Genomic DNA, 58,512 nt, shown 5'->3' with positions numbered 1-58,512 from the left:
AACACTTCACTTTCAATTTGAATGGTCTTATAAATGCTAAATTCAGTTTGCTATGTTGATCTCAGGTTTTTGGAAACAGGCCCTAGTTTTGAGAACTATGGAAACAAAAGAGGGTCAAACAGCTTCATCTAGTGGCGGCTTCATGAGATTTTCTTTTACTGTTCATAGTTGAAATCATAACAGTTTGGATTTAGCCATTCAGGAAAGTTTAGATTTCTGCTGAATTAATTATGTAGGTATAATCCAGAGTCATTTGTCAATGAGGATGAATATCAAAATGTGAATGTTGATTTTATTTTTTATTTTTATTTTTTTGTGATTTTGTGGTTATCATAAAAACTCAAACAGAGTTAAATGAGTCAAATTGTCAATTTTGACGATGTTATATATTTCTATCAGCTTTGCACCCTAATGTAGTTTATAATAGCCTATTAGTAGTGATTAGTATTAAACATATTTAGTCCTATGTTCTGTATGCCACACATAGAACATATAATTAATTTAATTTAATGTTTATTAACCTTGGCTGGTTAAACTACAAAAAAAAAAAAAAACTCGCTCAAAAACTATCTTATATGCAATGTAAAGTCAATCTAATTTCTTCACATGGCCACTAGATGGGGGTAAATAGCTATAAAAGTCGCTCCGATGACCAGCAGGTTCACGAGCAATACATTGTTCTTGTTGATTTGCCTTTCACTAACCAAGCGCATATTTACTCTAGTTCAGTAAAAGCTTTTGTTTTCTTAACACAAAGCCCTCCAGTCATGTCAGACAAAGGCCAAGACGTCGATTTAACAAGAGCCAAACAAAACACGGGAGTCTGGCTGGTGAAGGTTGGTGGTTTATCAGTCAGCATTGGTGCTGAACCTTTGATCAAACTCTGGAGAATTAAACTAACTCTTTGTACAGTTGCTGTGAATGACAGAGGGTGTTTCAACGGCGCGTTATTTGTATTTCGATATCTTTTTTTGTTTTTCAGTTTTGTGCTACAAAAGTACTCACATTAATTGGAAACCTAAAACGTAACCCATATTCTGTTGTTGTTAAAACCTGCCCCAATACTGAACTTAGTAGCTAGTATAAGTGAGATGTAAATAAGATTAAAAGGAAACATGGACATCATTTAATTTAATTATTTTTTTACTTCCATTTGATTTTACGCAATTCAATTAAAAAAGGTAAATGAACAGGAAACATTTGAATTAAGAATAGAAAACAAGTTAGAAAAACATTGACCAAATACATAGGTTCTTGTTTTCCTAAATTTATCCAAGGACCAGAATCATGGAGGCTTTGGTGCCTTTTTTTATTATTATCGTTATTATTATTATTATTTATCTTCTTAGCTAAGACTAGTGAGTAAACAGCTAGCAACAACCCAGAAAACCATAGAAACATACTAAGAACCACCTTAGCAACTGCACAGCAATGCCATGGCAACATCACACTATATGTATCAAGTTTATACTCACGTTTGCTTCAGAAAATGTAAATATTCAGTTATGAAATTATTCATTTATACTCAAATATGAGCAGTGTACATTTTTTTTTTTTTTTTTTTTTTTTTTTTTTTTTTTTAGGAAACCCACAGGTACCAATAACTAAATGCAGTCTTATTCACTTCTTTTTAGGTCCCCAAATATCTTTCTCAGCAGTGGGCGAAAGCATCTGGGCGAGGAGAAGTAGGCAAACTTAAAATTGGGAAGTATGATCTCATTTGAAACCTTATTCGAAATTGACATTTTTGTATGAAATCCTTCCACTCATGCTTTTTAATCTCTCTTCTAGAGCTCAAGGGAAGACGGTGGTAAGTTGTATTAAAGTCTTGCACTATTTGCTCCTCATCTTTTATTAAGATGTCAGTGCTGATTTGCATAATTACTATGATCTGACCCTGGGCTGTAGAGAGGGAACATGTGATGTGCTATTGCTTATGTAAAGGCTGATTGATGGTTTCCTCAGGTGTCTTTCAATCTGAACGAGGAGCTGACTGTGGTGCAGTGCTCAGGGGAGAAGCTTTCGTCAGTGCGCTCCCCGAGAGAACATCCCTTCACCATACAGACGGTGGGCGGCCAGACCCTTGCTGTCTTTACAGAGACCTCAGGTGAGAGCAACCATACTCTCTGACATTGGGAACAGCATCTGGTGTAAGGAACTGTGTCACCTCAACATAAACAGTTAAGTTGTTAGTCTGTCATTATTTATATGCCGGTACATCAGCCAGCCCAAATAATCAGATGATATTTGGCTATTTTGAGATGATCAGCATCAGCCAATAACTGTGCCTGCTTGGCTGATCAACAGAATTAATCATTCCATCTAGTGTTAGTCCCAAAAGCTAGAAACAGCCTTGTTAATGGATCATTTTAAAATAATTTTATTTTGTAAAATACGTTTTTATTTGAACACATTTGCTTTTTCAGCAATTTTTTGGACATATTACTGCTGTAATTAAGTTTTTTGTATATACTGGTGTTTTAATGTCTTCTTGCTCTCTAGGTATTGATACCAGCGCCAGTTTTGGGAAGGTTACTTTGGAAATGTTATAGATTACAAGTTACCCTATTTAAAACGGTTAATTGGTAGTGTAACTATTTCAGTTACTTTATTAAAGTAACGTAACAGATTACTTTTTGATTACCGTTCCACATTTCTTTTCTTTTTTTTTGGCATTTTTGCTTTTATTTTGATAGGACAGTTGAGTTGTGACAGGAAGCGAAGTGGGAGAGAGAGTGGGGGCTCAGGACGGTGCTGAGCCCCTTTTTCAAAATTTCTAACGAATGTTTTCAAATGTGAATAATTTTGAAACATTTAAAGCAGGCAGGGTTAACCTTACAGCAGTACTCAACACCGATTACCGTCAGACTTTCAAAATCCTTCATCACTTGAATTAAAATGATGATAATTTACTTTTAAAGCGCAACCTCCTCAAAATCAGACTTTAGCACCTCATTCATTCTGAGTTCACAGATTCTAGTTTAATAGCGATGATACTGTTTTGAAATCAAATCTTTGCATAAGAAACAGGAAACACTGGTATCTAACAATGCTTTGGAACAAAATGTTAATCTTTGAAAAAATAAAGCATTTAAACAAACCCAATCAGGAATAACACAGTTATCAAATAAGCATGTGTCCTATTCTGTGTCCTAACTCCTGAAACATTGGTCTCTCATATTTTAGAGCAGTTGATGCAATTTCAGAGAGAAATCAATCATATGTTCATGTGTGAAAATATCCCTTTGTAATCGTTAACATTTTCATAAGTAACTGTAACTTAATTTCACATTTTTTTCTCAGTAACTGTAACAGATTACAGTTACATTTTGTAATTAAATTATGCAACTCTGTTACATGTAACTAGTTACTCCCAACCAGCACAGTACCGTTCAAAATGTAATGAAAGAAATTAATACTTTTATTCAGCAAGGACACCTTAAATTGTTTAAAAGTGAAAATAAAGGCATCTATAATGTAACAAATTTATATTTCAGATAAATGCTGTTCTGTTGAACTTTCTATTCAACACTTTCTATTGATTTTCAACAAAGAATTCAAGTTGTTTTCACAAAATAATGTTTTCAATATTGGTAATAATAAGCAATTTCTCTTCAGCAGCAAATCAATGATTTCTGAAGGATCATGTGACACTGAAGACTGGAGTAATGGTGCTGAAAATTCAGCTTTGATCATGAAGTACATTTTAAAATATGTGATAAATTGTTATAATATTTCACAATATTACTGTTTAATATTGTTTGATCAATTTGAAGTTTTTTTTAATTGTTGTTATTATTATTTAGCTGGTACTTAATCATTCCGTGCAGCATTTTGTTTATTTTGGACAGACAAATAGCTTGATGCTGTAATCACAGTACATTGTATAAACTTGTGGTCATCAAGGCCCTTTCTCTTACTTTCCCGTTGAAAAATGAAAGATTTTTAATACAGAAGATTGCAGCTTATATTCACAGCATAATAATTGCAGCCTTACTGGAAATCGCACAAGGCTAAGTGTAGAATTGCAATCATTGTGTTGTGCGCTTTTGTTCACTTATGATCATTTTTTTTTCCAGTTGTCTGCTTAGCGTTCACAAGCCCCAGGTATTGATTAAGTGGTTGCTAAGCAACAGGTTGGACACAGAAGTTGGCCATGAATAGAGGCTCTACTTGTTACAGTTAAAAGCTTTTTCTGGGGGTGGAAGGGTAACAGTGTCTTTTTCTCAGTAAGTTATGAATTGAAATGGTTCAGGGTATGAAAAGTGATCATTGGCTAATGCAAAGCATAAACACTCTTCTTTGGTATTGGTTTCTTTTTTAGTATTGAAGAGGACATTGAGGGTTATTTGAGGGATGGAGGTCACACCTCATTGTGCAGGCAGGGAGCAGAAAGACCAGGTTTTTGAATTCTGTCAAAAAAGGCCAAAACAAAACCTCCGCAATGAGGGTGTGCGTGCTTAGTGATTGCTTTGAACTGCACCTCTATTTGTTTTAATGGCCTATAGTGACCCTAGGTGTAATGCATGTGATTCAGACTGGACACATGTGTCCTTGGCTTCATGATTGCACGTACTCGTGGTGTATTGGGTGTTAGGTTATCATTTTGTAAATAGGATTTTGTTATTTTTTGTTATTATTATATAATCTGTCATTTTGAGAGAAAGACTTCTATAAAAGCTTTTCAGAGATTTTCGCGTGTTCTTTTGTGAGCGATCAGTGTGTCAGAGAGCAGCAGCGTATGGACCAGGTGCCGCCAGGTGTGAGACTTTGATAAGCTGTCAGGCTCTAACATTTTTTCCTACTTAAGTCCTTCACAACGATAGGTTGAAGAGGCAGCTTGACTTGATTGGCATGGCCGCTTAAAGCCTGTTGCCAGGTTAAAGTTAGACTCGAAGAGTTGGACACTTATGCACAGTGTTGGGAAGGTTACTTTGGAAATGTAATAGGTTACAGATTACAAGTTACCCTACTTAAAATGTAATAAGTAGTGTAACTATTCAATTACTTTATTAATGTAACTGATTACATTTGATTACTTTTCTAAATTTCTAATGTTTTCAACTGTTAATCAATTTCAAACATGTAAAGCAGGCAGGGTAAACCTTACAGTAGTACTCAACACTGATTACTGTCACACTTTCGAAATCCTTAATCTCTTGAATTAAGATTTTTTTAAAGTAGACATTGGATGCAAAATTCACTTTTACATGGTGTTTGCATATAAATATATCTTAGCAGTGTGTGGACACAACCACCCTACAATGATAAAAATCCATTCACTCCTTTTTTTTAATCTCCCAAAATCCTGAACCGTCTCAAGTATATGTCATATTGCTCAGGCCCCGCCCTCAACCGCTGAAGTACTGTCTAATATTAGCACATTTTCGCCCTCAGCCAGTTGTACGAAGTCCATCAATTTCTTCACGCTCCAGCAGCTGTAGCGACAATGTCTCGTAAGCAATGCAGGTGTTTTGTACTTTTGTGATGTAGAAGAACATAAGAATCTTAATTTTCTCCTGACACCAGAGCCACTGAGGACACTGTGCATTAGTTTTGTTTTTAATGGTAATGCGCCACCGAATACACCTAAGTTCGTTTATATCTGCACAAATAATTTTACTCCAGATTGCTTTCTGAACGAGGGACAATTCAAGGCAGGTTTTGTTAAAAAGTGATAGATCTCAAAGATAGATCAGTACCCATTGTTCATGATCCGGCTGCACCTCCAGAAGAAGTAAGTCTGACACTTAATATTTTTTATAATTATTTGCAAATTGCCTTTGCTCTTCCACGGAAGAGAGGGGCGGATGAGCAGAGCTCATTAGCATTTAAAGGGACATGCCCCAAAATGAGTCGCTGTGAACAGAGCAAAGTAAAAAGGGTGTTGTTTTACACAACCACTGAGGAATTTCTTGCAGTCTTGAAGTATATTGCAGACCGTTCATGAAGATCCTAAAGAATCATACCAACTTGTGGAAGATTAATGTCCCCGTTGAAGCACAGCCACCACAAAAGCAGACTTATTTTGAGGTCATTCTGAGGTTAAATACATATTTAAAATCATAAGAAATTTTATTAGCTATGATACTGTTTTTGAAATCAAATCTTTGTGTAGCTATGACAGAAAACACTATGTGGAATCTAACAATGCCTTGGAAAAAACAGCTAACCTTTAAAAAATGAAGCATAGCTATACATAAACCCATATAGGAAATAAGAGTTATCGAATAAGCATGTTCTAAACTCCTGAAACATTGGTGTTTTATATTTTAGAGCAGTCACTGCAATTTATAAAAGAAATCAATTAAATCTGTATGTGGGAGTGTGTGTGAAAGGAATCAGATGTAACCCCTTTTGTAATCGTTAACATTTTCATAAGTAATTGTAATTTAATTACAAATTTTTATTAGTAACTGTAACTGATTACAATTACTTTTATTTTGTAATTAAATTACGTAATTCCGTTACATGTTACTAGTTACTCCCCAACACTGCTTATGCACACGTGTGATACTCTCGTGAAAGGCTCTTTCTTTGCACACATTTCCATCAGTGACTTGAAATAGAGATGCCACTTTTCAGCTCGCACAAAACATGCAGAATATTTGGTTTAGTTTAATAAATACTTGTGAATATCAGAAGTTGGCATGAAAATATGCAGGCTTTGTTTCTTGCATTTTTCTTCTTCCAACTCATGAAACTTTGATTTGTTGCAGTCATGCTTTTCTTTTACAGATGGCCTTGACTATTGCCCATTTCACGTTGTTCTAACATGGCGGTGTGCCTCTGTTCATACTCGCACTTTGAGAAGTACATTAGCAGGACTTTTATTCTTCGCTCTTGCTCTGTTTTCCCCGTGCGGCTGAGAAATTGTTCTCTTAAGGGCATACGAGTCCTTGAAGTCACATGTTTGACTGACCATTAATTTTGATCAAATTGAGAGGGAGCCATTAGTCATGCCTCCTAGGGAGCACATGATGAGAATCTTTGGCTTCTTTTTTGTTATGTAGGAGTCTCATTTGCCTGGCAACAATTGGATGTGAGACTAATCCATGAATATTTCAGCTGTTAATGGGTTTCTTCCATTTGAAATAAATGCTCCTGCTTACCAGCATCCTCCCGCAGGTCTCCAGTCCCCTGCTGGCAGCGGTTTAGAAACACATCAGCTGGTGACGATGGCTAATAAGCCCTGCCGTGTCTCATCAAATATGAATGACTGATTTCTGCAATTAAAAAATACCCTGTTTTGATGTCCACACGACAAACCGTGGAGATGGAAGGCGTTTCATTTTGCCCGTGTCAGAAATGTGCTTTAGACTCATTTTAGTGGGCGATTGCATGAGAGTGCATGACAGATTTGATGTAAACAGATGGATACTAGTGTGTGGAGATGTCGGCTAATCCAAAGTGAGTGTAACCATATGTCTGCCTTTGCCTTTCCTTGAAACGGCCGACTTGGACTGTAACTGTCGAGCAGAGCTGTTTTTTTAGAATTACTCAGCGCTCTTGACTGCGCTCTGAATGTTTTGTTGCAAAATTCACAGTGTGCTTGATCTATTTTGAACTTGATATTTTCCCACGGTAGTCGAGCTCCTGGCTCTGACTAATATTTCTGCACTTTAAATCAATTTTTTAGGTTGACAAGATTTTTTTGTTTGTTTGTTACTGAGCTAAAAGAGCATGCCTAGTTTTCTGGTAATACATCAGATGTTGTTTATGAATCAGTGCACACATGCTAGAATATCTGTGGTTGATGTATGTATGCCACGTGCTCTAAAAATGATCAAACCCATTCGAATTTGGATCAATGCTGGAGGAAATTAAATTTTAGGTCACATTTTGCTGCATAATGTTGCAAACTTACAATTTAGGACAGAGTATCTCTCTTACAAGCCGACTTAACAGCAAATAAGAAAAAATAAATGTAGCTCTATTTATACAGCCCACCGTACATTCCACAGTTCACAGACAAAACCATATGCAGTGTTTGTCAGTGTAGATTGTCAACTAGAAGATGATCCACAGTCTCATTTATAAAGATTTCAACAGTGTTTTGAATAAATTCTAATGTGGCTTTATTGTGCAAAACATTCACAGACTCCAAATTACAACCTGTTGTTCACTACATGTGTTCACATTACCAGAAAGCACAAAACTTGCTCACAAATGTAATTATCATTGCACTCAGCCTTTAGATTCCACAGTACTCTGCAATTCAGATTCATTATCATCACCATCTACACTACAAACTGTTGTTCTTCATATGTAAACAGAAGCCGAATACAAACACAAACCAAACAAAACCCCACAGCACAGTACACATCATCTCTTTCGTTTCTCAAGGCTGTCCGTCAGAGTGTGTCACATAGAAGCAATTAGCGTAGAGTATTCCAGAACAGGTTTTCGGTTGAGGACGCTGGTGTTTGTTGACGCAGGATGGTTTTACAGCAGCTCATATGGTGACAGTTCTGCTCGGGTCACTTGACAAAATGCAGAGCCTCGCACTGAACCACTGATCCACGGCTGCTGTCTAGGCTGGTGAGCAGGCGAAAGCCTCCTTTGAGAGCGAGCATCACCGTCTCCAGCTTCAGACACTCGAGTGTACACACAAACGTGCTGTCCTGCTTCAGCACAAGCCGAGAGCCCTGCTCCGACTTGATGAAATGCCGGAATTGGATGATGTTGGACGACACCTCGAACTCTTCCGGAAAGCCGTCCAAGCGGCTCTTGGAGATCTGCACCAGCCGGTTCTTCACCTTCTCGATGAAGCTGTTGTCGCTGCAGTAGATCCTCAGACCCTGCGAGCGCTCGTGGCTGTCTGTCACCTCCAGGAAGACGGGCTCGCGCTGCGCGGCCTGCTGCTGCTCCCAGTCCTGCAGGGCTTGGGCCAGCTCGGTCAGCCGGTAGAAGTTGGCCTCGCGTCGGAGCAGTTCGGCTTCCTTGAAGTCGTCGGGCAGCACCAGCTCGCCCAGGCGCAAGAAGTTCAACACGTGACGGAAGATGGGCCCATCGCGGTCGATGAAGGTGTTGCCCATGGAGTCCACGTGCACCACGGGCTTCTTCCCCATGACCATCTCTTCCAGCAGGGAGCCGGGATGCTTGGCCAGGGTCTGGCGCTGCGCAGCGTACATGTAGCCCCCCACGTTGATGGTTATGGTGCCGGAGGAGGGTTTCTTGAAACTCTTGCTGGGCTGCAGCAAGTCCGGATTGATCTGTCTCAGTTCACTTTCCATCCTTCTGAGATTCCATTCCATGCCGTGCCTCACACCCAGCCTGGCGGAGTTTGTGGGGAGCGCGCGCGTGAGCGGGCGGACGGACAAATAGGAGCGCAGCTGAGCAGTGCTGGCATGGAGCGCGGGAGCAGTGTCTGAGCCTTTCACAGCCACGCAAACGCACACATATATGCATGCGCGCAGGCACTCGCAGTTGGAGGAGGGGTGTTAAGGGTGGGCTCTATACTGCGTCAGCGGTGTGGGCTCGGGAAGAGCGAGCGTTTTACTCACTGCCCTCCGCTCTAAAGGCTGCATTTAATCACCTTTCCACTTCAGCGCCGCTCTGGCTCTGCAATTAGCATCGCTGCCCTCTGATGAAAGGACTCCTCGGTTGGGTGGCGGCACGTGAACTCACCGAGAGGGCCGAATCATAGGGATCACACATAATGAACTCCCTCCAATGAGAGCGAGATGTTAATGCTTTGGCGTCTATAGTGTTAAGTCGTTGCTCTGGAAAGCCGTCTGTGTGATGTGTCGACAACTCACGGCTTTATCGCCAAACGGGAGTCATATCAAGTAGTGTAGGTGTAGTTATGTAAATTATTTGCTAGTCTTCATATCAAAAGGGATGAATGCATTGAAGCCTTCTTGCTGTCTTTGAGAGGCTTTGAGGCACTCGCCATGACCCAGTTGTCAGCGGAGCTGAGAAGGAGCCTTTGATAAGGAAGCCTACGTCTTCACTTGAAGTCATGGGGACTGAGCCTGTAATTGGCCCCAAGCTGTCTTTAAGGGTGTTGTTCATGCAACCAAGATGTACGGTGCTGTTTCATCATATAAACCACCCAGGGATGAGAACCCAGAATTGATATTCTTTATATAATCTTTGTTAAACTTGGGCTGTCAGTAACAGAGAGCATGAGCCTAAGTCTTTCACAAAGAAGAAATGCCCTTAAACGGCAGCAGAATCGCTGTGACATTTTTCTCAGTGATGTCACTAACTGATGACAGCCTATCAGTCATTCTTGAATAGCCCCAAGACCCTTCTGAGATGGTTTTTGTTGTGTGTACTTCATCAGCAGCTGAGACGGGGTGGAGGCTAATTCACTGTTTGAGTGCTGGGGTTGATTTGGCTTTACATATTCATCAGATGGATTAAATTGGATGTTTTCACATATACTTCTCACTTTTTCACTGAAGGAATATTTTAAAATATCATATTTACATTTTGGAAGCAAATTTGTCCTTGCTTCTGTTATACATACTGTGACAGCTGGTATTTTGATTTATTAAATCACTTGAATTTTACTTTCTATGGATGAGTTTTGAACAATGGCATAGTCTATGGGTTGTGTCAAATCGTTATAGCTAACTAGATCTCTGGATTAATGTAAGCCTTTTTTTGTTGTTGTAAAAACTGTACAAGATTGTATGTAATTATTTAAAGCAAGACAACCCAGATGAAGGAAAAAAAAAACAGACATAAAAATATGAACGGATATCACTATTACTCGCAAGTTGATTGATTGCATTAAGAATTGCCAACATTTTTGTATTACAATTTTTCTGAAATGTTGTTTGAATATGCAAATGATACATTAACTGATTAAATCTGCAATAATTTGAATATATTTGAAGAACAGAAATCTGAACGTAAAGCCAGGTTCAAAATTGCTTCATTTTGTTGACATTTTAGTCCAAGGTTTTTACAAAGGGGCTTTTGGTGTCTCTCTTTATTGCTCCATAAAATACTGTCAACAGCCAGAAAACAAGTTCACCACAAATCAGGCAGATTATATAAGAAAAAACTCTTCTGTTAATAACAGATTATACAGTATCGGTACTCGGTATCGGCAAGTACCAAAAATAAAAGTATCGGTATCGGGCGAATACTGGAAAAAGTGGTATCGGTGCATCCCTAGTTTGGTGCTACTGAAGTGAAGCATTTAAATAAATTATTTGTATTCTATTCATAATCTACAGATGCAAATAGATGATAAAATAAACATTTTAAATATGTTTTTTGGATGTTTTCTCTCCACTAGTCTGAAAGAAGACATCCTATGCAAGCAGAATAATCCAAAATCTCAAAATTTAAAAAACATTGTAGTGTCTTGGATTTGTGATATCACAAACGGAACGTCTGTGCAGCCCATGCACAACTTTTTTTACTTTTTTTAAACAGTGCCGCCCATGCACACAGCCTTCTGATTACAGCTGCAGTGACCGTTTATTATGGTCATATATGACTGATTATAGTTGTTATAGGCGATGGCTCGGTCATGGTTTAATCATCATATGATTACTGGATTTATTCATCTGCATTTGAATTGCAAACAGGGTTTAACTATGCCAGAGAAAATAGTGGGTGCCTGACCTGCTTTTTCTCATCTATCTTTTTTGTTTTAATTAGCGTACTTGTTTGTTCAACTTGAAGAGGCCCAAATTGATTTTAGTCCATCAGTGGCAGGCGCACAAGTAGGCAAATGTAGATCAAAGCACATGGATTGGAGATATTAGTTTAACTGTGCAGAATAATATACGGCTTGACAAATGCAGAAACAATGAACAGAGACAAAGTGAAGCAAATGCTGTGCTTTGTGGCCAGATTCATAATTAGTTATGCATATTCATGAAACTACAATGGCCAAAAAACTATTTGGATACTTAGGTTATGCATTACAAATCAGAATAGCAAACCGGGAGGTAATTATATTAAAGGATGATAGCTCAAGGATACTTTTTCAAGAAAAACATGCTTTAAATTAGAGATATACAGTAGCATGGCATATGTCATGCAAAAGAAAAAAAATAGATATTCTGAGAATTTCTGACCGTGAATTAAGAATTTATTCCCACAATTGGTCACATTTTGTTAATTTGTTCCCTTATGGAAATCATGACCACTTTGTACTAATTCGATCTCTCATTTTAGTTCAATCATGACTACAAAAGATGGAAAAAAAATTGACCTAAAACTATGGAACAACTTAAGTTGTGGGGACAAATGATTCATTTGTAGCCACAATATCTTGTTTTTTCTGGCTACATGTCTATATGTTTTAGACATGCAATTAAAAAAAATATCATTAGCTTCAGTTCAAACAGTATTATTATACTGCTCAAACTGAAGCTAAAATATTGTGTGAAACGGTCTTAACTTGTTTTCATGGTCATAACAGATATAATGAACTAGCCTGTGGTTACTTTGTGTCTTTTTAAGGAGAAATTCGCCATTGAATTTCATACAGTATGTCCACTAAAAGCCAATCGCAAACTGCATTTTTTGCAACCTTGGAGGAAACCACAGGAAAGGGACATGACTTAGAGTCACGAAAGAAAGCGTGCAAATGAATCTCTTCAGGAATGGATGGATGACTAATTTGATAATTTATAATCTAGTCATCTCAGGGTGTTTTTTATATGTTACCTTGGAATTGAACCACTGTGAAATATTCCTTTCACATTTATATATTCTCTGTGTTTGTTTGTTTTCTCCCTCAGTCTTGGCAACTGAATTTTCTTATGAAGTATGAATTTAGCTTTTATGTTGTTGTCATGGAAACATTCTGATTCACAATAAAGTGGCAGTTACGTATGGCTGTTCAAATGGCCACATATGAGACCGTAATGCCCTGCACCCATAAGAGCATTTGCTTCAAATCATCTGCCTTCACAGAATGCGCACTTCTGAATGATATTAGCCCTAAGAATCACCTCGAGACCAGTTCAGAAGCTTTTAAAACTAATGCAATTGCATTCATGCATTTTTAATTGTGACATAAGTGTAAATACACTTGGGGCTGCCATACGTGCAATTGTTTGTGAAACTGGCAGTACCTTTGCCATATTTGTGTAGTGTTTGCAGACACTAAATTACCAAGTGCACCGTATTTCAAAACAGATGTGGAAATGAAGCCGGCAGAGTAGAGGGGAGAGAAATTGTGCCACAGACGTGATTTAAAAAGCCTCTGAGGCATATGATTAAGAGTCTTATTATTATTTGACTGTCATATCTTGTCCCAAAAATATCTCCGTCTACTCCCTCAGAGTCCTTTAAAAAGATTAGGCTACAACTGTTATTGTGCTCTGGCAAATCTCTGTGTTATGGCCCTTCACAAATTTGGGTGCTTTGAAAGGATACTCTGTCAGCTAATGAAAAATCTTAATTGAAAAGCATAAATTAAATGCAGCGGTCTCATAAAATGCAGCGTGCAATACTAGACGCTTTTGGAAATGATCAAAATCAACAGGCGCCGGGGTGAGTGCTGATTTTAAGAGACCTTGAGGCGCTAAACAGGCTTCTTCTCTGGCATTGTGATCTGATGAAGAGACTGTGGGGATTGAAGCTCTGCCTGCAGGTGGGTGTGTGAGTGGAGGTAGAGAGGCTGTGTCCTGCTGAGGGCTGGGGATGTTATTGCTCTTGTCTCTGAGGAGTCAAACTGGTGGGATCTTGTGAGGAGGTGGAAGGCCGACCCCCGTAACCTCGCTATCATCTCAGCATCGGATCTGCTGCCCACCATCGGTTTGAGCAACTCGCGCCACCCCCAAACGCAGTCCTACTCCATTCAGAGCCAGCATTAATGCATCTCCGGCTGATTTAAATACGAATCCTGTGTGGAAATACTTATGTAACGTTACCGGCCTCGTAAGATGCGCGAGTCACGTGATGTTCGGGGAGGGACGGTGCAGAGGAGATGCGAACCTTGAGGTCTCGGTTTGCCCTGACCCCTCTTCATAGCCTCCGGGTAATTGCGAGGAAAATGGATGCTTTGTTGAAGTTGTGAAACACAAGTGGGCGTTTTTATGGAGTTACTCCAACAAGTGCTCTAACACTCATCTGGCAATAATTGCCAATAATTGTGCGCATTAGTGCCGCTCTGATGGATTTTGTGAGTGAAATATTTCTGCCCTTTTAAAAGGCCTCTGGGACAATAACCACAAGGTATTACAGGCACCGAGGTACAATTAATGCAATCAACAGAAGCAAGCTAAACCATTAGGCTGACTTCATGGCGTGCCATCAAACGAGAGCGGTGCAGCACAATGCCGTTCCGCAGGAGGGAGGCTCATTGGGGTTTGATTAAAATCATCACTCATGGCTGGTTGACCATACAAGAGTCAAACACTTCAGAATAGCGCCATAAAAACCACCTGGTTGAATAACAAAATTTCAATTGTCACCTTCAAAGAGGGGTTTCGTGCCAACGCTTTATTAGAGAGTGCTTGCTGTTGAAGTATGTTAATGTTTTAGTACAATGCGAAGCCATTAATTGCTTGCAAAATTCAGATATTTTGTTTGCTTATGCTTTGTGTGAATGTGTAATGCATGACGCATGGTGTTTGAACATGGCTGTGCAATGTTAAATGAAAAGTTCACCTAAAATTAAAATTTGCTGAAAATGTATTTCCGTTTATGTAAAATAAAATGTAATCATGGATTTGTTTATTACAAACACACAGAGCTTTTCACTTCACAAGTTATTAATTGATGGACTGGAGTTGTGTGGGTTATTTGTGAAAGTTTGTGATGTTTTTATCAGCTGTTTGGACTCTCATTCTGACGGCACCCATTCACTGCAGAGGATCCATTGGTGATCAAGTGATGTAATGCTAAATTTCTCCAAATCTGTTCTGATGAAGAAACAAACTCTTCTACATCTTGGATGGCCTGGGGTGGTTTTCATCAAATTGTAATTTTTGGGTAAACGGTTCCTTTAAAGGGAATAATTCACCAAGAAATTAATGATAATAACTTTCCTGGTGTGTATATAATGACAGATTAATTTTGGGGTGAACCATCCCATCTCGGAAATTTATAAGGCAAAATGTCTTTTGTTTTTAAGACAAGCTGGCTCTTGAAGGAATGGTTGTGCAGCGAGCTGAGTGTAGACCTGCAGTCAGTGAGAGCTATATGAAACTAAAGAAGTAAGTCAAGGTTTTATCACAATACTGCAATTTTGTCAAAGGCACTTGATCTGACCTTCTAGAGATGTGTATTTTATTCACAGGCTCCAGATTGAAGAATCCACCAAACCTCTTCGTTTTTCCCAGAAGCTTGAAAAAGCTGTCGCAACAAATTACAAACCTGTGTCCAACCACAGCCATAATGTAAGTGTGTGTGTGTGTGTGAGAGATAATAATGTGAGCAAATGAATGAATGCTCTGGTTTGCTTATGCTTCTGTTCAGGTGGAATATGAGAAGAGAAAGAAAGAGGAAGGCAAGCGTGCAAGAGCTGACAAGCAGAAGGTTCTGGAAATGCTCTTCTCTGCCTTTGAGAAACACCAGTACTACAACATCAGAGACCTGGTGGACATCACGAAGCAACCGGTGGTAAGTTGTTCAGCTCAAGGCAGTTGAACGTGAAAACACTGTGCCATTATATAAACAAGAGCTTGTGCCCCCCATCATGAAAAAGTACACTTTAGTCCACTTTTAAAACGAGTACTCCGGTAACACTTTAGTATAAGGACCAGTTCTCACTATTAACTAGTTGCTTATTAGCATGCACATTATTAATATATTGGCTGTTTATTAGTACTTATAAAGCACATATTCTGCATGACCAAATTCTACATCCCTAATCCTAAACTGAACAACTACCTTACTAACTATTAATAAGCAGCAAATTAGGAGTTTGAGGCAAAAGTCGTAGTTAATGGTTTGTTAATGGCGAGAACTGGACCTTAAAATAAAGTGCAACCATTATTTTCAATAAAAATTAATGTGTATTGTAGTTTAAGTTTATATTAAATACAATTAGCGGAACTTCAGAGTGCTTTTTTGACCCACTTTAAGGAGGACTCAAGGACATGTACTTTCATAATTATTGCTGTCGTCTTTAAAAAAAAAAAAAAAGTGTATTGCCGTGCTATTATGTTAAACTAAAATACATGTAATTTATATTGAAACTTTGTCATGTATTTAAATATATTAGTAATTCCGCATTTGAATGATGAGGTCGCAATTTAGAGAAAAAAAAAAACTTCAAGTGCACTTCTATTTCGCAAGGGTTCATCAAAACTGATGTTTGCTCTGTTAATGGCAATTTTGAATCAATCTTTTCAGTTTTATCAGAAGTTATACATGAGAGAGATTAAACCAAGTTACAAGAAATAGCAAATATTCTGCATGGGCTTGGTGTTGATTATATTATCATAGTTAAGTGAGCTCTTGATGATCCTATGAATAATTGCTACTTGACTGCTGCCTCAGTCTCCCTGAAGGATTGGAGAAATATAAATGTGATTTGAAGTTGCATGAGTCATAATTAAACAGAACTGAGTAAGATAATTGTTACTTCCCACAGTGATCTTGCCATTTAGTGGATAGATTGCACTAAGTGAGGCTAAATAAAGAATTTAGCACTTTTCACAAAGTTGTTAGAGAGCCGTGGTTAAGACAGAGTTGGATGTATGATCATATCTAGGCAGCATGTGTTCACCCTGTCGATCTGCTCTTCCTCTAGATTTACCTGAAGGAGATTCTTAGGGAGATCGGAGTGTATAATTCCCGAGGGCCTCATAAGAGCACCTGGGAGCTGAAGCCAGAGTATCGCCACTATGAGGAAGGACAGGAGGATGAGGAGGAAAAAATGGAGTAATACGGTTTACATAAGCCTGGGTTGGTTATGCTTTCATGTAACTCTTGTTTGTTTCTGTGCCAGATTTGTTTTGGTCTCTTGTTCATGGACCTTGTTCACTCCCAGGTGGAACGAATATCAGTATAAAAGAAATCAAAATAAACTTTTTTTCTTTGGTTACATAAAGCGTTTCTCTAAGAGCATTATGAAATGAATACTGTAATTTGCATATGACTCTTACAATCTTCTGAGTTAAGAGCGCTTGTGTTTATGGTTACAGAAGCACATTAATAACATTAATGAAAACGCAGTCACCCTTTGGACTTTCCATTAGTTTAATAGTTTCATAACTCTCGTCAGCAACAGTCTGTGCATATAAACACATCTGTCCTGCTGGGCAGGAATAATCACATGCAAGAGTAAATTGATCAAGATCACATGCAGGTCACTCTTCACCACGAAACTAAATTAAAACAAAGTTTGCATTGCAAGATGAAGCATACTTTTAGGAGTTTTGGATTGTTACATAATCACAATTTCTCCCCAAATTCACTACTGTAATGCCTTTTAGTGATTCTGTATTTAATACTGTTCTCTAGTGTTTACTCATCACTGTAGTTTGTGTTTCAGATTAAGTTAGCATGAAGGCAATACAATAAATACCTTCATAATGTATAAATACATTTTATTTAGGGGTTGGTGTGGTGATATAAAAATAAGAAACTTCATTTTCTAAAAGCAAAATATAATTTTTGTTCTGGATAGGTACCGCCCACCATATCTGCAGAGATGTTTCTTCTGCTATTATAAAAATATCTTTTTCACCACCCCCGTACATAGATAAATATTAAGTTACAAAGTTATTAAATGCATTTATAACAGATCAAAAGCACATAGAAAATGCATTTTAAATTATATTGATTTAATCTTGTGATGCAAAGCTGATTTTTCAGCATCATTACTCCAGTCTTCAATGTCACATGATCCTTCAGAAATAATTTTAATATGCTGAATAAATATTTCTTATGTGTTGAAAACCAGTTAATATTTTGCAATACAAGTTGAAACAATTATTCCCCCTGGAATTCTTTGCTGAATATAAAGTTAAGAACTATTTACTTGGAAGTGGAAAAATAATCGTAAAATATTTTTACGGTCACTTTTGATGATGGCTGTGTGTATAAAAGTATTATTTTTTTAAAAGTAATTTACCCCAACCTTATCAGTAGCATATAAATTAAGTTCATTTTCCTACAAGCATTTAACAATGAGCTATAATTATAAAAAAAACAGGCAAAGTCATTTTTTCATTATTTTATTTTCATATAAAAACAAAAACAAAACATGCAATATTCTTTGTTTGGATGCATTGTTGAATGTTTATTATGAAACAGGAAGATATAGATATTACAGTGAAAAGCATAAGACAATAGCATTACCTAATGTCATGTATATTAAAAAGGGACATTTACATTTGTGTTCATCTGGGCTTTCTCTCCAAGCCATATCTGATGTGTGAAAGCCATGTGTGGTAGGTACTGTAGGTGTGAAATTATTATTCTCTTGCCACCTTCATTTTTTCCAGTCTTTTCGGCCCTCCACTGTTATATTTCAACAGCTCTGGTTGATCCAGCATGCCATCTGGATTTATAGTTTTGCCTGTGGAAAAAAAGAGCCCTAAGACCTTAAAGCACACAAACAACATAGACAACATTTGCTCAGGTAATACATGCTATTATGTAGTTTCACTGGTCGTGACCTCAGCGATTTGTAGTCATCATTGCACATCTTTACTGCGTTAACGTCTTGACATTCACTTTAACCCATGTTGCTAAACCATTTGCACTAAAGGTGCATTTAAGACAGTTTGAAGTGTTCTACCTTACAATCCTTTGCATTCTTATTTTCTTTGCATGCCGTTCAAAGTTTCACTTCATATTGGCTTTATGCTGCAAACCTAAGAGAAAACAGCATTAAGCTCATTCTCCATCATATAAGCCATACAGGCATAATATCAGTTATATAATGCATATTCATGAGGCAGAAGGGCTCTTGACATAGTGAGCACTCGTATGCTAATACAGTACCTGATGGACAGGTAACAGCCGCCTCCTGCATGTTAAATGCATTTTTATTTAATGGGCATCTTCCCTCTGCTCTCAGCTGATGCACGGACCCCAGTGAAAGAGAGCGGCCCTTATCCTGTGTCATGCAGCCCATCTAGTGAGAAAGAGGAGATATTAGTCATTTCACTACTCTAGTCATAATCAGTCATTTCCAATAATATTTTATAAAATGAACATAAGGGTATGGAAGCCCGTTTTCAATTCTGACTTTTCTATGAATTGTGAAATATAAACTCGTAATTGTTATAGAGTTGAATTCTGAGAAGAAAAAAACAGTCTCACAATTCTGATTTAACTCGCAACTGCATGTTATAAACTCAGAATTGCAAGATAAACTAAGTTCTCTTAAAAAAAAAAAAAAAAAAAAAAGGCAGAATTGTGACTTTGTATCTCGCAATTCTGACTTTCTCAGAATTGCAAGTTTGTCTCGTAATTCTGACTTTATAACTTGCAATAGCGAGTTTATATCTCACAATTTTAAGAATAAAAGTCAGAATTGCAATATGTAAACTTTTTTTTTTTTTTTTTTTTTTTTCAGTGGCGGAAACGGCCTTCCATATAAGGGTCACTGAAGTCCCACTTTTTTTTAAGGATCAATTAAGTTATTTAAATATACATTCAAATTCATAGATGAATTAAACCTGTGCAGTTGTTTTCAGATGACTAAACTACAACTAAACTGCAATAAAATAACTTTTTTTTCTTTTTGTAAAAAACTTGGCACCACAATCTGATCTAGAAAAACTCTCCCTTGGCCCAGTTAAACACATTGTTGATAAAATGACCAAGTTTATAAAGACATTTAGCACATATACTGAACTCCAGCTAAAGTTGAACTGCATCAGGGGGATAAAAAATAGCCTAATATTGGTCTGAAATCAGATATTTCAGCTTAACTGTGTCTGTAATTTAAACTATCATAAAAACAAACATTTTATAAAGTTGTTTGATACTCAATCTTCAAGACATGGTGGAGAGCACGTGTTTAACAGGCCAACACACAGCCTGCACAGAATGGACCCCCAAACCTGCCAAGAGCCTGTAGAACAACTCAAAATCTACGCATTTAAGACTCTTGTTAAATTAGGTCAGACCTGATATGCAGTCATGGTAGCGGACTGTAATTCGATCCTTGATATAATAGGAGTTAATGTGGAGCCCTGAGTCTATGTGCCCCGGCCCAATTTAAACCCTGCCTATATCTAGGTGGTTTAAGACAAACTGCGAATGCTGGCTTGCCAAATCTTTGCAAGTGACAAAGTTATATAAGCTACTCGAAAACGGCACACAAATTCTGAACAGGCTGTAGCTCTGTTAATTGCAGTAAGATGTGCTCACTGAAAAGTCTAAACAGGACAATTTAGAAGGTATTTCCCAAGTCAGATGAATGCCACATGAAAACTATAAGATGAGGATGATTAGAAGAATAACCCCAAAAATGCATATTATAAAGAGGCATTAATATTTATCAATTTCTGACACATTTAGTGGATCGTCATTGCAGGTTTTACATTTTTTTTTACACATTTTATTATTTAAATTCATTCAAAAGCCATGCAGAAAAACAATCAATGGCCAGTGCCTACTCTTTGCCTCAAAGCAATTGTTAGTGGTAGGCTAATACTCCTGAAATGTTTTAATCGCATGATAAATGTACTCGGAGATTAAAACAAATATGCTATAGTAGTCCTGCCTGTAGTCTACTCTTAGTATCAGCAGGTGGTGCTGTTCAACAAGCCATACGATCATTTAACATGGCAAATAACTCAACGAAAACTGTCTTAAAATAAACCTATAGATAGCCCCTCAGCCTCATAGTAATTTCATTAATGTTGATCATCAACCACCCCCGTAATACTGAAAAAATTGATAAACTAGGGTAAACACAATCTAATCTAATGCTGGAAACTCTGCTTTGGGGGCTTTTTGATTAATGCTGCTCCATTTTTTTGTCTTATTAGTGTCTGGGTAAAATTAAGCCATTTGCAACTGATTTTATTTCCCCCTCTGGATACATATAAAGTAAACTGAACCTATTTGTATGAAAAAAAAACAACAAAAAAAACCTTTCTTTTTAAGGCTAGGCCTGGTAAACGCAGAGATATCCAGATGAGGGCAGTAGTCTCTCACAGAGAGAGTAAACGCTTCTACATTTTACAGATTTTACTTCTGGAACTAACACAATTTAAAACTAGCGGCTTCTCTTCAAATATAGGCTATAGACAGATTGGCCATTACTTTTAAATGAGATCTTCACAAAAGGATTTAAGAATTTAGACTATTATAATATTTCAGCACCTGCTTTTTATTCGATGTAGGTTCTTTTCACCCATTTGCAGATAGCACACGTACGTCTGCAAGATGTCTGTTAAAGATGTCTTGATCTGGAAAGCATCTGCTGTCTACAAACGTCTGACAGACGTCTTTCAGATGTCAGTTTTACATGCATAGTAAATCATAAACATCTTAAAGACATCTATTAGACGTCTATTTGACATCTAAAAGGAAACGTCCTATAGACGTATTGCAGATGAGCAAACACCCTAAAAAATGTCTTGCAGATGTAAATGCAGACATCAAATAGACGTCTCCGAGATGTACGTGTGCTATCATGTCCTGCAGCAGTGATTGGTGATATTGTAACTACCAACATGTGAGTTGTTTCATGGCACTTCATTGCACATCCACTTGAGAGATAACAAGAAAGAGCAATCAAATTCTCAAATTACTAATAACTTACCATGTTCAGCTGACTGTCCAATTATCTGTCGCCCCTTAATACAACAGTCAGTGACTCAATTACAATAAAATGCTTACACTCAGGGCTGAAAATTACTGTCCCTCAATCAGTGTTGGTTTGTGTGTCCTCAGAGATATGCTGCATATGCAGATGAGCTGCACTGGGTCATAAACGCCCAGTGCAATTAAAGTCTTCAAACTGGGGATGAGACTTGATTTATCAAAATCAGCTTCTTTCCGGTTTTCATCTGGAGAAAAGGGAAAGTCAATGCCTGAGACCTTTAACCCTTTCCTATAACTCTGATGGTACATGCAAACCAGTCGATACCCTGCTTTAAGCTCAAATGTTCATCAGTAGACGGCATAAAATCTTCCCCAGAGAAAGTGCTGGTCACACTCGTGCAGTTTTTGGGAAATTAAAATTTTTAAATATTAAAGGTTTCAAAGATTTACTTTGACCATTTATTGCTATTCATGCATGCTGTCAGGTTATATTTATGACAGTAATTTTACTGTATTTAATTGGAATATGAATATTTTAATGTGTAGTTTATACCCTTAAGCTGTAAGGGACTTTCAGAAAATGTGATTTTAATCACAGAATTATAAAGTGCCTTCAGAAAGGCAAAAGTGTTCAAAATCAGGGGATATGATAAGGTGATCATAAAGGCCACATTGAATACTGGGAAAGACACAGTATGTGTATATGTATATATATATATATATAAGTAGCAAAATATACATATTAGTAGCAAAATAGTGGCCCTAGACATTTGGACCCAGCTGTATCTATTAGCGTCACTGACGTATCATTAGTATGTTCCTCTATGGGTTTTTGACATAACTTGTGTTGTTTTAATTCCTCAATGGTTAAGTCATATAGAGAATCAGGGTAGTCTGGGGCTGCAGTGCCTTTTTTGGGAATGTCATGTGAGAGCGCTGATGCCGTTTTGCCTGAAAATAAAGTTGGAGCTGTCTGGAAGTTGTGGAATGTGTGGCAGGCTCAGGGCCAGTGCTGTGTTTGGAGACAACTGGGCCGGATAGCAGGGTTCTCAGGGACACCCAGACAGACAGGAGGCAGGTACTGCTGATCTTCATCCTTCTCCTCCCACAGCATCTACACAGTCATGAGGAGAATGCAATACAGAAAAACAGTTCTAAGAAAAGCCTTTATCACAGTTGAGCAATATCCCATTTGTGAATCTAAACACTTAAGTCCATCATTTGATGGCAGCTCCTTTTTCTGTTGAAGGGAGGACATTGCTGCTGATGCTCTTGTTTTAGGGCCAGTGCTTTGTGATGGCCCTTGGCAAAGTGTCGGCATTGATGGAGATGCAGTCCTCAGCCTCTCCCACTGGAATCTCCCTCAGCCTCTCCCACTCTCCATCATACAAAATAAAGAATTTCTTTTAAATCCATATAATAAAAAGTCATTGGGGCCCAAAAACCCCTGAAACGTTGGACCCCACAGAATTTCACGGTTTGGAAATACATGAATGAATGAATGCTAGAATTGTTTAATGATAAAACAATAAACAAAATAAATGCTGGAATTGTTTATACTATACCAAACCCATATGATCTTTTCTTTCTTTTTCCTTTTTTAAACAAAAAAGATGTTTATGCAAATAGGAGGCTGTCAAGCTCAAAAAAGCACCATTAAAGTACTGTTAACAGGGAAAGTTGCCTTGGCAACTATAATAATAAATAATAATAATAATATACTTTCACTGAAACAAAACAAAAAAAACTTTATTTTGTATCAAGTAGTAGTAACCTTAGTACTGAAAAGTATTCCCTAGAACTCAATTCTTCTGCAAAGTGAGAAAAAGACCAAAATGTAAGATATTGTTTACTGACAACCTTACTTGACCGCTATGGTCACCAATGGAACTCAGCAGCTTGGATATTTTGTCTGCTATTTTGTTCCACAGAAGAAAGAAATGAGTATTAAAATAATACTAACGTGAACTATCCCTGTAGGCAGCAGCAAAATACCTCACTTTATCTTCGGTCTTCTTCAGAGCACGTCTGTAAAGACCATTTCCCATCGCTCTGTAAACTGCCTTACATGTCTTACAGCAAATAAAAAGTCACCCATGCAGAAACAGACACTCTGCCTTACAAGCCAAATCCCAGGAGAACAATAACCGTTAATTCCTTTCATTAGTTTATTCCCATTGCAGGGGGTTATAAATTTAACAAAGTCGTCTTGAAACTATTCCAGAAACTCCCAGGGCAGCCCTAAGGTTTAATGGAGCGTGCATGCTCTTATCTTTGGTAAGGGCCATTTGGTTACTGGAGGATGGGAGAGGAGTGGAACATTAGCACATGTGATGCCAAGGTGATCATATGCTGCTGGCTGTTTGTATTGGGCATTAAAAACAGCACTGCGCCTGATGTAGAGGAGAAATAAGCTTGTGGATGTCTAATGGTAACACAAGCTTTGTTCCTGAAATGACACACAAAGCTGTCGCTTCTGAAAAAAGAAAACAATTTAGCACGCTTTTAAAAAGAGCACTTAATGAACTCACTAATGAATTCAAATGAAAATGTATTATACTTTAAATGTGTATTAAATGCAATTATTTGAAATGTAAAGTGTTATTTTGACCCACATAAGTGGGTCTTCAGTACATCTTTATGTAATTTCATACTGACTTTGTCTGTGAAATACTAAAATATAGTTTAAAGTACTTCTTACTGAAATTTATATTTAAATATATTTGTAATTACACATTTGTAATGATGAAGTTGCAATTTAGCTCATTTAAAATATATTAACTTTAAATGAAATCAATCAAACACCACAGTTAAAATAATAAAGTTATTTACATGTGCTTTAGTCAACACATCAAAATAAGTGTACTACTTTGCATGGGACAAGATTATTAAAACATAATTCAAGTGTGAATTAATTAATTTGACATTATTACAAAGTGTACTTAAGCGTCTGCGATCTTTAAGTGTTGTTTTAATTCAATAAAGTTATATTAAAAACAAGTACAGTTTAAAAATATATATACTTTTAAGATGTAAAGTATACTACAAGTGCACATTCAATACATTTAAGCACGTTTCTGTGGCAAATTGGAGAATATTTCTGAGATGCTTTAAATGGCTATTATGAAACACATAGTTCCTGTAAATTCTGATTGGTTAAGTTGCATATAAAGCTGTTGTTAAATAGACAACAAACACACATCTATGAGTGCGTTCTTTATTTATACAGTGAGTTACTTGGCACCATAAACTTGTTGTTACTTAATGTGACTATTTATAGAAAATTGCTGTCTGTTATCATATAACTGTTGTTTGTGCTTCACGTTGTGCTTAAGACAATATTTTACCTACAGTATCATTAGGTCTAATTAGCTTATGTAAAAGGCAGCTTTCTACATCAGCCATTCCTAAGTTTCAGTGTATTTTAATGAAATGTTGTTGTTGTTGTTGCTGCTGTTCTCTTCTTTTTTTTCAAGCAGTTATATTATACTAGATGTTTACCAGTGCCCAATTTGTCAGAGTGCTCTTAAAAGCATGGAAAAAAGACTTTATATTTTAAGACTTTTATTCATTTTTCCCTGCTATCTTTGACGTCACTGCTCTGGATAGTTCATAATGAAGGGCTTGAGATTTATAGGTTTCAGTCACGTGACTGGTGCAGAGACTGGAGGGCAAAACATCCATAGAACTGCAGCACAAGCCTGTCAATTTTCCATCTGTTTCAGAATATCTACTGTAAATCACCTTTCAAAAGAATGACGACACTGACTTCTGTTAAGGCAAATGGTTTTCCCACACTTCCCTCCAGAAGACTATTCTGGGAGTATGTAAGGTTGGTGAGCAGATACGAAATATTGAGCAAAGGCAGCAACAAATACATGCATATCCATTGTAATTATGATAGATCAATTTTTACTTAACTGTAGTGAGGCGCCAAAGTCCCAGAAATTACACAAAACTACACGTGAAGCTTTTGCGCATTACATTCATATCTTGGATTTATCTGTTTGACTGTACATAGTATGTTTCATTAATAAGGTGTTCTAAATTTGGTCATCCAATATCACTGTCTTAATGGATTAAGCATTTTCTTTATAATGGTTTTCTATGGGAAACTTAACATACAATTTAGAATGTTGCGTGACTTGCGTTCCTATTCTGGGTGCATTTGTTCACTTATAGCATGCATCGTTAGTAAGGAGCATTTCTAAAAAAGGTGTATGAATTTGGTCTTGTAATATGACTGTCTTATTAGGGAAGTAGTGCTTAGTACAAAACTGGTAAAAAAATAAATAACTGGTGAGGCCTTGTTTTGCACTCCAGGTGTTCAGGTGGAAACAATTAACTTCGGTGCCTTTAGGCAGTCAGCGCTATCATGATGTCATTTTCCTGCAGCTAAATGATTGGCTCACAAAAAAACTGTAAAGCAGGGTGCACATGAGCAAAGATGGCAAAATTGAAATCGCATGTGCCAGCCAAGCAACTACCATTGAGAAAAATCAGAATGCTAAAGATTACTACTTTAACGCACAGCCTCTCATAACTTTATTAGTAAATTTCCATTAACAATTACAACATAACATCATTAGAAAAAAGGTTAACAACATGTTTAATGCACAATTGTGTTTTAAAAGTATCCAAAGATATAAAAGTTTTATATAAATTCCCCCAGAAGTAATGTGGTTTGGAGAACAAAGTTTAAAAGGAAGAACATTTGAGCGTGTCTCTTTCAGTGCAGAGTTATAACTGGCATTGCACAAAGTCTTTGATGTGCATTATCTGTCACATCTGTGCCATATGTCAGGGAACACGTGTGAAGAAGACATAAACACAATAAATAAGAGCAGATTCAGGTTACAGCTGTGCAATCTAAAAGATCAAACAATGCGCCAATCAGCAAGCTGGCAAAGGGGTCGTACTCCTGCAGCTGGAGGTGTATGTTTGCCAGGATTGAGCTTGATTGCCTTGCTTTTGAAAACACTTGTTAGCGCTTTATGTACTGAGCTTCATGTCAATTATCCGTTGATACTGTCACCGCTTTATGTATTTGATTCTCTGATGTGCAGAATCTCATTATTTTCTAATTTAGTGAATATGGTGCGTTTGCAGGTTTGCTCCAAGCGCATTAACAGAAGTGCTGTGAACATGACATCAGAAACCTCAGCATCCTCGTAGCTGTGTACTAGAGAGAGAGAGAAAGCACACATGTGGGTGTCATACACGGGCAGGACTCTGGCTTGCAGTGAGTTGTGCAAAATGAGAAAGGGAGGAGTCTGGGAACATGGCAAAGAATGATGTTTTCTCTTAATAAAATCCCTTGTTTTCTGTCGCATGGTGAAAGGACATGAAACCGGCCCAATTCCAGCCTCATTACCATGCTCTTTTGGACAGGGTTCAGACTATTATAATGTCAGCTCTGTTGGCAAAGCTTCAATTTGCACAGTGTGACTCCTTAAAAGTGCAGGGCCGAGTCTGTTCACTACCAACTTGTATTTAGACTGTATTCAGAGGATTTCTTCAAAGTATTTAAACAAGAAAGAGCTGTGACCATTGTGGGCACATTAAATGAATACAGTTATTTGCTGTTTATTTTTATGTTTATTAAGTCTTTTAAAGCAAGACACTAGAGGCAAAACCATTGTTTTATTAGGCACTGCTCACTTTTGAGATTTTGGGCAATTTAGCTTCTATAACTTTCTTCTTTCAGACAAGTGGAAAGAAAAAGTCCAAAACACACACATTTATTTGACACTTTATCTATTTGCATCTGTAGATTTCACATGCTGTACATATATTTTTAAGTACCATGTTTTTTCTTTCTCATGCACTGAACCAGAAATCTGCACTTCAGTCGCATTACACACACCAAACTTATTTTTATTCTAATTAATATTCTATGTAGGTTTTTACAGAGGGGTTTGTTCATATCGTTCACCATTTTATTCCTGAAAATATGGTGAATTTTTTTGAATGACAGAATTTGTCAGTACATTTGTTTTGATCAATATCAATCATTTCAAATGGTCCTGCAGTGGGACAAATACATTTTTTAAAATGCAATTTTATTTACAGATATTCTATGCAGTCTGTCAGCATAACATTCCAGATGCATACAATATAATTATTTAAAAATAGCACCATTTTTCAGTTTTAGATTAAGTATAGTATGGACTTCCACATTCAACAACTAAATATGTTGGTCACATATTGGTCACAAGTTTATTTGTAACACTCTTTGTAGAGTTTATTTATTTTTTTATTATTATTACCTTTACCCAAAATGCAAATGATGCCAGTAATATCATTTAGTAACACCTTTTTTCCCACAGGAGAAATAATATTTTAAAATGTATATAACACCACACTCATGCACACAGTTCTTAAATATGCTAAGCATATTGTTCTTACTCAACATGATTTATTTAAAATGTTATCAGGAACCAATTCCCTGTGTGTGTGTGTGTGTGTGTGTGTGTGTGTGTGTGTGTTTACCCCATACCACTGGATATGTGCTTAATCAAATCCACTCAAAAGACATAAGATGGAAACTCAATTAGCTTTGGCCCTTGTGGTTGCACTGGGGATCTACGTCTAATCAGAAATGTCCAATGATATTATTAAAGAAGTACATTGGAGTGCTTTCTACTTCCCAGTGTTCTGCTTCATATTGGTATTCTGGTATCCTCTCTTTTGTTACTCATCCTGTTTTGCCCTTTCAGCAGCTGTGGATCATAGATGCAAGCAGCACAAGACACTACATCACAGACACTACATCTGTAGCTAAGTTTCTGTAAATTAAAAACATTTTATTTGGAGATGTTCCCAAGCAGTGATTATCAACCAAGGGTACACGCACCATTGAGGGTACTTGGAAAGATTGCTACTTTGCTTTATTAAACCTATAAAACAGAAACTATGATTTTTAAAAATATTAATATATTATGAAGTTATTAAGATGGTCAAGAGACTACACAAATCATATGTTGTAGTTGAATTGTAACAACACAAACAATAATAATATTAATGTGTTTTGTCCATTAACAAATGGGAATTGTCCATGGATGACAGTTGTGGAATACATGCACAGGAAATTTGATTATTTGTTTGTTTGAAAAGAAGCTAGTGAGTCCCAGTCATTTACTTAAAATGAATGAGTGTAATGGCCATTTTAACTTTCTAATATGTCTTTAGTTCATTGGACATCAGTATCTGCGATGTGGAATGGCGGCACATTAGCCAGTGTTTTACTGTACTGTTGATGTGTGAATGAGGTCATCAGCAGGAGCTGGCATTCTCTGCTAGTCCTTCAGCCTCCACAGTAGCTGGCGACACAATGTACAGCCTCACAAAAAGAAGTGCGAGAGAGAAAGAAGAAGGAATTCTTGATAAGCCTTGAGCACAGAGGAAGGCATGATGGAGAATGCCGGCTATGCAGAGCATTCACAACAATGTGTAGTGTCACTGGCAGGGCCCCACAAAAGCGCTGTTCTCTCAGCTGTCAAAGACGCCATTGTGGCATGAGCCGAACAGAACCAACCCGCCAAGACTCTTTATCACTCACACATTCCACTCATACTGCCCCCTGATGCACAAGAGAACGCATTCCCCTCCATTCACCCTCTCCTTGAGTGGGGCCGAGCTCTCTTCTTTATTACACCTGCCTCCAGCTGTCGTGCAAGAAACAGGACGGAAGCCTCCGGAAAGCGGCGGTTCCTGGGTGTCGCAAAGAGCGCTCAGCACCTGAGGAGAGTTGTGCTTTCTGAAAGTGCCACAGCGGCTGATGTGTCTTGAAGGGATGACGCCTCCCGGGGCACGGTGTCAGTCAAGCGTGGGAAGCACAAGTCGACGTGCGCACGCCACCCAAAAGCCGCACCACAGCTAAGATTGTAATCTCTTTGAGGAAAAAGTGGGATAACAAGGGCTTTAGCCTGCTTATCCCTCTCATGCTTCAAAGCAAGGATGTGTTGCTCAGCAGAGAGGAGCTCCTAACAGGATAAGACATCTCAATCCTTCGGGGAAGTGATACAAATTGGGAGCTAATTCCATTGTCCCGTATTCACACAGCTATTGTTTTGCCATCCAGCTTAGGGGACCGACAGCAACAGGGTTGCTATCTCAGGGTCCTGGCAGGTTTGCTTGTTTAGGGCTTGGCCGACCTACCGAGAGGCTTGCCCAGCCTGCTGGGTAGGGGTAGGGTTTGGATCAGGTCCCCTGCCGGGCTTGTCTTAGTGTGAGCGACAGGAGCCCCGGCCCAGCTCTACATACACCCACCTCACCAACTCGACTTCCTCTTGGCTCCTAGAGCAACTGATTGACACTTGTTTAAGGGGCCTGGCTTCATGAAGACATTTGACATATGTGAGGTGCCTCCTTCCTGTCATGTCTTCCCTCCCCTGGCTCTCCTGACTGTGATAATGGGTGCAGGTGGCAGCATGGGTTATGAAGTGAGTAAATATCAGTGCGATTGGCCACAGACTTGCAGAACAAAGGTCATCACACCAGGGCTGCATTTCCCCAAAACATTTTGCACAGTTTGCCTTGCTTTTGGGAAACGCATACATACTTACTGTAGTTACTTACATTACATTGAATGTGTAAGTTCATTCATTCCCTGATCCAAAACCATTATCTTAGCATTTCTAGAGCAATGCTCTGCTGTTTGAGCTACAGGAGCTCACTGCTAATTTGGAAGACTCTGGCTGGTGGGCTTTCAAACCTGAATCAGGAACTTGAATAGACTGTAAAACAAGATCCATCCATTCATCAAAACTGCTTGTTCTATATAGAGTCCTGTGGTTGGCTTTTGGAATAGTGCAGAAAGTAAGCTCTGTGACCTATGAAAGTTTACAATTCTAACATGTTTTATTCATCTTGATAATCTTCACAAATGAAGTCAACTTTTAAATTTTGAAGCCTAAATTTGATTGCCAGAAGTTAAACTTAAGCTAGAAGTGAACCACGGTCACACTTTCTTTTTTCAGGCAAAAAGAAATTAGGGTTTTGAGGAAAACATTCCAGATTTTTTCTCCATATAGTGGACTTAAACGGGGATCAATGAGTTTAAGGTCCAAATTGCAGTTTCAATGCAGCTTCAAAGGGCTCTACACAATCCCAAGCGAGGAATAAAGGTTTTATCTAGCAAAGTGATTGGTCATTTTCTAAAATAAAAAAAAAAAATATATATATATATATATATATATACTTTTTAACCACAAATGCTCATCTTGAACTAGCTCAATCTCACACATTACGTTGTTTACTTTGGAAAGGTCATGTGTGACATAGGCAGAAGTACCGACCCAGTGATTACAAAGCAAACGTGCAAAGATAGTCAAATGGCCTTTACAAAAAAAGGTAATACAACAATGTCAGACGATTTTGATGAAGATGAAGAACTAACTATGAGTGACCTTTCCAATGTGATTATGTAATGTGTAAAGATGCGCATTCGCATCACAGAACTGGTGCAAGACGAGCATTTGTGGTTAAAAAATTGACAGATCGTTTCTCTAGATAAGACCCTTATTCCTCAGCTGGGATCATGTAGAGCCTTTTTAAACTGCAATGAAACTGCAATTTGGACCTTAAACCCATTGGGTCCCATTGAAGTCCATTATATGGAGAAAAATCCTGGAATGTTTTCTTCAAAAACCTTAATTTCTTTTCGACTGAAGAAAGAAAGACATGGACATCTTGGATGGCATGGGGGTGAGTAAATTATCAGGAAATTATTTATTCTGGAAGTGAACCAATCCTTTAAGCTTTCGACAGCTCTTTTGGCCTTTATGAAAGTTTGAGTTAGAGTAGTTTGCAGAGTGTGATTATAAAAACACTAGTGAGTTGATGAGATTTTCTTGATAATGCATAATAATGTTTAATGTCCCTTGAAACCTCTGTAGTCTCATTTAGCTACTTGTTAGTTGTTAGGGAAACACCCTCGACTGCGGGACTTACTAAGATGATAACAAAATGACAATGACATGAAAATTTTGTCAACCCCATTTATGAGACCCACCAGTTGAGAAACACCTAGAATGTGTGAAGGGGTTGAATACAAGTGAGTTATGTGTTTGTTAATCTGGCTCATAGGTAAGATATCAAAAAGGCAGCACATTATTAAATTGCAGAGCTGAATTGTTAAGGGCCGGTCCAGTTGATGAACCTAATTAGGGACAAGACAGGATTTTGACGGATCACTTCCTGCATGAACCTTAGCGTCTGTTCTAACTCAGTTAGTTTACAATGGCCGTGTTTGTAGGGATAGGGTGGAGTGTGGGACCACTGTGGGAGTGCATTGGCGGTTTGTAGATTTAGGCTGATTCGGATCTACAGGGGGCCGTCAGAAACCAGCAGGTCAATGACAAGGGGAGGATAAGAGAACATCCACCCAACACTGCACTGACACGGACACTCTATCTCTCCCATCATGTTTTATTAAACGAATTGTTAACCCAAAAATGAATAATCTGACATCACTCACTTACCTTCATGTCAATCAAAAACTCTATGATTTCCTTTTTTCATGAGTCATATTCCAAGTTATAGAATAAAGCATAAGTAATCCATTTTTTAAGGTGCTCTTTTGTTATTTTGGATCTCGATAGCATAAGTCCCCATTCACTTTGGTTGTATGGAATAAAAAAAATAATTATGACAGATTATTCTATGTCACTTTATTTTACAGTCCTGTTCCGCATGTACATACTACATTATGTATTTATCATAGCAATTACAAAAATTGCGTAATAACTAGGTACTAACCCTGAACCTACCCCTAAACCTAACCTTAACCCATGAAGTTACCTTATACTACCCAGTACTTTCTTATAGGTAAGTACACTGTAAGTACACATACTGTAAAATAAGTATAACCAAATATAATTTTTTGGGTGTACTATAAAACAACACAATATCTTACATTTAGCAATTGGTCACTGTAAGTGTTGACTGACTGTACTCATGCTTTTGTTTTATATTCAACATAGTGTAATGTGAGTAGTGTTGACTTATTCCAGTAAAACGGTCCATTAACAGGTGAAGCCATTCATGCCAATAGTTCATGTCAGTGCCATCTGAATGAGATATAATTTATTTGTCATGCTGCTTGTACCTTAAAGCTGCTGTAATCCTGCATGTCCTGGGCAATGGTCTCAGCCTCTGTTCCACGGAGGTCTTAAGGAAGCTAGTGATGAATGACTGGGCTGCATATTACAGGCCTGTGATGAATGACTGGCCTGCACATTACAGTGGAGCTCTGGCTGGTGCACTTTTCCTTCTTACCTGCGTTTAGTCATGGCATGTGTTTGGTTTATGTGAGAGATTGCAGTCAAAGTCAATGCATTCCTCTGGCTGCTACATACCTCAGTGCTGCTCAGCCACAACCTCTAAGTGATTTCAGATGCCTGTCTGGCAATCCTGTCTATCCTAAACTCCCATGTCAAGTACCGTCTCAAGTTTTACATGTACATGGGTTTTTATTTGATGGCATACGCCCTCGACTTCCCCTAAACCATCAATTATCAGTCCAAATGTGAGTAAAATGGCTTTGGTGAGTAAATGGATTTATTTGTCTGTTGTTTATGTTGGAGCTGCATCATTAGGGTACCTGGTTTAAGTAAGAACAATAATCTGACACTTGCTGATGTTAGTAACATGCATGATGCAAATCTTAGACATACAAACTGTCTAATAAAGAAAACATCTGTCACGACTTGCACGTCCTCAGAATTAGTTTTCTCCATGTGGTGATATGTATATGTAAAATGCTCCTCACATTAAGACCAGGGCTATTGTACGGTTGCTGTGCGAGCTCAACGCGCTACAAATTCAGAAACCACATGCAAATTTAAAAAAACACCTGCAATTTAAGAACACATCTTCATCAGTTTGACAGCACATGTGCTGCAAATACTCGCAACACAACCTATTACAAAAACACGCTGCAAAACCTCACAACACAAACAAATAAAGAAATGTGCAATTATCACAGACCACAACAAAATTACCCCAACAAAACAACAATTAACCATGTTTTTTTGACATTGATTACCTTTTGTATAATTAGTTGTATAAATACCATGGTTAAAATACAGAGTTCTGGCATGAAACTCTAGATGGCGCAGTCCGATAGGTCTAACTCAATTTGACCTAATGACATCATCACATGGCACAGCTGATTGGCTCTCTATGAATCGATAACCAATGAGCTCTCTGCTCAACATTCAAATATATGACTAGTGCTTGCTGTAGCAGTTTGCAGCGTGCTTCAGAAACCCTCCACCTTCCCCAGCTCCACCTGTATAGATCTGCTACAAGGTGATGCATGCATGCTATATGGGGGTTATTTCATGTATGTTATATTTGCAGCAGCAGTATTTCTTACATGCTCACAGCAGCATGTTGTGGATGTATGGCAACAAGTAGCAAGTCTCGTACTTGCTCTGCCGCAGCAGCAGCATAGCAGATCTATTCCGCCAAGACCAAATACATTAACATTGTCATTTACATTGCCATGCAAATCACTCCGCGAGTTGTCATGACAAAACTATGGTTAGTGTAGTAAATCCATGGTTAATGTGTGCATGGTTACTATGGTTTAACTATAGTAATATATTTTATATAATACACATTTTATGTAATAAATGTATTTATTAATTAATTAATTTTAATAGTAAAACAATAAGCTATGGTTCATTTTTGTAAGGGAAGTTGTAAAAGTAAGTTAGCCAGCTTACATAACCTTTCACAGTTACAGTCAGGATTGGACCTGTTTAGTCATGTGTTTCCTGTTTTGCCTTATTTGGTCCTTCCTGTCCTTGTTTAGTTTCATTAATTAAATCATAATAATCCCCTGCACCTGTGTTCCTAATTATCCTATGTACTAAAGTTCCTGTCTGTTCAGTTAGTGTTTGTCGGGTCTATTAGTTTGCTACGTGTGTTGCTCAAGCTCCTGTTGTGATGATTCCCAGTGTTTCCTTGATTAAAGACTGTTAAACGTTTCCTCGTGCCTCCAGCTTGTTCCCTATACAGCGTAATGTGACAATTTCGTCAGCTTTATTTAGGCTAATAATATAAAAAAAAGGTAAGCAGTAATATGATCAGGATGTTAAAATAAACAAAAATGTCACCTTTCAGAGCAAACATTGATCAGTATGTCCCAGCCGTGTTAGTCACTTTGTGGTTCCCTTTGCAGCGCGTTTCTGTTTTTGCAGCATGTTTTTTTATTTTGTTTGGGTTGTAAGTATTTGCTGCATGTGTGTTGTAAAATTGATGAAGATATGTGTTTGTTTTTTTCTATTTGCATGTGTTTTTAAATTTGCAGTGCATTGAGCTCTCTCACCAACTGTACCATACTTAAAATCACGGGCCCCAAAACTGTGACCTGTGTTTGTCATAGATATACAAGAAAAAAAAAAAAAATTTAATAATCCCATTGTCATAGAACATGAACTCTAATCTGAAATTAATAAAAATTGAATATTTTTGAACTGTAAATGTTCTAATTCCACCCACAATTGGCAGGTTAATTTTGGCCACTGTCTACAGTATTATTCATATCTAACCAGCCTGTGTCAGTTGTTTTTCCTTTTTATCCAACAATGTAATTGGCTCATGTAAGTAGATTTTAAATACATGGTGGTGTTGTGAATTTACATTCCCCTGAGTTTGTTTACTTTGCTGCAGTGGTTGTTGAGGGCCGGTTTGGGCCCTGGAGAACACAGTGATCTCATTGTGAGCATGAGAAGCCTGTGGCCAGGCACTGTGATTGAAAAGCACAACGTGCCAAACAGATGTAGGGGCTGCACTCTCTTGCTGAGCCCACTCTGCCCGTTGCCAAGCGCCTGAACCCTAGAAACAGGTGGAGGGTGCCTACTAATCTCTTATTAAAGTGGAGAAATATTTTAGCTATGCATATGCGCCGCTCTGTTATTCTAGCCCTTGGCTGAGCATTGCCTTTCATTACCTAACAGGGCTCATGCTTTGCTCACAAACTCAGTTAAGTGCCTCTGGCTAAGATGGAAAACGGAGAAAAGTCGTGTAGTGCCTCTCCCATGGTAGAAATGAAAGTCAGTTTTGCTCAGCACATCTCACATATCGAGGACTTGTCATTCATAGGAAAAGCAAACCCTGTGCTACCTGATTAGCCATGTTGTGTAAAGGAGCGTATAACTGAATCTCTATAGAGTGCAAGAGTGGCCTTGCTTCTGGAAGTATTTGTCTAATTAATATTTCCCATAGGGATTTTAAAAAAGCCTTTGTTAAAGAGTTATAAGTCATGAGCCAAACATCCGGCTACGAGGTCAATCACAACATTACAAACTTTGAAAGAAAACTTTAGGATGACCATGGCACTCTTTCAGATTGAAAAGCCTTTATTATCAGATGGCTACATACAAAAAATCCCAAAACTCTCCAACACGTTTTGGCCTATGCAAAATTTTTTCTTTGATGGATTATTACAAAGCCTGGACCATAGAGTACCTTGACTTTACATTTTTCCCATGATGCACTCTCTACTATTGGACTCGAAGTTTACAAACTTTGATTTGAAGCAATTTGACAATTGGACAATATGACAAAGGTACAAGATTGCAAATTACATAAATTAAAAATAGAATAATTAATTATATATAAACACAATATATCGTAGTTTATAGAAAAACATGCATATACATACTGTACAAAATGCTTCATGGCAGTTGGTAGGCACTAAAGAGCTTTTGGTGTGATTTGCTTGCCGTGTTGGGGAAAGCCATAGAATGCATTGATACAACAATTTAAATTGTTCTCTGATATCTACATAGAAGGTATGTGGCTTAGGTAAGGGCAAAAATTCTCCAGAAACAGTTTTATATGTCTATTTACCACCCCAGGATTTCTCCCCAGAATCAAATGTCTGTTATTGGCTTATGTGGAAGGGTCATGAATAATAATGTTGAGTTCTGCTCTGATTGGCTGTTTCACAGTGTGGCTCAATGTTGAGCTCTGCTCTGATTGGCAGTGTGGCTCATTTCAGTAGCTCACAGGAAGGAAACACAGGGAAAATATATATTTCAATACTTTCTCACGCAGTTATATCATTGGGTAATTATAATGTAAATAAAATGCGGGCATCAGGGAGCCTGGGCATTGAAATGTATTTTCAAATGCATGATCGCGTTTTACTTTCTCTTTTGAGAATTGCAATCACATGTAGGCTACTCTGTTTATACTATGGAGCGGCAGTACTTGCCACACATTTTACATGATCAGATGCTTGTCAGTGGCGCTCAGGATCTGTAAATCATTCGCCATTATCCTCAGGCATCTCTCCTTACTCTGTTTAGGTGTTAAGTGAAATCTTATGTACTGTAACAGGCTACAGCTAGCAATGAGCTAACCATGTCCCTTTAGTGGCTCCTGATATTTTATTAGAATGCGTTATTTGCTTTCCGTGCCTTTCTGAATACAGACACCAACCCATCCCTGCACTTCACACCCCCTGCACAGCCTGGATCTTAACATTTATTTCCATGATCTGCCATTTTCGGTGTTGTCATCGCTTGTTTATTCACAATACCTGCAGAACTTCGGATGGTTCGGCTAGCGGCTGGCCTAGAACATGGGCGGGTATATGCAAATGTTGGGGGCGTAACTATTTGTGATCCCAACTGTTACGTAACAGTCGGTGTTATGTTCTGATTTGCCTATTTTTCAGTGGTCTTTTTTATTCACGGGATTAAAATAAGAAGGAGGAAAAAATGTTGTTTGAGGTTCACTGTATGTCATTTTCATGTACAGAACTCTTATTATTCAACTATGCCAAGGTAAATACAGTTTTCCATTCAATGGCACCTTTAAAACCATTGCAATATTGTGTTACTTCATAAAAAAATAACTAATTGTGTTAATTAGTTACTTTTTATGGAAAGTAATGCATTACATTACTTTTGTGTTACTTGTGGTCACCTGGGCTTGGCTTGCTTATTGTTTTTTTTAAATAACAAAAAACCCCAAAATTATATTTTTGGCAATTGTAAAGGCCTTTTTACACCAAAAGTGAAATGAATAAGCCTAAGGCTAAATGAAGTGCCTTGTAACTTCTTTGAAAAAGTAATGCATTATTTAACTAGGTACTTGAAAAAAGTAATCTGATTACGTAACTAACTTGTAATGCATCACCTCCAACACTGGTGAATATTTCTCTGCAGAATCATGGGTAATGTAGTTTTTTTCACCAGGAAATCCACTATTAAACGATTATTTAAAAAAAAAAAAAACATTGAAATTATGCAAGCTGATGGCTTAAGCAAAAATATATATCATTGATTATCAACCTCACAGTTCATAGTAGGTCTGTCTTTAAAGGTTTATAAGTTCATGTTAAATATCAGTTCACTCATTGAGAAAATAAATGGGATTTGTTTTACTTGCAGAACCCAACACTTGCACTCCTAAAGCATCACTTTAGTCTTAAAGAGATCCAGCAATCTTCATTTGTGTTCTACAGAAGAAAGTCAGGGGCAAACAGGACCATTCTAACAAGGCAAACCTTGACCCTGTCAGATTCCCGATTCTATACCTACTAACTGCCATTAATAATGGGAATACTTACAGATAGAAGTTCTTCAATCAGCTAAACTTACATATTAAACTTTCAGCGGTGGTTGAGCTATCGTTGTTATGTTGGTTTGGGGCCACTAGTAGCTCAGAAATTACATATAAAACCTATCCTTGTTTGGGATACGAGGAGATGGTTAGGTTTTAGACAGACAAAGAAGATTGAAATGTCCAGGCTGTGGAGTCAAGATAGAGTGAATGAGAGAAACCTGTTGAAGAATCAACTCTGCTACATTGTAGACTGACTTCCACCTGCTCAATTCATCCATCAGCAGACCACAAAGAGTTAGTCATGAGCAAAAGAAACAGAGGTGCCAGTCTGCAAACGGGAGCAGACCTCCTAATGAATCTTTCCCTCTCATCAGATGAACTTGAGTCTCAGTGATTAGCACCACTAATGAAAATGTTTGGTCTTCAGCTCTGGGGAGGAAAGAGGAATCCCTCTCTTAAAGCTTATAAGCACTGACCATGTCCAGACTTTCTCTATCTGGCCAGGGGCCAGAGCTCAGATATTTGGGTGAAGAACTCTTACTGTGTGTCTGTGTCCAAATTAGACACCACAGCCCTGCGGACTGGCTCTTCATGGCGGGAACCAGGTTATAGCTGAAAGGTTTAGACAGAGTTTTGCTGGAGGAGACTTTGTATTGGACTCTAAAGCCCTACTCGTATTTCCAACATAGTATTCAAACTTTGACAAGGATAAGATGGATAGGGTTTGGAATGACATGTTTTAGACTGGTCAGGCATTTTAAATGCACTAGAATGAGATAAACGATTATATAAAAGTATATAAAAGATTAATAAATGTTTATAGGGAAAGACTGATTCACAAAAGCTTGAGGTACAAGGAAAACATATTGTAACTTCAGAACTCAAACCTTCCTCTCTAGCATTTATTTGAATTAATAGTACATTTCTGATGTCACATGAATATATTTGAACACAAATGCCTATTGGGATAGATTATATTATTCCTAAACACCAGAAGACATAATGACAAAATATGTGAAATATGTGCCGTTTCAGGTCTGTGTAGCACCTACTGCTCTGTATATTCTTTGGAAGGATCCCAACATTATAAGCAATTAAACTACTGGGCCCGTATTCATGAAGAATTTTAATGCAAAAAGTAGCTCCTAGGGACAAAATTCTAAGAAAATTCTTAGAAATGTGGGCGTTTACTCTTAAAATTAAAGAAAAAATCCTAGTAAAGAAAAAAGTAATTCAGAAAGCATCTTAACCCTTAAAAGAGGTCATAAGGTCAAACCTGTTAGGAGTATGGACGAGGACTTTTAAGGGGCTTAAGAGTTTCTTTAACAGCGGAGAAAATGGACGAAAATTAAGAGGGAGAAGAAATGTGTTGCACACAATGCATGACAGTGAGTTAATAAGACGCTACACATTAGTTCGTGCAGGGATCATGTTTGTGACTGATCTTATTAAAGACATGCTAACATCTCAGACACCGCGCAGAATTGCCATAGCGCCAGAAATCACTACATTAAAATATTTGGCAACTGGAAAAATGCAACTATGCAGCAGTGATGATTTGGGTCTGTTACAGCACTTATTAGGCTTATATGTGTCTGTTCATTTCCTATAAAACACAGTAAATATGCAGGGCCGACGCCAAGGCGCCCAAACGAGTTACTGTGCCCCCCCACTTTCCATCCTCTCCCCTCCTTGCTGAACGCGATCGATTTTGAAAGCGAAAGTACCGATAAAACAGTGCACCTAATGCGATTGCATGCTTTAGCGAGCGTCAGCAACTGCACGAGATCACAGACTGCAGCCCCCCCCCACCCCCCTGACACACACACACACACACACACACACACAACGTGATTTGTGCCCCCCCCCCCCCCCCCCCCCCTAGAAATTTAAATGCCCCCCGATGGAGGTGCCATGGCGCCGGCTCTGTAAGTATGACAGCATGGTAAATAAAAAATAAAGAATATATATATACATATATAATGTGTGTGTGTGTGAGAGAGCGAGAGGAAAAATTCCGCCTGTAATTTCAAAGTGAAGGCTTATAATATACCCTACTCTTAAAAGCACTCTTTTATTTCCTTCTTGACAACCAACCAATCACAGTCTTCAAAAGATTCTGTCATACATAGCAACGGGGTCAACCCCGCCTCCTCACTAAGATGAAAGTTTTTGTCTTTTCCTTACTCAGAGTTGCTCTCAGATCGTTCCCGAATCACTCTTAAGCTAAGACTCCTACGTAAAAGTTTTTAAGCTAAATTAAGAGTTTTCTGAGAGGATTCTTAGAATCTTTATGAATACGGGCCCTGGTCTTTACAATAAAACCAACGATCTTAACAATATAAGCTACAAAGCAGCTTACAATGGCTTTAATTAACTCTTGCATTTCATGGGAATTGAACCCATGACCTTGTACCAGCACCATTCTCCACAGAAACACATTTCAGCACAGTTTTGTTTTGTGAATATGCCACAATGCACAGCAGAATATGTTGCAGTGTATTGAAGGATGGGGCTGTCACAGCAATATTTAATGATAAATCTGAAGCTTGTGTGTGAGCAGAAACTGCTCAGAAAGCATGCAGTTGACAATTTAACATGCAAACAGGATGTTTTATTAAGAACTGTTCAATTCAGTTTTAGAGAAAAGGTGGAAAATGGTTATGGTTAGAACTAAAGTGTGACTTTTGTGGCACTAAGAAACTCTACTAACATTATAAGTGGATCTAAGTGGAAAAATATGATATGAACCCATTAAATGTGAAATGTGGAGCCTCTTGTGTTTACACTGAATTGATTCTGCGCTCTCAAAATGGTGTTATTTCTGAATAGTATTTCCACCATAGCATGAAAGTTAGGATGTGTCCCAGAGGAAGGGAATGAGAATAGTGTTTTCTGTGTCCTGGTGAGAATGCAGAAGGTGAGGGGTGGGGAACCTGTCTTCTGCCTGATGCCTCCTTCAGACTCTCACATACTCTTCTTTCCATTATGTTCCTCTTGTGTTCAAGTTGGGTCACAGCTGCCAGGTCTGTGATCTAATTACTGTAGATTTCACTAAATGTAGCCAGTTTGTTTTCTGAATGTACTCTTATTGGTCTTCATGCACTTGAGATAAAACTGATTATTATACTAGATTATTTTTTTTTATTGTGCATCCTAGAGAGTATAGGATTTGTAGACCTAAATGAGATCTTATTTAGACTGGGGTCAAGATGGTTACTTGCTATTAGTTTTTTCAGCTTTGAAATAATTCAAGAGGCTGTTTGCTCTTAACGCAGGCTATTTCATTAAAATGTTTTAGAGCAGTTTAGGCAATCATGTAGCTACAGCGTACAGTCATAGATGGGAATCGAGAAAAAAAAAAATCAGAAACAAATGATATTTGGTTCCATTAAATTAACTACTCTGACAGAGTTTACTACTTAATCTACAGCACAAAACAGACAGTAGGACCACAATGTGGGCTGATTCTCAAATGATTCTTTTGATTTTTAGTGAATTGAAAACATTCAGCACAACTAATGTGGTAAAATGCAGATGAATGACTCTTATGAGTCAGTTCTTTATAAATAATCAAAAATATATTGTCGCAACCAGCTAGTCTGATTTCTTAACCAATTACTTAAATCCAATGACTTTTTAGTGACTCCAATACATACAGCTCTCAATCAACCGTAAGATTAGTGTAGATACTGACTATTTATTCATGACAATGTACAGTTAAAGATACATATTATGCATTGTGTCATTGTTTTTTATTATATAAAAATGAATGAAGAACATGTGTTTGCAATGTATGAATGTTTTTGCATTTGTTATTGAAATGATCATTTGTCAAGTTCCCATAATGTACCATAGAGGTTAAAGACTGGTGCAGGCAACTGGAAAGTTGTAGGTTCAAAGCCCAAAAGAGGTAATTGCTGACCATTGTACCCTTGAGTGTGACACTTAACCCTAGGTTACTCTATAAGGACTAAGGACACAGTAATCACTTCAGCTGAAATCATCTCATTAATCTCCAAACCACTATTATTAGATATACATCCAAGAATGTGACTCTTTAACTCCACTGTATAATATATAATTCATGCATTCCAACACACAATCTTTTGTTGACATTTTAAATGCAGTATGGATGAACCATCTTCTAGTTTTTGCATATTAAATAGCATGTGGCCACTATCAGGTGTTAAATATTTGATAACATCATTAGGTTTTAATGCACAGTGTGAAATAGGGAGGAAACTAAACTGTCATTAAGTGCGAGGTATGCACTCTCATTACGCTGTGGGTGGGCATGCGCTCTGCAGGTGGACTGTGCAAAAATGTTGATGGGATATTCCTAAAGGCTGATTTTAAACACTCATCAGTGTCGACTTTAGGCCATGTATTAGCTGTGTTTCACTTTGATTTACTGGCATGCCAGCTGCCGACGTTTCCGTAGACCACATGTTCACACCACTAATTTAACAGTGCTGTGCAAATATGCATTTTTCTGCAAGCGCATGCCACATGTACTGTATATAAACACTCTTCATGCTTTTGAATAGGTGCATCCCAACCATGGACAGGTAGGCTATTGGACCCCACTGTACATGTGCACACATTACATATTAAAGGTTCTTTATTGGCGTCTAAGATTCTATAATGAATTTGGAATGTGGAAACTTTCCATTGGTCAAAAAGCTAGATTTTTTTATTATTATTAAAATTGGTTCTTTTAAGAACTGTTCGCTGAAAGGTTCTTTGGGGAACCAAAAATGGTGCTTCTATTCTATCTACAAGCTAATTTTTAAAAGTGTACATGAATATCCAGAAGTATGATATATGTCAGATGTGTGTACATCTGTTCAATCAATTCAGAATTAGAAATTATATGAACAACATTTACAAATCCTTCTAAAATGGCAAATGCAAGTCCAATATAAAGATTCAGAACAGCACCAATCATATAGTTTGCTCTAGGCCATTGAGCAGCCTGTTTTTGCTCATTTAAGTACTGAATGGTCAGGTGGCACTAAAAACAAGCAAGAGCTCCAATCTGAGGACATAAGCAGTTTAATTCAAGCACCACGCTCCATTTAATTCAACTTAGGAGGCTGTTGACGTGATGGCTGCAGAAAATGGACCATGCCCTTAACATCCAAACAGAGCCAGAGGGAAGCATTTTATATCTGCTGGCTTGCATGAGGAAAGTAAATTATTCAAAATGTATCTGTCAATTTGAAAGAGTTATTGGCATGTGGATGTGAGAGATCAGATCATATTTGGTTAAAGCGGTCTTTATGATTGCCATATGCTCCTCAAGCCCACTGAACAAACAGAGCGCTGCCAAACGAGCCCGGTCAAACTGGGATGCCTGTATTTAGGCAGTTTCACATCCTGGCAGCTGGTATTGTGTTGGTGATTGTTAGACTAATCATCAGCTCAATTACGCAGGAATGTGCCTGAGAGACGAGGAAGAAAGCTCTGTTTTGACAGCTCAGCACTCCAGGGGCGAGAAGTCAAGCGCCTCTGCAGGCTCACCCTCTTTTACTGGGACTTGGGAATTTGATACCGTGCTTTTCATGTGTTTATCTAGCATTAAGCACAAAAAAAAAGAGATTCGTTTTCCGGATTTGACACTTTGACCATTTAATCTGTCATTTTCCTCAAAATACTTCAGTACAAGCTGATCCGAGAAATTATGGACTTTTTATGATAAGAAGCTGTAACATTGAAAAAAAAAATTACACAATTTTATATGCCAATAGCAACAGCAAATTTCCTCTTTGAAATAATTTACAGATGATCACTATAAATGTGTTCAGAACATTTTTATGTATGCATATTTATGTACTTAATAAAAATACCTTGCAATTGTACTTGTATACAAAACTTGTATATGTCAAGTCTGCTAAATTGGAACAACTAATTTTGTAGGTTACTTAATACACGTTAATTGTGCGCTTTAAATATCTTGCATTTAAAGACCAATATTATTCAAAGATCATATAATCCTCATCAACAGTGACATTAAAACACATTTTAGGCTTGATATTAATATTAATACTAATATTAGCCTAACGCAGTACAGATAATTATTATTATTTATTTTTTTTTACATAAAAAGACATATAGATAAAATAAGAGATGTAGTATAATGAGATGACTTTCCCTGTATATGGCAATAGTTTTAAAAACAGCAATTTACTTTGAAATGAATCACAGATGGTCACTAGAATGCACAATTTTTATTTTATTTATATAGTGCATTTTTTCTTCAGATAATAACTCAAGACTTCATATATATTGATACATATATTAAAAACAAAAATATAAATATGTATCTTTTATCTTTTTTTTCTTCATGTCCTGCCAGAAGGAAAATTTTAATTTTAGAAATTAACCTCTTTTATTCATACATAAGGTTTCACAGTCCCTATTTTGACATTAAAATGTGAAATTTCATTATTAAGACAAAATGTATTATATTTTTATAGTTAGTACTTTCTGTCACAAGCATGACTAGTCAACTCTGTCTGTCATGATTTGCAAATACATAGAAATATTTAAACATAACGTTAAAATTCAGTCATTTGTTCAGTCCATAAATAAGGCAGCATCATATGCAGTCACTCAATGAACTTGTTATTAATTTTAAATGCGCAGAATGATAATTAACACAACTGAAAATGTAGCTTTAGGAAAGTATAGCTGTGTTAACAGTCTGTGTGACAGTTTGATCAATTAAAGCGGCAAAAGAATCATAATAAAATGTGACTGGAGAGCTTTATCTGGCCTTTTTCAGACTCCTGGGGTGAATTGGCGTGACCCTCCAGCCTTTGCGCACAGGGCTTTTGTTTGACACACAGTCAAGCCATTCATTTCACTGACTTTAAAGGAAGTATTTGAGCTGATTGGCAGATTCTGAGCTGTAATGAAAAGAATTCATTCATAGACTTACTCCAGCACTTGGACGTACACCTTACAATTATGAAAGAAAAAAGGTCTTTTTAAGAGTGTCTTGGGTATATACTGTAATTAGATTCATTTTGATTTAAAGTGTTTAATTAGTCAGTTATTTAGTTCTCATTGCTACAAATGTCATGAATGTCAATTACATATAGTGACCCCAAAACTTATTCGGACATATGGACATGACACTCTCTAGACAACAAAATATCAAACAATATGTGACCTGCAAACAAATAGCATTTCCTCTGAACAAAATCTTGTTTTGGGGATTTTTAGTGGATGTGTGTCAGTTCTCCTCAAGTTCACACAGGTGTCGTTAAAGTTCATCACATTAACATATTAACTTCTGTTTGAAAACCGTTACGATACAATTGTTCTTCATTTTAAACAGCATTTTTTAAATGTAAACTTTCAGATTTCAATGAAGTTATATTTTTGTTTAAGTTGGATTAGACCCTGTCCTGTATCAGTGGCCTGGTTTGAAGTGACTGTAGCATCTCGGAGGGGTGCCATGGAGAGCTGACAGGCATTAGCATAGAAGTGCATCCCATGCTAATGTGAGGGCTGCAGTCTGATGCTTCTGCAGGCAGGGGCTCCGTCTCTCCAATGGACGGTTTCCTGAAGGAGGGGCAGAGCCTGTGGAGCAAACTCAGCTTCCTCGTACACCGCTGAGACAGCAAGAACCATCTTCACCTCTTAGTCCCGAGCACAGAAGCCCATCTGAGAAGTGCTGAGGACTTTACAAGTTTTAGCTGAAATAGATCATGATGTTTTTGCTCACTCATGACAAACAGATAAAAAGTAAACAAATAAATACCTTTTCAACGATAAATTATTTGTTTATATGTATCTTTTATCCACGTCAACCCTAAATATTATTAGTAGGCTATATTAGAAAAGTAAACAGTAACCAACTAAATAGAGAGGTCAAAATATGTGACCCTGGAGCACAAAACCAGTCTTGAGCAGCACAGGTAGTATATTTGTAGCAATAGCCAACAATACATAGTATGGGTCAAAATTATCGATTTTTCTTTTATGCCAAAAATCATTAGGGGATTAAGTAAAGATCATGTTCCATGAAGATATTTAGTAAATTTAGTACCATAAATATATCAAAACTTCATTTTTGATTAGTAATATGCATGGCTAAGAACTTCATTTGGACAACTTTAAAGGGTTAGTTCACCCAAAAATGAAAATTCTGTCATTAATTACTCACCCTGATGTCGTTCCAAACCTTAAAGAGCATACACTTATGACTGGTTTTGTGGTCCAGGGTAACATATATGAAATGGTTCGACAAAAAGAATGAACTGTGAAATTGTGTTCTCTGAAATTGTGTTCTCTGAATTCTCTGAAATGAAACAGCAAAAATGTAATTCATTCATGCATCCATTCATTCAAATAAATGCATAAATTTCATATGACACTTGCAAATTATTTTGTTATTTTTACATTTTATTTATTCATATTTTTAATTGTGGGGACAGTAAAAACATTACAAGATAAGCAAAAGATTGCACTGTAAAACAAATATATAAAGAAAACTAAGATTATTGCAGCACATTTTACAAGAAAATACGGTAACACTTTATTTAAAGATGTCATAATGCATAGTAATTACCTAATTAAGTACTTAGTAGTAGCTGTTGTACTTACATGAAACAAAATGTACTTACCATGTAACTAAGTTATGGAACAGCATTTATATACACATATATACACATATATAACAGGCCGAGTCTGTTACTAGTACACTTAAGTACAATCCAGATACACTTTATTTTAAGTAGCTTATGCCTGTGTAATATTCTGTACTTTTAATGTAATTATAAAGGTATTAAATGTATTTCAGCTGTGTACTGCTGGGTTAAATCAAACTAAGGTGCAGCTGAATAAGGTGTACAGTATAGATACTTAAGTACAATCTTAAAGTAGCTTATGTCTGTGTACTTACATTTGTAATTACGTTGTATAAAGTCTGCATCACATATGTAACAATCTTTTGGTTACATAAGAAGCTGTGTAACAGACTCGGTTTAAAAGGTCCTGGTATAATATTATAAACTGTAAATTAAGATGAATCTGATAAGATAAATAGACTTTGGCATCATAAACACCACTGATTTCTTGTAAGAGTCACTTTGCAGTTAGTGTCACCCTGTTGTCTTTGAACATCAGTCGCATGAATGGTGTTTCTGGTTTAGTTTTGCAGTGATCACTCTTGTATCGTGCAGTGCCACAGTCTGATCTGTCTCTGCCAGCTTCCTGTTCATAAGAGCGGCTGTGTGTTTACTGCTGTTTATGTCACTCTTGTGGAGAGTGGCTGAATGTAGCTGGCAGGTCTCTTTAGCCCTCATTTATCTGCTGCTTGATGAGCTCTACTGCCTATGATCACAGGGCCATCGCAAAACTTATATAATCAAGTACAGCAATTAGCAAAGCCGAGAGATGGTGTACCCATCTGATATGAACAGGCTTATTCATCCACTACAGCAAGATAACAGCAATCATTCAAGATCCAACATTTTATTTTAATGGTCTACATGGGCAAAAACATTGAGGAATATGGATGAATCAAGGTATAACAATGACTGTTAGACACAGGAGTGCAGAAGTAGACTCTTGCTGTGAAGGAAAAGCACTGTTTTCGTTTACATAATATATATGTGTATGTGTATATTTATTACACACATACAGCATATATTTAGAAAATATTTACATGCATATATTTATATTCATATAATTTATATCATATATAAAAATATTTAATATATAAACGTAAGATATTTTTCTTAAATATATACATGAATGTGTGTGTATTTATATATACATAATAAATATACACAGTACACACACATACAGTATGTAAACCTTTTATTTTGGATGCGATTAATCGCGATTAATCGTTTGACAGCACTAAAAAAACACTTTACACTTTAGTATTTACTTTTAAATAGAGTACTTATGGGGACCTCTCATCTCTCAAGGACATCTAATGATGAAGCCTGTAACCCCCCCCCAACACACACACTTTTTTTCCCCATGTACATTTGTTTTACATCATAAAACACATCTGGTTTATAAAGCTTCTTTTTTTTTTTTTTACATCTTCAGTATTTTCAATAAATGCTATGTAAACAAAACTTTAAAACAATAATAATAAGTATTTCTTACTCTTCATAATATTAATATACTTTAAAGTAGTAACTGCAAACTGAATGTAATGTTTTAATACATTTAATTACATGTTAATGAAATGTAATATAGTTTAAATTGATATTTTATTTAATATTATTAACATTATTTGTTAATATTAATTTATAATATTTATATTAAATGTCATTGGAATTTAGTTCTTTTTTGACATACTTAAGTACACTGAAAAAAATATGAAGCAATTTTCACTCAGAAATTGCTAGACAATTTTCCAATTAATTTGAAACAGCACGTAACGCACTTAAATAAATGTGAAATTTTGAAATAAAAATACTTGATTGTTTTTAGTGTAATTTCATAATTATGATAATTATAAATATGGTTAAAGTGTTCTGTTAAATGTACTGACAATGTAAACCAAATTATTATACTTGTGTCACATATATATTTGTCATTTGTTGCTATATAGTACATTTAAAATGTCTTAACTTTAAAAATATCAAATAACACTACAGCTAAAATGATAATTAAGTACATGTGCTTTAGTATGTTAGTCAGCACATCAAAATAAATGTACTTCTTTGAAGCATGACAAATATTAAAACAATGATTTAAAATCTAATTTAAAGTAGAACTTCTAATTTGACGTAATTACAAAGTGTACATTTTAAATGTGTACTTCAGTGGCCTTTTAAATGAGTAATATTAAGTACATACACCACAAGTGTACATTTACTAGTTTGAGAACTGTATCATGGAGTAGTGTCTAATTGTGCCTCAGTGTGGAGCAGCTGCTGATGCTCTGAGTGCAGCGGCAGGAATGTGAGGGTCAGTGCCGCCACCTGGTCAGAGATCTCACTCTCAAACCCTGCATTCACACTGCCCCAGGACAACCAGTCCAACAGCTGTCGTTTACGACGAATATAATGCAGTATCTGGTACTGCGCTTGTATAAAAATATTTAAAGCTGCATCTCTCTAAAATAATGTTCGATTTCACACCAGACTGCATATTCTAGGCTCTTTGCATTCTTCATGCAGATTTGGGTCGAAGATACACAGAGGGGCCGATCGCCACATTCTTTCGGTTTATCTGGACCTCTATTAGGACGTATCTGCAGTGGATGAGAGGAGTCTGTTTTAACTGCAATTGTTCAAGTCGTCTCGGATCGCCAGACAGGAAGCGCATACCGCCTTTTGACATTTAAGAGCATTCGCATAAACATTTTTGCAATATAACTCCATTTATGACACGTCCCAGATTGTGCAGCTTTGCGAGAGAAGAAGTTAAATGTGCATGGAATGACACTATCCCTTCTGGGACTTTGCATTCTCCCTATTTCCTTCCCAAAATTGGTCAAGAGCAGCATAAGCAGTGTGTTTTGGTGTCACTGACCTCTCAAATGCCTTATCGATGAGGGAAAGTAAACAGATTTAAAATAAATGCGAAATTATAAAGCACTACAACATTTAAAGAGACAGTAATCATTGTAATGATTTAATAAATCCATCCAAACAAAACAGATTGTTTGCCAATAAAACTTAGCAGTTTATGTATAGCAGTAAAACTAATGACGTATTCTTCGAAGGCAGACGATTTGACATCAAAAATAATCTATTAGCACAAACAGAAAACACCAATCAGTAAAGTCACAAGACAAATATATTAAAGTAAGTCAAGATTTTCTCACACATTTCTGCCTGCTGTACTAATACAATCAGTTCTTTCAACAGAACTTGTGGTAAGTACATAAACGCAGTTCTAAAGCATCAACCGTCTCGAGAAAACCTCCTTTGTGTACAGAAAGAGGGAGATATACCTCTTAAACTTCATTTGGGGTACACAGCTCTTTACACAAGTGTCCTGTTCTGGATCTCTGTCCATGAGCGGGCACAAGCTCAGACAGGATGGTATGCTTTACAAAAACACTAGTTTTCCCCAAAGCTGATTTTGTGCTTGTCTCACTGATAGAGACTGATGTTCCCCTGAATAGTTCCCAAGAAAGTCCTGTGAGGAAGGAATCCACACGCAGTGCTGCAGAAGTGGTCCAGTCTCAGTCATGGAGTCGAGTGAAGCTTCTCTGTCTCAGAACCAAACACTGGCCTTCGCTTTGTCTTGCCCAAGAGCTGTGGGTAAGCAAAAAAATCATTGATTTAAATGATGGTTTATCATACAGGAAAACAGAAATGTGTCAGCAGGATGAGCTTTTGCTATGTCATTTATAAAGCAGAAGATATATTAGTAGGAATGCAACAGTTTTCAAATTCTGTCTGATAGTTATGTTATTTTCATGATATTTTGAATACATTAAAAATAAACCAATAAAAAAATATATATATATATATAATGAATTTAGGCATCACAACATGTACAGAATTTTAAAACATGATGTTCATTAAATTCTGAATAATTCTGAAGTGTTATTAAAAATTATTAAAAATAAAAATAAAATTGTTCTTATGTGTCAGCAAAAGGAATCTAAATGTAAAAATAGAGAAAATAATGATGCACAATTATTCAATATGCACAAGTATCCAATATCGACTAACATATCCAATACTGCCCAAAAAATATTAGCCTGTAACTGATATGATAACTCATCTAAATATATAAACCCGGCTTGACATTATTTAGATGTAAAAGCAAATTATAGAACAATGTGAAAAGTTTGACATTTTTCAAACTAGTCAAGACAAGGAGGATCTAGTTATTAAAGGGGATTATTACGCAATATGAGTTGCAACTATCCTTTCATTTTAGTGTTTTGTGTCTTTAACTTATAACATGAAGCTGTTTTTGCACTGATGCTAGAGTTATTCATTTGACATATGCACTTCTGTTAAAAGTTTGGTTCAAAATTGACTGTAAAGACATTTATGTTACAAAAGATTTCTATTTCAAATAAATTTAGTTCTTTTGAACTTGATATTCATTAAATAATCCTATAAAAAAATATTAAGCAGCAAAACTGTTTTCAACATTGATATTAATAAGAATTTTGTCTTGATCAAATCGGCATATTAGAATGATTTCTGAAGGATCATGTGACACTGAAGACAGGAGTAATGATGCTGAAAATTCAGCTTTGCATCACAGAAATAAATTACATTTTAAGATATATTTAAATAGAAAGCAGCTATTTTAAATTGTAATAATATTTCATAAACCCATGCTGTAGAAGTGTGCAGATTCCTGATCTGTTCTCTCATCTTGTCTCACCTGTATCATGATAGATGTCCACTGACCCATGGAATGAAGCAGGCCAGCTTGGTGCTGGGATGCTACTTGGTTCCAGCTCAGTTTTGATTCCGTCTGCGCAGGACGTCGGGCTGCAAGACGCTCTTACACCGGGCAGCAGAAGCGGGCTGAAGCGCGGGTCCAGAGCGGGGCTGTGGGCGTGATGGAGCACGTGGTGGGCGTGCGGGTGTGGGTGGCGGGGGTGCATGTGAGGGTACATCTCGTGTACGTGAGGGTATCCCGCTCCACCCTGCGCTCCCAGGCCGTAGTGCCAAGAGTCAGTAAGAGCAGAGGGAGGGGGCAGGCCGGTCTGCACGAGGCTGTGGCTGCTCCAGAGGCCAGTGTCTGCAGGGTGGAAGGAAGCGGCGTGGGGGAAGTCAGGGTGAGAGGAGGTCTGAGATGGGTAGCCGCTACCCCACAGGGACGATGGTAAAGGTTGACTCTCAGAGTGGGAGTTTCCTTCTGAAACACAACAAACAGTTAGCTCCTCAGTGCCATAATATCTGGATATCTTGTAGTATTCTGTCATATCATGAAAAAGTGATTAACATGTAAAAACATACACTTTTCAATACAGTTTTATATCAATTTTAATATAAAATCTTGATGTTGACAAAAAAACAAACAGTTCACAAATACAGAATGTGTTTAGCTAAGCAGTGAAGCTATATAGACCAATCAGAAGCCAGGACTGGGACGATAATGTCTATTTTTGAGTTTTCAAAGTTTTTCTTACTATTTTGTCACTTTTTCTCTTTCCGATTCATCAGCATGCATGCAAATTTTCGGCATCCTGATGAGTTGTAGAATGTGCGTATAAAAATTTATATTGTTTCTATTGTTTTTGGATCAGTTTGACATGCAAATTTCATGGTTAAAGGCAGAAAAATGGTATGTATTTTGTTATGTTAGTTTCCCAAGTACCCTCTAAGGGTATTTCCATTTATGCATTTGGAAGATGCTTTCATCCAAAGACATTTACACTGCACTGATGTTTTGGTGCCCAATTTTTGATGGGAATCTGACCCATAATTTTGGCTTTGGGATGATCTTACTGTTTGAGCTTCAGGAAAGCACACAGAAGAAGTACTTTTCCACAATTTTTCTACTTAAAATGTTTTTTTGTTACAACACTGTTTATAAAATGCACAAAAATGTTAAATACATTTTTAATTTGATAAATATAAATATGTTTGTCTGTTTTTTTTGTAATGTGTGAGAACTATTAATGTCAATAGAGTGACTGGATTCATTAAATTGTCAATTTGACCCAAAGATTTTGAACGTAAAAATGGTTGATATTGAACTGTATAAAATGATTCCATTGCAATTCAATTAATAACTACATTTATCTGCAAGCATGTAGATTCCCGTAAAACACAGTCTTCTACCTTTCCACGGTCCTCCAGAGTGAAGCCTGCCGGTCTTGGCATCATTGCTGAAGGCGCTGGGCTGGCTCAACGCACGTGAGAAATGCTCGTCCACCACATCCCCGATGTCTCCACGGAAATAGGTGAACACCACACACCTGGCACTCAAGTACTCGGCCTCGGCAGGCTGCGTCTCCTTGCAGCGCTCCACTTCGCCAGCGCTCTGCTCCTCCTCTCGAGGAAGCTCAGGCTCAGGACGGGGCTTCAGCGTTCCAGACTGCTTACTCTGGCCACAGGGAGAGGGAAACTCCTCAGACTCCTGCATCCTGCTGTAGGCACTGAACTTCTTCTGCTAAAAGACCCAGATAGTGTTAAATGTGAAGAATAACTGGTCAGGGGTTAATAGCACACATTCACCACCTGGTCTTCGACCAAAATAGATTGTTGAGGATTGTCTCTGAGTCGATGGCCCAGTGCCCACACTTGGCACATTAGCGGTACGCTGATTTACGCCCGTGAAGATTTCCGTACGAGAGACTGTATAAACACATTCAGCTGTAATTCACTGCATGGAATTTGAAGAATTCTATATCGAATGTCATGTGGTTTTATTTGATAACAGTAGTATTTAGATAATAAATCAGTCTGGAGACACCTTCTCATATCATTATTATTATTTTACACTTTTTAGAATAACAATAAAATCATCAAATCTACAAATGGAAGTATAAGAATAACTAAAATGGGATTACACTTTATTTTAAGGTGTCCTTGTTACATGTACTTACTATTATAAAATAACAATAAATTATGCATAATTACATGCAAGTAATCCTAAAACAAACCCTAAACCCTAAGTACATGTATTAATTATTATTACTCAGTGCTTAAATGTATAATTAAACTGTAACAGGGACACCTTAAAATGTTACTGAAAATATGCTTCATGAACTGCATCTTGACTCTGAGATGTTTTTAAACAGGGTCTAAACACTTCATTAAATATATATGTATATATATACAGTCAAACCAAAATTTATTCATACACCTTCAACATTTCTCACATTTATCCCAGGTTATTCACAAGGCTTAATTTTGTTCAGTCTGTGGTGTAAAAAGGTCACGTTAGCAATTAAAGAAAAAACACTTAAGCAAAACATGGTCAGGTCAAAATGTCTGAATAATTTTTGGTCCCAAATTTTACTGTATGAAGAATTTTTGTGTATAATATGTCACGGTTCAGTTTATTTTGCTTTCCTCACTTATATAAATGAACTATAGTGTCCTGCACCCACTAGTAAAAAAAATTATATCTGGTGTCTGAATATTTTTTTTACAGTTTGACTGTATATATATATATATATATATATATATATATAATGTAACATTTATACAGCTGATGCTGTAAGAGTGCAAAAATGTCTGAAGCAGAACTTTCTGTTTCTAACTCTAATATATGACCTACCTGTTGTTGCTGCTGCTGCTGATGGTGATGGTAATATGCTGCTGCTGCTGATGTCGCGGGCAAGTAGTGATGAGCTCCATAACTCTGATGATACATAACATCCAAACAACTCATGGCAGAGGCTTAGGCGAGCTCTTCAGAAACACGGCAGCTTCCTCAACCACAGATGCATGTTGCCATCATTCCCCCCAATATAAACCTGAGCGTTGACAAAAGCGCCGCAGTTTGTAAAAGAAAATATTAGCATAAAAACAAAAGTGTCCCCATCGAGGCTTCACCACCTACAGACAGACAGCGCATCAAAACAGAACGACAGGCGCGAGCTGCTGCTGAAGTTACTGGAGCTTCTCTGATTGGTGGGAAGTTTGGAGCGCTGCGATCTGATTGGTGGAATCAGGGCTCCGCAAAATAAACTGAAACAAATATTCAGAAATCACGACTAGTAAAAAACAAACGCTAACACTTAAATAATACTTAACAGATACTTAGCTGAGGTTATCAAGAGCATTACGCCTTTATTTGCATTATTGCTTTGCATTTTTCTAAATTTAATTTATGTTCCTGTGGCTTATGGCTTAATATGCATTTTGGTAATATTAGTTTGTAATGGTAATATGTTAATCGCTTGAGGGGAAATTGTAATAACTGAGGTTTTGATTTTGCGTGCTGTCCTCATAATTATCAATGATTTAGGTAGGTTTGTATTAGGCATGTGCTGCCACCTGCTGAGTGTCCAAAGCACAATTTACTGGGTGAATTTCTTTCAGATTTAACATTAGACTTTTAAACAAAGAATTACAAATATGTAATATAATGTATAATGCACCAATAATCACTTAAAAAAAACATTGCATAAGACTGTAGTCAACTACAGAACAGGAGAGCAGCATCAGAGTACTTTTTCATTGTAACAAAGGAACCTAATGCGATGGGAGCCATTTAGAAAATACAAGATGGTTCATTATATTATTAATTTGCTCTGCCTAGCTCTGTTCCCAGTTGTTCTCATCTACTCGTGTAGACAGGGCTGAACTTGTCATGGCAAATGGTTTATTCACTCTGATGGTTAGACACAATGCAGAAAGAGATGTGAATAATTCAGTGGTGTTGTGATACTAAGTTTATCTAGGGCTCAGTCTGAGTAGGGACTTACAGACACACACACACACACACACACACACATCCTACAGGCCTAACTGAATGAATCTCACCACAGTGTTCCACTTTCCTCTAATATAACTCTTATGATAATTCTTATCATGTTCATATTTTTTTTCATAAGCGCTTGAGCAGGAAACACAGAGATAGTAGTGAATTAGTTCTCTCTCTGCCTCACAGCCCACAAAGGATGCTTCAAAGGCTAAAATTCCACTGACACACATTTTAATAAATCCCCCATGTGGTGGAGTCATTTTACTTGAGAACAAAGGAAATTAAAGTACAGTAAAATAAAGTGTGATCATTCTTTTTTTCTTCTTCTTTTTCTTTCTTTTTAATATCTTTAGAGTAGAAAGCCATTGTGTTACATTCAGTTGCTTTCATATCACCAGTGCCAAGGCACCACAGGAATTTAAAACAAAGTTCATGTATTTGTTAATTCTAGATGGAAGCAAAGGTTAGAGGTCGACAGAAAGAGGTTTTTAATAGCCAATGCCAGTACCTGTAACTATACACCGCGTGCATAATTATTAGGCACATTGGTATTCTGATGAAATTTTTTCCAAGCACATTTTACCAATTTCAAACCACATCAAGCTTAGTAACTACTATTAATTTAGTATTTAATCATTTATAAGTGACATATAATTGTCCACGGAGGCCAGAAGTGAAAAACTCCTGATATTCAGGTGTGCAGAATTATTAGGCATGCTTTCTTTTACTGATAAAATGAGCCAAAAAAGAGTTTTAACTCAGACTGAAAAGTCAAAAAATTATTAAAGTCCCATGAAAAATATTAAAAACTAAAGCAATACAGAAATTGCAAAGTTAAGACATGACCATTGGACAGCAAAATGCTCACTGGGACAGCGGGGGTCAGAAAAAAAAACAGGTGGAGAAGAAAAGACACGTGTTAACTGCAAAAGAATTAATGTGAAGAATTAGGTGTAAAACCATCAAGAACCATTTAGTCTCCAGTGCCATCATTTTCCAGAACTGCAACCTTCCTGGAGTCTCCAAAATTACAAGGTGTCAGGTTCTCAGAGACTTTGCTTGAGTAAAAAATCCTAAAAAAGACCCTCACTTAATAAGAATAACATGCTGAAGTATTGTGAAATTGATCTTCCAGTATCCGGAAGTAAGTTTTAGGAGCTCATTTTTAGTCAATCCTGCAAGACAGACTTTTCAGGATAGGAGATGGAATAAAAATATAATAAATCATTCTATAAATCCACTTGCTTGCAGTGACCTACTGTACATAAAGGTGTGCATGAATGAGAATTAAAAAACAAAACAAAAAAACAATTGGTTCAGCTGAAATGAGAATGTTTCAGCTGTATTCTTCATCACTCCCATGACCAAGTGGTCTTTACAATCCACACTGGTAGAAGTTGTCACAGGTGTGGAACAAAAGACACACAGGTTGATGTATTATGCAATCTAAATACAATCACTCCAGACAAGAGCTTTGCATGTGAGAATTTGCCTGCAGACAAGACTTCTGTCCAGAGGTTCAGTGGCATTAACCCTCAATTAAATGCAAATTAGAGTAACACAGCAACATTGTTAGTGCTGCATTGCTGTACTGACAAATGAAGATGGAGATTAACTGACAAAATCTGTTAGACACTGTAGATAAGAACTACACCAATTGATTTGAAATCCACCTCACAGTCTCTCAGTCTGTTTGTCTAAAATACTATGGATGTCACTGTGGACCAGCAACTGTTTGGTTTTCCACCTTCTTCAAAATAGCATTTATGTTTAGCAGAAGAATATACAGACATTGTTCAGCGGAGTGGTGCTTAGTAAGAGGTCTATCAATTTAAAAACATGTAATACTTATTAGGTCAAGATACAATACTTATTTTTTTATTTAAAATATGTTAAGCTCTTTGAAATAAAGTGTGTCCATGGCAGGATTTATCTTCGTGAAAGTTCTTCTTGAACATGCTCTCTTCCTCTCCTCCAGATGGCTGTGCAGAAGCGTAGCCCTTAGGAACGGATAAATCCCAAGAGTCTCAGAAAGCAGGAGCTCTTAAATGTTTATTCTTTGCGTCTCATCTTTGCTGAAGCCCTCAATGGGAGAGAACTTGCTTGTATGGTCAGCAATCTGTCAGATAAAAACCAATTGTGTTAGTGGGGCATTTCATATCAATGCATAAGGCTTAATACTTAAAGCAAGAATTTATTGACTGTCTTATTGAAAATTCCACTTAAACCATTTTCATCATGTGTTATTTCTCTTTTTAATATTTGAAAGTCAGGTTCCTTGCTGTCGTGGCTGGTGTTAGTGCCCAGTTGAACAGTAATGTTATGGTCAATTGATATGTGATGATTGTTAAAATGAAGGTTGAATGAATGTAGTTATGTTTTCTAGCCATCTTATTTCAACATAATGAACCACAAATTGTGTTACATTAGAGGTTCATGTGTATTCTAGAGTGCTATAATTCATAAGCTTCACAAGACACCGAGGACACAGCAATATCTCCACCAGAATGAGGTAATCGTGTGCATAACTATCCCATCATGCCTTAAGGCAGTGTTGGCAGTTATCTCTATGACATCAGTGAGGGGTAAGGTTTAATGGGGTTCAATTTGTGTCACGGGCAAAATCAAAGAACATCATTTCTTGGTGGAATTTAAAATCCTTCCCCGAGACAAATGGTGAAATATGTCACAGAGGTCTTAATGGGAACATCAACAAGCATGTCCTAGGACACAAAGATCCTCTTCACATTTTTAATTGTTCAGAAACGATCCAGCTGGTTCAGAAATCACACGGTCACAGTCGTCCTGCATTACACATTTAAATGTTAATTGCATATGCAACTCTTAAAAGGTGGCTCATTCCTGCTGGTTTGACCACCATGGAGCAGGTTCAGATTTAGGCTTTTCATGTTAATT

The 58,512-nt window shown here is 37.2% G+C and overlaps 2 protein-coding genes and 1 pseudogene across 3 annotated transcripts; 1 reads left to right on the top strand and 2 right to left on the bottom strand.

The window, feature by feature from the left end:
* Positions 1 to 653: 653 nt before the first annotated feature.
* Positions 654 to 16,974, top strand: gtf2f2b (general transcription factor IIF, polypeptide 2b). The gene is made up of 8 exons (XM_079427987.1): positions 654 to 836; positions 1,635 to 1,708; positions 1,792 to 1,810; positions 1,966 to 2,107; positions 15,059 to 15,140; positions 15,224 to 15,323; positions 15,403 to 15,546; positions 16,682 to 16,974. Exons 1-8 carry the CDS (start codon positions 768 to 770, stop codon positions 16,814 to 16,816), a joined length of 765 nt encoding a protein of 254 aa, XP_079284113.1. The 5' UTR covers positions 654 to 767; the 3' UTR covers positions 16,817 to 16,974.
* Positions 8,481 to 9,352, bottom strand: LOC306876651 (BTB/POZ domain-containing protein KCTD4-like; annotated as a pseudogene). The gene has a single exon. The product of its transcript is annotated as a BTB/POZ domain-containing protein KCTD4-like (transcript).
* Positions 16,975 to 49,857: 32,883 nt separating the features above from the next.
* On the bottom strand, positions 49,858 to 54,745 carry LOC306876897 (transcription cofactor vestigial-like protein 3). Its single transcript, XM_079428346.1, has 4 exons — positions 54,445 to 54,745; positions 53,001 to 53,331; positions 51,592 to 52,071; positions 49,858 to 50,498 (listed from the first exon to the last, which is right to left on the bottom strand). Exons 1-4 carry the CDS (start codon positions 54,556 to 54,558, stop codon positions 50,458 to 50,460), a joined length of 966 nt encoding a protein of 321 aa, XP_079284472.1. The 5' UTR covers positions 54,559 to 54,745; the 3' UTR covers positions 49,858 to 50,457.
* Positions 54,746 to 58,512: the final 3,767 nt, after the last annotated feature.

Source organism: Barbus barbus, assembly GCF_936440315.1.
Source record: "Barbus barbus genome assembly, chromosome: 11".
NCBI classification, from domain to species: domain Eukaryota; kingdom Metazoa; phylum Chordata; class Actinopteri; order Cypriniformes; family Cyprinidae; genus Barbus; species Barbus barbus.
Note: the sequence above shows the minus strand (reverse complement) of the source record. Positions and strands in the feature narration are given on the sequence as shown.

Excerpts from the sequence above, each read along its gene's own strand:
- gtf2f2b (XM_079427987.1), top strand. The coding sequence starts at position 768 with ATGTCAGACAAAGGCCAAGACGTCGATTTAACAAGAGCCAAACAAAAC. Across the intron at positions 837-1,634 it reads CGGGAGTCTGGCTGGTGAAG|GTCCCCAAATATCTTTCTCA; the intron begins GTTGGTGGTTTA and ends ACTTCTTTTTAG. Across the intron at positions 2,108-15,058 it reads TGTCTTTACAGAGACCTCAG|ACAAGCTGGCTCTTGAAGGA; the intron begins GTGAGAGCAACC and ends TTTGTTTTTAAG.
- LOC306876897 (XM_079428346.1), bottom strand. The coding sequence starts at position 54,558 with ATGAGTTGTTTGGATGTTATGTATCATCAGAGTTATGGAGCTCATCAC. Across the intron at positions 53,332-54,444 it reads AGCAGCAGCAGCAACAACAG|CAGAAGAAGTTCAGTGCCTA; the intron begins GTAGGTCATATA and ends TGGGTCTTTTAG. Across the intron at positions 50,499-51,591 it reads GGACATCTATCATGATACAG|CTCTTGGGCAAGACAAAGCG; the intron begins GTGAGACAAGAT and ends GCTTACCCACAG.